This window comes from Gymnoscopelus braueri (genome assembly GCF_963280865.1).
Source record: "Gymnoscopelus braueri genome assembly, chromosome: 16".
Taxonomy (NCBI): domain Eukaryota; kingdom Metazoa; phylum Chordata; class Actinopteri; order Myctophiformes; family Myctophidae; genus Gymnoscopelus; species Gymnoscopelus braueri.
In genome coordinates, this window is record NC_137616.1 from 41444187 (window position 1) to 41516275 (window position 72089).

General features: G+C 40.6%; 4 protein-coding genes across 6 annotated transcripts; 2 read left to right on the forward strand and 2 right to left on the reverse strand.

Moving 5' to 3' along the window:
• Window positions 1–2955: 2955 nt before the first annotated feature.
• LOC308102648 (lactoylglutathione lyase-like) lies at window positions 2956–12714 on the reverse strand. The gene is made up of 6 exons (XM_080452468.1): window positions 12461–12714; window positions 8680–8762; window positions 8143–8283; window positions 6423–6490; window positions 4990–5079; window positions 2956–3088 (listed from the first exon to the last, which is right to left on the reverse strand). The coding sequence occupies exons 1-6, from the start codon at window positions 12689–12691 to the stop codon at window positions 2997–2999; spliced, it is 705 nt and encodes a 234-aa protein (XP_080308594.1). The 5' UTR covers window positions 12692–12714; the 3' UTR covers window positions 2956–2996.
• Window positions 12715–14461: 1747 nt separating this feature from the next.
• Window positions 14462–31034, reverse strand: LOC308103562 (mitotic checkpoint serine/threonine-protein kinase BUB1-like). 3 transcript variants are annotated; one of them, XM_080453602.1, is made up of 26 exons: window positions 30909–31034; window positions 29493–29552; window positions 29255–29396; window positions 28624–28820; window positions 28113–28156; window positions 27965–28026; window positions 27756–27805; window positions 27216–27388; window positions 26850–26968; window positions 25619–25834; window positions 24988–25181; window positions 24703–24749; window positions 24366–24488; window positions 24075–24149; window positions 23280–23361; window positions 23070–23157; window positions 22555–22720; window positions 21972–22047; window positions 20889–21564; window positions 20399–20717; window positions 19645–19745; window positions 17980–18141; window positions 16452–16615; window positions 16048–16225; window positions 15519–15625; window positions 14462–15087 (listed from the first exon to the last, which is right to left on the reverse strand). In XM_080453602.1, the coding sequence occupies exons 1-26, from the start codon at window positions 30929–30931 to the stop codon at window positions 14892–14894; spliced, it is 3840 nt and encodes a 1279-aa protein (XP_080309728.1). In that variant the 5' UTR covers window positions 30932–31034; the 3' UTR covers window positions 14462–14891. The 3 variants fall into 3 exon arrangements, with proteins under 3 accessions (XP_080309728.1, XP_080309727.1, XP_080309726.1); XM_080453601.1 differs by having other exon boundaries at window positions 20399–21564; window positions 25619–25792; XM_080453600.1 differs by having other exon boundaries at window positions 20399–21564.
• A 4465-nt stretch (window positions 31035–35499) lies between these two features.
• On the forward strand, window positions 35500–41802 carry LOC308103477 (uncharacterized protein). The gene is made up of 5 exons (XM_080453451.1): window positions 35500–35730; window positions 37503–37899; window positions 38668–38718; window positions 39589–39666; window positions 40106–41802. The coding sequence occupies exons 1-5, from the start codon at window positions 35563–35565 to the stop codon at window positions 41596–41598; spliced, it is 2187 nt and encodes a 728-aa protein (XP_080309577.1). The 5' UTR covers window positions 35500–35562; the 3' UTR covers window positions 41599–41802.
• A 1785-nt stretch (window positions 41803–43587) lies between these two features.
• On the forward strand, window positions 43588–48162 carry LOC308102977 (uncharacterized protein; the record flags this gene model as incomplete). The annotated part of the gene is made up of 5 exons (XM_080452830.1): window positions 43588–43681; window positions 44050–44256; window positions 45561–45649; window positions 46835–46912; window positions 48056–48162. 5 exons carry the CDS (start codon window positions 43588–43590, stop codon window positions 48062–48064), a joined length of 477 nt encoding a protein of 158 aa, XP_080308956.1. The 3' UTR covers window positions 48065–48162.
• Between the last annotated feature and the right edge of the window lie 23927 nt (window positions 48163–72089).

Sequence of the window (72089 nt, forward strand, 5' to 3'; positions counted from 1 at the left end):
CTCATGATTTGAAAACCTTCCCCAAATATCCTACAGATATTCCAAACCTTTCTACACTGTGTTACTTCTAGTGATTTGCACTGCAGATATGGTCAATGTGAATTTGAACTTCAAAACGTTTCGGTTAGAAACTTCACTTTTAAACATGAAAGAATTTGAGGATTATAGAATGAATTTCCAAGAGGATAATAATATTAATTCCCCATATATTGTGAAGGTGATAAAAGGTAGCTGTTCTAATAAAAAGTAATCACCAGCCATTACTAACCTAGAAAAAAAATCCTGACTGAATTAAACAAGCACACAAGCTCTCAGAGGAACACACTCTTTCTGTGGCTCTTTGCCCTCATTTTGGGGGATTCTGTACTTGTGATTTACAGGCTGAGGAACACCGTCATGCTGTTAAAAACCACGAGGTAAAAGAAAAACGGCATCATTTCCAACTGAATGGGGGATTAAAGTGAGGGGAGCGGGCCCTCTAGGCCCCACGATGACAGCCCTGGGAACGGCTCCCCGGGTTGTAAATCCGCCCTGGTCAGCCGACAGACAGGGTTCTCACGCAGCCTCTCGGCTTTGAAGTGACCGGCGGTAAATTACGGAGCGCCCGTGACCCGGGGTGACACCGGTTTTTGGTCAATGCAGTCAATGCAAACAAGGCACCGCTGGAACAGTGGTCCTCAAAGTGGGGCCCGGGGACCCCCCCGCCGGTCCTGGAGGGGGTTGCAGGGGGTCCCCAGCAAAATGAGTTCATATATAGCATCAAAATCAGTTTAACCACTTGAAACCTATTACATACGTTGGCTGTTTGAAAAGTTTATAGAAAGGCTATTTTAAACATTTTGGAACATTCATATTTATTAATAGTTTTGAAAGATTTTAACAACAAATCTTCTCTTATAGGGGTCTCTGGCATAACATCTTTTCAGATGTTGCAGTTAATGCAAACAAGGCACCGCTGGAAGACTAGAGAAGCTATGTTGTAAATGACCAGGGGGGGACAAAGTATACCAACACCTATACTTTCAGTCAAAGCATAGATACTCCTGGACAAACATTTCTCAACTACAAGTAAAAGTTGCTCTGTCAAATTTGCACTTGAGTTAAAGTACTGGAGTACTTGCTTTAAAAAAAAAAAAAGTGTACTTCAGTAACCGTACTCACTACTCGAGTGTACTTCATCATTACTGTCCACCACTCTTCACGACCCATCGACAGCCACACAAAGTGGATCAGCTACTGAACCTTGACAGAGCCATGGTTAAGTTGGCTGCTAAAACATTAACCCCTTAAACCCTGTACTTAAGAGACCTCAGGGATCTAATAGGGCCCCTTCTGTTCTCTCTCTATACGAAATATCTCCTCCGATCTACAAGCTCAAAGAGTAAGAGCTTGTAGATTGGCTATTTTTGCAGAATGTTTGTCCCAGAATGAGGTTTAAGTGGTTAGTTAACGCAAGCATATTTTAATGACCATTTAAAAAAGGTGCAGTGGGTGATATTTTTTTGTTCAAATAAGTGTTAAATAGCTCTATATTCTGATAGTAATCATTGCTAGAGAGTGTTAGTTCAGTAATTGGGGTCTCCCTGTCTCTCCAGCTCTTTAGCAAACAGAAAATCAATTTTCCGGTCGGAATATCAATTCCATCCAATCAGGAGAGAGAACTCATATACGATGCTGGATAAACAAGAGAAATTGTAAGTGAAATGAGCCGACAAAATTGAAACTGTACCACTGTAAAATGTATTATTATATTAAAGCGCTTTGAGTAAGTTTGAGTACTTAGAAAAGCGCCATAAAAATGCAATTCATTATTATTATTAAGCTAATAAATGGGTACTCTCTCCTGAAAATGCATTGTCTGCTTATTACAGAGCTTGAGTCTGGGAGACCCCTGTTACTGAACAAACGCTCTATAACAATGATTACTATCAGAATATAGAGCTTTGACTTGAAGTTTTTGTTTTAACCAAACAAATATCACAAAAGCAAGCACATCATGATTTGTTATTAAAAACAAAACATAGTTGGGGGTATCACAGATGGATTGCACCATTCTGATTAGCGCCCTGCCACAGATCTATGGTGCATCAGGCACCATAAAACCACTCCAGAGGTTCTGTGTAGTAACTAGTCTCACGTAGCCAGACAACTATTCCACAATCTCCAAATGCTAAATAGTCTGGAACTACACCTCCCGAAATCCGAGAACGGAAGCCGTCATCTGTTCATCATTTCCGTTCACGGAAAATATATTTTAATTATCTTCTTTACATTTTAGAATTTTCATTTCTGATAAGCAGCAAGCTATATATGCTTTGACTATTTTTATTTATAGTATTTTCAGAGCTTCTGATCATTTGAATTGTGGGAGGTAACAGTCTGGTTCGCGAGACTATGCAATAGGTCAGTGGTTCTCCAACCTTTTCATGTCAAGGACCCCCAAATTGACACTTGTTAACCCGCGGACCCCCATTTGAAAAGATAAGCCAGGGACCCCCATAAGACAAGATTTTTACGGCTCTAGCCGTTAACTCTGAGAGTTACAGACCCATAAGGGTCCATTTGGTTCCTGTCCATCATTTAGCTGGGGACCCCCTGGAACCCCCTCAAGTACCCCTGGGGGTCCCCGGAACCCACTTTGAGAACCAATGCAGTAGGTGACGCTGCACCTGGGTGTAAGAGTAAGAGGGTTTTGTGAAAAGATATGTTTCAAATGCAGTGTGTAAATTCACCATCAAGTTCTCTTCTTTCTGTTCTGATCCCAAGGTACAAAATCTGCAGTGTTAATTTGACTCTGAGTGTACAAGTGTAACCAAATGGACCCCGGGTTTCAACAGAGCGTGGTGTGGGGCGCTCCTTAACCCACAAATCACAGATTGGGCCTTGGCCTAACAAAACTTTCATGAGAATTCTTTTTTTTTTTTTTTCATTATTTATTCCCTGGATATATCCTCACCTGGATATATCCTCACCATTAGTTAGCACTATGTTGATATCTATGATGTTATGGAGACCATGTTATTTGGACTCAGAATCTCTATCCAGTAGCCATCAGGGTCCTGTATGAAGGCCAGTCCCGTCATCTTACCTGTGTGGAGAGAAAAGAATGACACAGTTTGTAATCACACAAGAGCACAGAAGTCTCACACACACACACACACACACACACACACACACACACACACACACACACAGAGACACTAGCTTAAGCAATGTTAATCTCTGGTTGACCTAGAGCTCCACCTGCTGGGGGATAACTGTATATATAGTATGTACAACTCCAGGCCTTCCTGTAAACATTTAAATAAATAAATAAAAATACATTCAAGTACTTACACATTTGAGAGTAAAAAATACTTTACATTTTTAAAAGATTGTTGTATGTGCTCAATTCGTGCAGCGAATACGCAAGCTCTGGTCTAACTTAAAGTAGCACGATGTAACTTCCCTCTTCTACCCCCTACTTCCTATCACAGCGGTTTGTTTACACATGTCCCTCTTTTTGCTCGTACAGTTCCCGCTCTCGCCCCGAAAATGCCATTGCTGTCTAAACGGAGGGCACAGCTGATATTTTATTTTGCCGTTTTCTCTAGAGACCGCTGTCGTCTAAAACGGGGCCTTAATCTTATGTACCTGTACACAACATGTAACAATAAAACAACATTGAACCTTGAACACGCGTAGAGTGAAAGAAACAGAAAACAGTGAGAGGTACTTCGTTGAAGACGGGAGTATGTTGAATGTGGGGTTCAGGGCAGGATATTTCTATAAATATGATGGAATCCATCAGATCAGTTGCTCCCAAACTTTTTTCCTTGGAGCCCCCCTTCCCCTCTTATATCTGACCCCCGGAAAATAGCGACGCGTTGTAAGAGCACTATATGAATCACGCACCTTATGTACTGTTGTAACATCTGCTACTATGTAACTGCATCATCCCACTGTTATTTCTATCCACACGCCTTATGTATACATTTCACATGGCTCATATCGATATGTTTTCGGTTTCTTTCCGTCTCTATTAGGGGCCGTGTCTACAACGTCCTTTTGAGTTGGCAGCATCAGTCTTACATGTATTTCTATGGTAAAGACGCGCTGATGCGCTCCTCTTCCCAACGCTGACCATTGTGGCATTTTTATAGAATACATTTTTAACTTTACTTCCTCCCCTCCACATTTTTTGATTGCTATGATCTCTTCTTCTTTTTTAAAGTCTACAAGTCCGGCTGATCCTAGAAGCACCATACACCTTTAAGACGTTTTGTGTCTGTGTCTTTTCGCTGACCACCGTGCTTCAGCGCTCCCGGGCGCCCTGGGCGCTTCAAGCTGGCAAAAGTTCCAACTTTTGGAAAGGAGCGCCAGTCATTTGATCCTCCTGATTGCGTGTGACAACGCGATAATTTACAATCTGGTGTTGAATCGTTACTACAACCACGAGAAGTCCATGTTTACGTTGTTTCAGCAAAGCTATTTGTGCTAATAACTAGGGGTGTGCCGATATATCGTCCTGCGATATATCGCGATACGTTTTCGGGTCGATATGTATCGTTTTGGGGAAAAAAAAAATAGATATATATTTTTTTTACAATAATAATAATCAGGCATGCAAACAGCCCCGAGGTGAAAAGGGCGACAACATGTTTTTTTTCCGGGTCAGGTGTCACACTATTGCCCTATTTGGATTCAAAACGGCTATTGTAGCTGAAAAGCTACAAGTTTCCCCCATATATTTTCATAATAAAAAAGTGCGTATCGTATCGTATCGAAGTTGTGAGCCCAATATCGTATCGTTTCGTGAAATTAGTGTACACCCGGCACACCCCTACTAATAACGCAAATGACAGGACGTTTGAGCAGTGAGCGCCTCAATGGTTGATAGGTTCGTACAGTGCGGGTATCAATGCTGTGTGTGAGCGCTATGGACATGATATCCAAATGGCATTCTAATGTGTGATTCATTGTACAGTATGTCTGAAGTGAAACACCAACCATCATCGGGTTTCTTGACAAACGTCACTCCTTGCTCTTCAAATAACTTGCAGGCGGCATAAACGTCAGGGACAGCTATGCCGATATGACCTTTCAAAACAAGGAAAAGAGAGTAAGTCAGTGTTAGGACGCCTGAACCAACACACCAAGTCTGTTTATTCTTGCACACATCAGATTGTTTTCTCTGTTCAAGTACAGTGCAGTTATTTATTCATTACCAGGAAATGTCAATTGCAAAAGAATGAATCAGAGATGGTGACATGGGGTGGAGGGCCTATCTCTTAAACCCAGTCCACACCAATGATTGCAACGGCAACCACTTGCAAGCAACAGAATCCCAAAACTGCTTGGACCGCTGCAATTGGTTGCAAGTTGCAACTCGTTGTGTTGTGAATCATTGGTGTGGACTGGGCTTTTACAGTTACAGTTCTGTGACACGTGGCATATTACTTGGCATATTAAAATGACAACTCCAGTGTGTTTGATTGCCCAAACCTGTAAAAGGAGTGATTTAATGTGACAGTAAGAGTGGTATGTTTAGTACCACTATAATACTATACATACAGTATTACTCTATATCTATATTGTATCTGCACAGAATCTCTGTGTATCTGTCTGTGTCTGTGTTGACCCCAAATATCTTGAGAACCGTCCGACCAATCGACTTTAACTTGTCATGTGTATCGCAGAGGACCTGCGAGAGTGATATCCAGAATGGGATAGAGTTGGTCGGTTCAGTGGTTGTTCAGAAATCTATCTGTTAGTCCACAAATCTATATTTCTGTCTGTCTGTCTGTCTGTGTGATTACAGTATATGGAGAGATCCCTGATTTCATCAATAAGACTGGTCTCCATTCTCCAAGTACTATGATAATGGGTAATATTATGGGTATAGTATTATGTCTTCTGAACATGGTTACAATACTAGAGGAGCAGCCTCTGGTATCATAGTACTCCCAGCGCCAATTCTCGCCAAAACATCTCATCTACAATTCATAACAAAATTACTTTAAAAAAATACATAAAGCAATATCTTGCCAAGTAACGTGCCAAGGAACTGACATTTGTGTATTTGTTATTTGACTGGACTTTTTGATTTGATTTGTATACATTTTTTGATAGTTTTTATACTGTTGTGTGTATATTTATTTACGTCTGTATTGTATTTGCATTGTTCAGGAACCCAGGAAGACTAGAGGCTCATTCATATGTCTCTAATGGGGATCCTTTAATGAACATAAACATACTCTGACAACGGGTACAACGTGTATTGCATAACCGGTTGGGCATGCGTTCCCAATGGGTATCACCCTAGTTTTATGAATGATCAGGATCTCCTTTTCATTTTATGAAGACGTGTAGTATGAGGTGCAATAATAATAATAATAATAATAATAATGTAATAGAAGACAGGTAGCTGGATGTACTCTTACCAAATCCTCGTGGCTCCGAGTTGCCATTGTGGTAAGACAGACTTTCATCTGCCTCTGAACCCCAGTTACTGAAAGAGACAGACAGACATTTAAAAATCAGGTTTATTGACGGTGTCCAAAGTTATGTGGTCCGTCAAAGCGTTGCCATATAGTGCATGGCCTAGATTGTGTCTAGATACAGTTGAGATGCACATACTGTACATACAGTAACCAACAAAGTTTCAAGATCACTTGGTATCATCAGAAGATTCAGGGGCTTGGTTCAAGGGGCGGCCATAGCTGAGTGGTTAGTGAGCCCGCCTAGGGAACCAGCTGGCCCTGGTTGCCCCAGGTTCGATTCCAGGCTATCTCAGCATATGTGCCGATGATATGAAATTTGTCCCTGAGCAAGACTCTTAACCCCAATTGCTCACAGGTTCTCATTGGAAACAAGACCGCAAGGACTTTCATGAACGACCTGTTAAAAGGAATTATCCTTGTCATCAGGCTTGCCTCTTGACCCTTTATTATAGTTTAATTTATCCATATCCCATTTACTACAATATTGTCTGCAAGTACATATCCATCTAATTTACATACATTACTCATTAACCAAAATAAATGTGTAAGAATAGCTTCCTCTACTAACCATTTGGCTCCACCTGCTCCTCTGTTTATAAAAAACTAAATGTATTGTCTATCTGACATTAACACAGTCCAGCCCTGTTATTTCACTTACCTTTCAAATATGCTTCCTATACCTTTCAAAGTATATTTTAAGACAAACTCGCAAGTTCATGATTATAATACTAGACAATCCGATAATCTCCATCCTCCCTTCAGCCGTACCACTCATAGCCACATTAGCCAGTTCTCCATTAAAGACAGAGGTTCTTTACTCTGGAATACACAAATACCGGTACTTATTGCCATTGTCAACTCCTCATCTTCACTCAGTGACTTTAAACAAAGATTGAGGGCCAGCCTGATGAATCAAGCCTCTCTACTTACTTCTACCATATTATGTAGCCCTACTTCTGCAGACACACACACAGACACACATGTGCAGACACGCACATACACGGCACGCACACTCTCACACACACACACACACACACACACACACACACACATTCAACTGCACACAAGGTACTTGTTGTTTGTCGTGTCTTATGTTTGATTACCATGTTTAACGTATTACATGTTAATTATTTTAGGTGAGAACCTTGTATAAGCCCTTTATGGGTTTCCTTTCTCACCTGCACTTATTTTGGTGTCTTTTAATAATGTTAGCTTTGTACTGTTTTTATTGTGCGAAAAAAAGAAAGAAGAAGTCTCAAGTTCTCAACACGCATCTACGCTGATCATTTGTAATCGGATGTCTACAGCGTGGAACGCAATGTCAATCGAACTTCAAAAAAAAGTAAATGCAAAAAAGAGAAATGTCAGAACTAATTTGCTTAAGCAAATGCAAGAAGAGCTACAAAAACACATGGCTGCAAAGGATATTTCAAACAAATCTGAAAGGAAATACTGCAAAAGCAATCACAACCCTATGGAAGTCCCCTGGCCTAAAGAGTAGACAACATTTACACACAAACTAAATTTTTACTTATATGGACAGGGGACCCATTTGCATTCATTCACACTACACTATGTGGGTGGACCTGTGTCCCTGAGTGATCGGATCCTAAAACTGTTTTGAAGATGCATGTACGTACATAAAGCATAATGTGCTTACTGTGTGAGTTCTATGGTGGCTCGCCGAGAGAACGTCCAGGCCGTCCTATCCTTTACGTCCACGGGGATCTCCGACTTGTCCTCGTACCCCAGGAAGTAGAGAGAGAACCGCATCGATGTGAAATCTATTTTCTGCAACAGCCTGTGGTTTTTGAAAATATAAACTATGGCTTAAAGGGATAGTTCAGCCCCAAAATGACTTTTTTTTCCTATTGATTAGGCACCCCATGGACAGTCTTTTGTTTTTGTCGACTGGCACCGGTTCGCTGGTCATCAAATGATTGGCTTAGGAATGCGACAAAAACTAAAGAATGTCCATGAATTCAAGTCTCCATGGGGTGCCTAATTGATAGAAAAAAAGTTATTTTTTGGGTGAACTATCCCTTTAGTGATTAAAACAAGGAAAAGACAACACTTTTGCCATAACACAGTATTATGATAATCAAATGTATTCTGACGGAATTACTACGACAGGTCTATGGTTATGATACAGTTGTGTATATCATTTCAAAAGGCAGCCAGGGGCTGACACACTCACGTCATGCCCAAGATGCGTGTGTAGAAATCTAGAGATTTAGCTGGGTCTTTCACTCTTAGCATGGTCTGCTGCATCATGTAGTCCTGCAAAAAGAAAGGGAGAAATATTACATAAAACAGTGGTTCCCTAAGTGGGGTCTGGGGACCCCAAGCAAAGCGAGGAACAGTTCGCTAAAAGCTCACACAGCTGGTATTTTTGCTATTTTGAACAATTTTGTCTATGACATGCACAAAATAGGGATTCCAGGTTGAAAGTAGTTAAGTTCACTACAAATTCACCAGCTAGAAGGTAATCCAACGAGAGTATGTACTGTGTAAGAATGACTGTTCAGATCATAGGTTTCCGTCTCCCCACCTACAGTAGTAGACAGTTGTAGAATTATGTACTTAATCTAACAACTAAGATCCTCTCTTATTGGGGTCCCTGGCGACAAAATATTTGGCTGGTGTAAAAACGTATCATTATCTTGATAATAAATTGGTAGCAATGTTCTTTATTTTCTTGCCAATGCACCCTTTCCACACGATTTTTGACAGGTAAAAAAAAGCTTACGGTAGCCTACATGTTTTAACATGTGTTTCTGCCGGCAGAAATGTGTCTGACAGTTAGATTTCTGTAGGAAGTGCCAATACTAGATACTATAAACCTAACACACACACTTACTTATCTTGAAAACATGACTCCAGAGAATAATGTGCACCAATTTGTGAGAGTTTTCTCAGTTATGATACAGTGGTTGAAGCTAGGTTATTCTGTTATTAGCCACTAGAGGGTAGAGTTTGACTAGAAATGACAGGCCAGGCAGTGAACCAGAATAATATTTCTCTCTTTGGGGATTTATTGATAGTTACATGTTTTGTATTATTTTGTATTAGTTTTAATGTTGTGAACCCCAGAAGAGTAGATGTTGCCATGCCTATCAGCTAATAGGGATCTGAATAAACAATATTATTACAGCTGTGTGTGAATATTATACCTGTCAAAATTGGGTGCTGTGGAAAGAAATTCAACATAAACAAACTGATCAATGTTGTCCAATGGGACAATGTCCATGCCACTTTACATGGTTAAATTGACTGAATACACCAGTGGTGTAAAGTAACTAAGTACATGTACTCAAGTATGTACTTTTAAGTACAAATTTGAGATTTTGTTTTGCTTAACTGGAGTAAAGTAAAGGCAAATATAATACTTGTATTCCACTATAATTATTTGAAAACTTAAGTAACTTAGATATAAATGATTATAACACATACATTAACCACTTAATCCCCATTTTATACATAAGCTATTTTCAAACATTTTAGTACTTTTACTTTTGGTAAGTATATTTTAATGCCTTACTTTTTTGGGTACTTTTACTCAAGTAACATTTTAAACACAGGCCTTTTACTTGTAACAGATTAATTTTATATTGTGGTATTGCTACTTTTACTTAAGTAAAATACCTCTTCTAAAAGTAAAAGTACTTCCAGTTCCACCATTGGAGGCATGCGGATATGAAGTGGACGCAGAGGCAAAGCTAGGGAAGGCGGGGTGTCTGTTTTGCAGGTTATTATTTACTTGTAGCCTTGGATCAAGACCCTCATAGATGTATTTGATCGAGTCTGACTTTTACTTTCGTGATATGCAAACGTCAAAATCGATCAAATACATCTATAGTCTTGATCCAAGGCTAATTTACTTGCAAAGCCAATGTGTGCACAGCACACCCGACACGAGGTTCAAAAATACAAACTATATAAATTAATTTACAGTTTTTAGTTAGAGCTTTGTGTTAATTTAACGTGGTCTCTACGCCGAGGAGAGGAACTCAGACTACTCTCAAGTTTGAGTAGCTAGAATAGATCATTGGGAGAGGCAACACCATTACCATGCATTCCAATGCAATACCAGCAGACAGTGGTGTAAAGTAACTAAGTACATTTACTCAAGTACTGTACTTGGTTTAGTACAGTTTTGAGGCATTTTTGCTTTACTGGAGTATTGCCAGTTTTCAGTACTACTCCACTACATCTCAGAGGCACATATTGTACTTTTTACTCCACTACAATTATTTGAAAACTTTAGTTTGCAGATATAAATGATTATATTATAAAACATGCATTTACCACTTTAGCCCTATTTTATACATCGGCTTAGCCTTAGATCAAGACTATCCTAAATGTATTTTATCGAGTATGACTTTTACTTTCGTATCTACGAGAGTCTTAGCGACCACCCCCCCCCCCCCCCCCAGTTTGCCCTGGAATTTCACCAGTAAAGCCCGTATTTCTCCGAACATGTACAAATGCAAAATGTAAGGTGCTTATCCGCTTGCCCCAAATGTTGACTAGGTGTACGGCGTCTTTGTGCAATGTATTAGTACATATTTTTCCAATAAAGAAGTGTTTTAATCCCGTCTATTGCCGATTCTGTCGGTTCCCAACGGGCGGTAGTGACGGGGCGCATCCGGTGAAAGCCGGAATTACACTCAATGTAAACAGGAAGTAAACGAGGGGGGCAAAATGGCGTTCGGCCACAGACGGGATTAAAACACTTATTTATTGAAAGATATGGACTAATACATTGCACAAATACTCCGGACCCCTAGTTAACATTTGGGGCAAGCGGGAAAGCACCTTATATTTTGCATTTGTACATATTCTGAGAAATACGGGCTTTACTGGTGACATTCCAGGGCAAACTGGGGAGGAGGGGGTCGCTAAGACTCGTAGCTATAAAAATGTCAAAATCGATACAATACATCTACGATAGTCTTGACATAAGGGCTAACATCGGCCATTTATCTACAAGCTCACAACGGATGTGAGCTTGTAGATCGGCTATTTTCAAATTCGTAGTACTATTACTTTTGGTGCGTACAAGTATATTTTGATGCCAATACATTTGTACTTTTACTCAAGTAACATTTTGAACACAGGCCTTTTACTTGTAACAAGAGTATTTTTATATTGTGGTATTGTTGCTACTTTTACTTAAGTAAAACATATCTGAGTACTTCTTCCACCACCGATTACAACCATGCATTCCAATGCAATACCAGGGACTGACTGACTGGTGGTGACTGAGGTATTTGCTATAAGTTAGAGATCTCAGGGTTCAATATAGCCCCTACGGAACCTCTCCCTCCGCTAAGTAGCTCCGAGATGAGGTCCCTCTTTAATTCCTGCCGGCTGCGGTAGACATTTTCGCACATTTTCCAGTTTTACATGTTTCTTACCCCTTTCTGCACATCGTATCTAAAAAGCAAAGCAATTGCGCCACTCTCTCAGATGTTTTAAGTTCTAGCGGAACATAACAGCTTCCAACGTGTTGAAGAAAGTATTTAATTTGCCTCGGTTTTCATCCGGTTCCATAATATTTTGCATTAGAAGATGCAATTCAACATTTGACCAGTAGGGTAATCAGTAATGTTATCTCAACGGGCGCAACTCTTGCGCAATGTCTTAAAAACATGTAACCGGATGAAAACCGAGGCAAATTAAATACTTTCTTCAACACGTTGGAAGCTGTTATGTTCCGCTAGAACTTAAAACATCTGAGAGAGTGGCGCAATTGCTTTGCTTTTTGGATACGATGTGCAGAAAGGGGTAAGAAACATGTAAAACTGGAAAATGTGCGAAAATGTCAACCGCAGCCGGCAGGAATTAAAGAGGGACCTCATCTCGGAGCTACTTAGCGGAGGGAGAGGTTCCGTAGGGGCTAGTATTTGCTATAAGTTAGAGATCTCAGGGTTCTATAGTACAGCGATCATCAGACCTCCTTTGGTGTCACTTACCGCGGTCATAGGGTCCCCGTCTTTGCAGGCAGAGGCGGCAGCTTCATCAGTCAGACCTTTATTATTATTATCTGCCATGATGTCGCGTTGAAATGAGATGACGGGCAGCCTGGCCGTGGCTGCTGCTGCGTGCTTGCACAACAACGCTCTGCTGACACTGTGGTGGAGGGAGGTTCTTCTGTCAAGTCGAGACAAGAAGTGGAACACACAACGAAACATGTTTGACGACATTACTTGTAGAGCAGGAGGGCCTGAGGCCACGGCCGCTACTACGGTAGCGTTGCCAGTTTTGGCGAGAGAAACGAGCAAACCAGGTCTATTAAAAACAAGCTCTAAATACAAGTAGCCATGGATCACACGACGGTCGTCTGTCGGGACCGTCATGGATGAACTTCAACCTGGAGTTTGCACTTTCTTCCTTTTTGGCACGTTCATCTACATAAACGTTCAGATTTCAAATATAAAGTACGTACCCCATGGCCACGGATGTTTCAATTATGTACGGGCCCTCAGAAGTACCCGTATCTTCCGTATTGTTCAATAAAAACGCATTTTAATCCGATCGGTGGCCATTTTCTTATACTTTATCCTAGTGCAATACACCTCCCAACCGATAGGGTCTGGTGGTTAAAAGCAGAGAAAATCCGGATAAAGTGGTCACCGAACGGATTGAAATGCTTTTTATTGAATAATACGGAATATACGGGTACTTCTGAGGGCCCGTACAGAATTGTAACATCCGTGGCCATGGGGTTAGTACAAGTTCATCCATGACTGTCATTATATGACTGTCATTATATGACAGTCATGCATTAGGGCTACAAAATAACCAAAAAATACTGGAGATCGAGGCTACAAAATAAGTACGACTATGGCAGCTCAAACTTCCTTTTCTAATGTTTTACATCAGTGGTTCTCAAACATTTTCATGTCAAGGGCTCCCGAATTAATGTAAATTTGGCCTCGGGTCCCAATCTGAAAATTTGTGTGCCAGCGACGGTGACCCCCAATTAGCCCATACAAGATTTGTGTTGAAAAAAACATTCCAGATTTGTACAAATTGTTCCTATATATATTTTTTTATTATTGCAGATCTACAAGCTCAAAGTCTCATAGCGAGATCGTCTATTTTCATTTTATATTTGGGCTCGTTTCCGGTGGTTTAACAAGACCAAAAAAAACCCCTCAACTTCCAATATCTATGCTTATAATAAGCACACTTGGCAACACTGCGCTACAGCCGGGCAGAGCTAAATTTAGGTATGATTATGAGTGACAGACCTAATCTCTAGGCGTCACATACAGTGGAGTTTTTTATTTGACAGCTTTTATTAGTTACGTTTCAGATTGATACACAATCATACATTAAAACCACACCATAACCTTTTCAAGGGAATACAATTTTACTTTAACCAATCATTATGAAAAGAGTATAAATAATTGCGGTGGTTTCCTGCTCTTTACACTTATATCCTGTGGTCTGGTAAGACGACTACTGGTTGACAGGTGGTACTGCATGAAGGCCAAATATCTACCCAGAGTAATATTTGCAGCACTTGTGTGGGGGATCCTAAAGTCCTGCTGACAGTGCGGATTCAAACCATTTACAGACCCTCAGTACACAACACACAAAAAAAAAAGAGAGAGTCCGAAATGACACTTTAAATCTTTATGTACAAAATAAAGAACTGTAAAACTTAAAAAAAAAAAAAAAAGGGTACAAAACAAAAGCGGGTTCGACAGTAGAATCAAAACAGTGGTTCTCAAAGTGTGGTCCAAGGACCCTCAGAGTTCCAAATGGAGAATTGTGTCCATAACTCTGAGATTACAAAAAGGAACCAAAAGGAACCGTTAAGGGTCCATTTGGTTTCGTTTGGACAGTCTCAGAGTTATGGTGGTCCTTGAAATCAGGTTTGAGAACCACTCAACTACAATCAATTCCATATCACATTGTTGATATGGAATAAGCCACAGACCCCCCCCATTTGATACCATTTTTAAAAAGACTCTCTGGGACCCCTAATCTACATTGTAAATAGTTTGGACTCACACATAAGGTCCATTTGGACCCCTGGTGATCCCCAGACCCAAACAGTCCACGAATTAGGGCGAGGCTAAGACCAACAAAACGCAATGTTTTGTAACACAACACTTTAAAAAGAGTCTGAAATATGACATTAAAAAACCCTAACCCATGTACAAAAAAAATATAAATAACTGTATAACTATATATATTAAAAAAAAGGGACAAAAACAAAAGCAGGTTCAACAGTAAATTCAAAACAGTGGTTCTCAAAGTGTGGTCCAAGGACCCTCAGAGTTCCAAATGGAGCATCAACGCGTTTCGTTTGTACAGTCTCAGAGTTATGGTGCTCCTTGAAAAAGTTTGAGAACTCATCTAAAATAAAATCAAGCTGCCCATTTAGTTTATCTATCTCTTGGCAGGACGGTTCTCCATGAGTAGAACGGTCAGACGACGGACGGCGCCCTGCAGTTTGTTGGCGTAGTTGTCCTCCAGGACGGAGGCCAGTCTGCTCCGGAGGCTGCTCAGACAGGGTAGAGCGCCGCAGTCAGGGATGTTGAGCAGCGAGTGGAAGAACTCGCACCACAGCTCACTGTGGGGGTTCCTATAGGAGGGCGACAAAAGAGACGGGCAACGTCACACTTCATACTTTTGGGGTCATTTAACACTTAACCACTGAAACCCCCGCTTGATTTGGTAAACTGTACAATACAGCAAAAGGAGAACACTTAGAAGAATCATGCATTCACTGAGTTTATTGACAAAGTTGCTCATGACATGGCAACATTGGATTTGTGTTAAACAACGTCTTTACAGAATCAAAGAGGACAACCCAAGCCGTCTGAAGAGGTGCAATATTGGTGAGTGTATCGTCATTTAATACAAGCAGATTGAACTGTCTCATCGACGGGGCTGTCAATGGAAGGAATTGCACCCTAGGTTAACTTTCAGCAGACAGTAGGGTTGTTGTTTCTCAAGTGTTTCTTTTGACTGCGCCACTAAAATATTTTATTCAAAGTAAAATACCACATTTACCTCCTAAAGTTTCCATTGGTCTTCCAAACTCCATCCTCGTTCTTCACCTGCATGTACGTTCCAAAAAGCATGCAGTAGACCGTCCCTGCGATGCCAAAGTAGTCCGTCTGAAACAGGAACAACACACATACTCAGTCTACCAGACCATCATAGGTTACAATCATTAAGTTCAAAATCACTTCTCAGAGCCCTATAACTTGAGGAACCGAATAGAACAGGGCGCCACTTCTCCATTGAACATAAATGGACGCAGCCGCCCTGTTCTATTCTGTCACCCTTTTACTTTGAATGGTGTGCTCATACACTTCGTCGTACGACAAATACCAAAACTAGCTGAACTACAAGCTCAATGTGTCTTATGTGAGCTTATAGATTGGCCATTTCGGCAAAACAAAAATACATTTAGTATAGAGCACAAAGAGACTGGCGTAGAGTGAACATAGATGATACATGTTGAAAACGTTCACCTATAATGACATGCCCAAAATAGGGATGGCAGGTTTGGTTAATACGGTTGTTATGAACATACCTGATAATTCCATGGTCTGCCACTGAGCATCTCCGTGCACTGGAACCCCGAGGTCATACACTTGGCGGTGAAGGCCGTACCAGGGGGGAAGAGTTCCATGTCAATACTCTGTCCCAGGTCGATCAGAGTCAGGCCATGGTCCAAGTTATCCGGCGTAAAAGTAGTATTTTTCACAAACCTAGGATAACAAAACAAAAAAATAAGTCAATGTTCTAGTTTTTTATTGTAATGTTAAGTATGAATACAGCATCTCATGCATGTATTTTTCAATGTGGGGTCTTTTGCTAGTATCAGGGTTTATGCTGCACAAGAATATGCTTGTCTATCTGCCATTATTGAGAAGCACCAGCAAATCCTAAGAGTTTCCATGATGAGATACAATATTGATATATCGCCCAACCTACCTCTCTCCCAGTAGGAAGTTGTCAGGCTTGATGTCAGCGTGGACGATGTGGATGTTGTGCAGCTGCTCCACCATGTGTAGGATGCAGACGGTGAGGTACATGACCACTGGAGGGGGCATCAGCTTGTCACCAAATCTCGCATTCTTGTACAAGTTGACTGCATCCTGGGTGACAGAGCGGGTCAGTCACTCACATGGATGAAAGCAAAATAAAGTCTCACGAAAAGCTTTGTCAGCATTTATTTTATTTCGTTCCCCCCCTATTATGTCGTTTTGCTTTGTTGTGCCATTTACTCTTTTTGTTGGGGGGGGGGGGGGGGGGGGTGTATGTTTTTGACTTGTTTTGCGATGTGGGGAAAAGAAAGTGACACTACATGCAACAACCTTTGCCATCCAACCTTTGTAGCCAATTGTCCACAATAAAAATTAAAAGAATAAATCTAAAAAGTCCTAATCTGTGACATCTGTTTCACAGCATGAAAGGAGTTTCATAAACAGGCCCTATAGACCGCCGAAGTCTGACGTCATTTACACATCCTTTGTTTGTCTACCTGGTTCGCAGTTTTCCACCCCCGTTCTGAATCCCATAGACGTATTTAATATCGCGTCAAATAAGAACTGTGTTCCAAAAATAAACAAATGACCCCGGCGGGGTGACTCTTATGGATATGAAGCATCAACTGACGGTGAGAAAACGCTAATGTTACTTCCGCCGAATTAGTTACATTTTCGCCAGAAACAGACTGTATCAAATATAAGTGACTGACTATCATAAACGATACAGAACCTCCTCCCTGACAATAACGCCGACACGCGGTGTTTATTTTTGGACCACAATTCTTATATGAGACGATTCTAAGATGACCCAATGTTATTCTCCATAGAGAAATTACTTCCGCAAACCTGGGGATGAACGAGTCACGTCAGGACTTCGGTGCTCTATTGCACAGGCCTTATTCTGGAGGGACAAACGTGGCACCAGTGTTGCTGCTTGGAGCATACACAAACTCAAAGTTGTAGGACCCATGCTCAGTAACAGGCACACACCTGCCAGCACAACGAGAGTGAATTCAGAACAATATTGCAGGGGATTTTGGAGATTTTTTGGGTCGCTACCCACACATTTTGCTGTGTTGCTCATTCCACGAATGCTCGGTCCTTACAAGCCTCGTTGTAAAGCTGACTATTCAACGATAATTAAAAAAAAGCCAATTGATATTATTAAGGGGAGAAATAATCGAACGAAGTTACGTTTCCGAACTTTTTGCAGGCAGAGATAGACAGATAGTTTATATATATATATATAAACTTTCTGTTGATTTTACAATTTGAATTAGGAAAGAGATTAGGGCTGGATACATGGATCCTAATTGTCAAATTGTTGACATTTGTATATAAAAAATGCAGAGAAGCCCTGCAGATAATGTTTCAGTCAAAAAGGTCACTGGTCAAGGTCACAACCAACAGATGGGTGGATTGTCATACGTTTTTAAGAGGTGATTTTGCTAAAACGATGTAAGTGAACCCACCAGTAGAGTTCCATAGTTGTGGATCTCTCCAAGGAGCACGCTTCCATTCGTGAAGAGGTGGGCTGAGTGAAAGCGGTTGAAGAGATGCCGCACGTTTGGTGCCAGCCGAGCATCCAGCTGTGTGTTGATGTGAAACTCCCACGGATTGCCTGGCTTCTGGACCTATGTTACCAAACATGTAGTGAAGATAGTCAGCATTAGGTACCATTGAGTGTTCTTCATTGAAGCCACCAGGGGTCTATTCCACGAAACCTGGATTAGGGATAAACCGGGTTTAATCGGCTATCCTGGCTTAAATTATCCATGAATCGGTTTCACGAAAGCTGAGTTAGCTCGGCAGATTAACTTAGCCAGTAAACCTGGATATGTTTATCCATGATCCTGTTTCACAAAAGAAAATTGAAGCAATCCTGCCTTAGTTACCATGGCAATTTAGCTGTGAAGTTAGCCTGGTCCGGACCAGGCTAACAGCCAAGCTTTATTAATCCAGTGCCTTGTTCTTCAAGTTTTGTGAAATAGCTGTTAGTCCAATGACTCCAATCATAAAACAATGAGTTTTTCCACACTTATTCAATTCTTATGCGAAAATCTAAGATCTACAAGCCCGAAATGTTTTTGTCTTATGGCGGCCGGGCCCCCATGGACCCCCGCCCCCGTGGACCCCCGGCCCCCTGTGTAAACCCCCAACAGAGGTCCGGGGTATACGGGGGTCCGGGGGTCCACGGGGGCGGGGGTCCGGGAGTACACGGGGGGCCGGGTACTCCCGGACCCCCGTTGACCCCCCGTTGACCCCCGTGGACCGGGGACCCCCGGCCGCCAAAAGGCAAGCTTTTCACTTGTAGATCTTTGATTTTAGAAATTAGAAATTAGAAAATTATTCTAAGTGTGTAATTATAATTCCAACATTCACTTAAACTCCTTATGTTTAAGCCTAACTGAATTATATATTTATGGATTTGTATATAAATTAATTGCATATTTTTGGACAACTTGTGCATTTAATTTGTCTGCAATACTTTGCCACGCTTTCTCCCTGGATCTATAGTTATTGCGGCTGTGTTTCCTCTCTTGCTTATTATACATTTTACTTCCTTGTATGATTTCATGAGCTGCTGCAGTGCTGCTGTTCAGCCACAGAGAAGAACGCCGCTCTGGTTTTGGGCTCCATGATTGGTCAAGTTCAAGGATTCTGCTATCGACTTTCATGGTCTTTTATAGGAATATGTGAACTCACATTCAGCCTGGTTTAACGATCCTGGCTCGACAAACCTCTCCTTCTCAGCCCGGCTTGGCGTTCGTGGAACTGAATAAACCAGGCTGAACAGCGCAGGCTTGTCAAACCTGGATTTGCCTTTCAAACCAGGATAATTTAATTCCGCTTTCGTGGAATAGACCCCTGGTAACTTCAATGGCATACTTACTCTAACCCAATTTTTAAAACTTTACAAACATAACCACTTTAAGCCTGGCACCCCTATTTGGGTCAAGTGATTATAGCATGTGAAATAGCCGATCTACAAGCTCACAACACCTTGCGTTGTGACTTGAGGGTTGGCCATTTGAAAATTCTGGAAAGAAATGTGCGTGCGTGCATGCATGTGTGTGTAAAAATAAGGCTCAAGTGGGTCAAAGATAAGTTTGGTGAATCAAGAGATTTGGTGTTACCTTTAGAATAATTTTCTTGCCTGACGATTGTTCGATGGCTTGGTAAACAGTCGCAAATGCACCTGCTCCAAGAACGGCGTCAACCCGTATCGACTTCTTACCTGTCAGTGGTGGAAGAAGTACTCAGATGTTTTACTTGAGTAAAAATACATTGGCCTGTGTTGAACCCTTTCACTTGAGTAAAACTACAAAAAGCACTGGCATCAATATACTTACAGTACCAAAGTAAAAGTACTAATATTATTACATATGTGAGAAACTTTTTCTAAAATGGCTGATCTACAAGCTCACAACACTTGCGAGCTTGTAGATTGTTGCACTCAAGTACTGCACTTATCCCGTGTCAGACACGGTTAGACAAAGTGCCCTGCAGTACTAATTTATGGAATGATCCTGTTGGAATGGAAAATCTGTCTGTGACCGTGGGCTTGGTTCAGACTACAGGCAAATCCCATTTGTTTCTCAAACACGATCTTAAGGATTGTCCAGTGACTTAATCCGTCATACAATGATGGTAGCCACTTTTGGCAAGCGACACAGTCGTACGAAATAAGTATATATCAGGCGTCCGTGTCTAGACTGAGACATTTTAGAAATCACTTTAGAGTTTGAAATAGTTTAGACAACCAATCTGATTCCATCTGGATAGCCAAAAAATGTGAATTAGTCCACCAGCCAACAACGTTTAACAGGCAGGGTATTGTGAATTTTCACATCTGAGCAACATGGATGCAATAAAGTGAGTTCCACATACCCATGGTGATCTGTGTCTTGGGTGCAATGTTGGGCATGTTATCCTGCCAGGTGTTGACTTGTGGGAGAGATGTCAGTGGAGTGGACAGTGTGGACAACAGATGGGCTATCAGGTTATCGTCCCAGGGATCCGAAATCAACCCTCCCGCACTGCGCTCTGGTACTGCCAGGTTCATGGACGCATCATCAGAGCTCAATTTAAGCCCTTGGTCTGGACTCATTGGTTCATCCACAGGGTTGAAGCAGGACCTCTCCATGGGGCTCATGGGGACATCGGCACAGAATTTGGGTGGTTCTGGCGTCATGGGGACTTCAATGCTCTGCCGCGAGGAGAAGGCGGCTGCTTGTCGAGTCCGCTGGGGGCTCTCAAAGGCATCCAGATCCGGCTCAGTCACCACCTCGGGGCATGGAATGACGGGTTTGGGGGCACAGAACTGTGGGGGTTCTGGCGTCATGGGGACTTCAATGCTCTGCCACGGGAAGGCGGCTACTTGTCGAGCCCGCTGGGGGCTCTCAAAGGCATCCAGATCCGGCTCAGTCACCACCTCGGGGCTTGGGATGCCGGACAGCCAGTTGGGTTTGGGTGCACAGAACTGTGGGGGTTCTGGGGTCATGGGGACTTCAATGCTCTGCCGTGGGAAGGCAGCTACTTGTTGAGCCCGCTGGGGGCTCTCAAAGGCATCCAGATCCGGCTCCGTCACTACCTCGGGGCTTGGGATGCCGGACAGCCAGTTGGGTTTGGGTGCACACTCGGGGCTCATGGGAACATCACTCGGGCAACCAGTGTTCTTCTGAGCCTTCTCTGGACTGTCAAAATCATTCCAAACAGTAAAGGCCGGGGACTTGGACATCCGCCTTGAACTTTTGGGTATCTGGCAGAGATGAGACGCCGGTTCCTCAGACTGCTGGGGGCTGACGTACACCTGCCAGCCGGGTGTCTTTGTGGCCTTAGCTGGGCTCTCTGGGCCAGCGGCGTCTGTGGGGACATCTCTGAAGGAGAGCTTATTGGCAGTGGGCGGTGGCTGAGTCACAGTGTTTGAGAAAGACGAGGTCGCGTTGTGCTGCGGGCCCGACGGGAGGCCTTCTCCCACTATCGTTCCCTGGAGCTTGGAAAGGCCCACCGCTGTTTCAGACAGCTTCTCATCCGATTCGTTCTCTACAATAGGGCTGGAATGAGAGGAAGGAAGATTAGTATAGTAATAAGAGCTTGTGATAATATTTATAAAACAAAGAACCTGCCATCCCTGTTCTCCAACATTTTTAAATGGCACATCTACAAGCTAGCTCAGTGCATAGCAATGCATTGTGAGTTTGTAGGTCCGCTATGTTCACGTGCGACACAGTCACACAACCTAAAAGGCATTCATTTATTAAAAGAATAAGAGCTAGAAATATAAGGTTTGTGCCCAACAGCAACGATATGATTGTGCCACCAATTATAGCAACCGACTCAATCCTCTGACAGCAAAACAGGCTAAAAATCTAACGAAGGTTTTTCCAATTTGGCCCAGGTTTGATTAGCACACATAGACAGTGTGTTGGTGGTGGAATGGAGCGACTGGATGGCAAATTACCTGAGTTTTGCGGATTGCAGCCTGTGTCGATTCTCCTCCAGGTCACCAAAACCCCTTCCCCACCCGTCTTCTGGACCTACAGACATCAAAGCATTATTTAACTTAAACCACACTAAAAATGGTAGAAACATAGTGAGACACGAAGCGACGAGAGAGGCACACAGCACAGCAAATGAAATAAACCAGTGGTTCTCAAAGTTCAAGGACCTCCATAACTGAGAGTGTACACATTTGCACACTCCCGAGTTACAGACCTGTAAGGGTCCATTTGGAACCCCCTCAAAAGGAACCCAGAGGATCCCTGTACCCCACTTTGTGAACCACTGAACTAACCCATTAAGACCTGAGGCGATTCTTTTAAAAAAATCTAAATCCTAACAGTTTTTTGAAAAAAAATCCCAAAAAAAAGAATCAAGATTTTTCAAAAATAGCAGATCTACAAGCTCGTAGCGCGGCACTCGGTGCCGCGCTATGAGCTTGTAGATCTGCTATTTTTGAATAGCCTAAGACATCTAAAGTTACACAGATACGTTCCAGGTATCAATGGGTTAAACCAACTGTATTCTAAGGACGGGTCGGCTACCGTGTTCCTGCTCTCTGAAGGTTTTGTACGTGGAGGGAGTCGACACCAGATGAGCAGCCATGGCGAAGTCTGTGGTGCTGTTGGGACAGGCGGCCAGGGAGTTTAGGGCGTTGTACCGAGGCCCCCACATTGTGCTCTCCTCTGGGATCGGCTCCGAAGGAGTATCCTGGGTCGACAAATGTATACACAAAGTATCGGTAAATCAAACATAGAGCATAGTGCTCTCAACATGGCCTCACCACCGGTCTTGTGAACTTGGGGGTCGAAGCAGCCACCTGTCGACGAGGTTCATATGGTTGTTGTCGGGCAGAAATCCACATTTCCATTTCTGCTTCTCCCCCCCCTACTTCATCGTACCAGATTGTTGTGCAAAAGTGTTTTTTTGCTATTTAATTTGAAAGTAAAGTGGTTCAGTCCATCTGTGGGTTTAAGAGCTTTTGACTAAATAACTACAGTGGATCCACTGGAACATGTTGTACTCCCCCCCCAAAGTCCGAGAAAGACAAAGTACTTACATTGGGTCGGCCTGATTTAGACACATCCAGCACTGACAGGGCCCTTGCAGCTTTGGGTTTCTCAGCTACAGAGGCAGCTGTAGCGGCCCTGAGAAAAGTGGAAGAGAAAAAAAAAAAGAAAAAAAAGGATTTTGTTTCATGTTTATTTCAAAGAATTATATAGTGTTACTTAGGATTAACAAATGAAAAGGTTAAGGCCTGTATTTCTACCTGCAGTTCTCCTGATTATCCTCATCCGTAAAGATGGTAAATGGTGTTGGGTTGGTGGGGGGTTTACAGGATAACGGTACACCTTCAACACAACATCAAGAGACAGGAAAAAAAAAAAGATGGTGAGTGGAGACTACGACTAAGATTTATTCTCAGTTGCACACTGAAAATACCCCATCTACATTATGACACGTTGAGTGTAGTAGTTTATTTTGGTCAATTAACACGTTGCCTGCCAAAAACATTTTAAAACATTTTTTCAAATACAACACTTGCCTGCCAAAAAACGGTTTATTTTTTCATTCATCTTTTTTCATTTCCCCCCAAAAAATATTAAAAATAAATTAAAAGAACACGGTCTCCTCACGTATTAGAAAGACAATATCAGTCACCAAAACCAAGGACGGGTGTTTGCGATCAATCTAACATGGTTAAAATAGAGTTTGAAGTTACAATGGGTTTGTATAGGGGGGTGGCGTGTCTGATAAAATGGATACTGAATCAAGCAACTTAAATACTGTCCGGGGTGTTCCCAAAAGCCTGAGTAGACGATGAAATGACCCAAAGTTTTTTTGAAAGTGAAATATCCCTTTAAGCATTACCATACCATAAACAAACACCTCTTTTAAACTTAGCTATAAACAGTCAGCCTTTACCATTGTTTTGCTGGTTTCTACAATCCAAATTCAAATTAACTAAAGGCTTATTTATTGGGTTTATATAAGGGCTTAAAATAAAAAACAACCTGAATATGCGTATACTTGGAGATTATATACAGTACATATATACACATACCAATTGCAGCTTGGGGCAGTGATGTATTAGAGTCTTCCAGCAGGGTTGGGGCCTGAAACATATCCATGATGGCATCTGGAGGGTGGATCAAAGCAACTTCAGACAATAGAGCATCTTAAATGTACTGAAACAGTGTTATTAGTCCAACACATTCTGAAAGGGACATCATTACTTGCTTTAAAATAGTGTTTATTAAGACCCTGTGATGAGACCCTTTTAAACCACCAATTTACAGTTCTGTTGCTAAATGTTTGAGAGGAAAGGAGAGAAGGGGGGGTGCTCAGCACTCACTCATAGCTTCGCGGGTATTGACAGTAGGTGAGGGGAGCGCCCTGGATGGTGTGGCGTGTGCAAGGCCCATAGACGTGTTGGGAGTGATGTGCGATAGGTTGCCTGTAGTACCACCCTGAGACGCTGACACACCAAGAAGAAAACAGTCAGCCTTCTAAACACTTATGCCCCATTTTGTACTTCATCGTACAGTGGCACGTGAACGTAGCTGATCTACAAGCTCACAATGCTTCATGGTGCATTGTGAGCTTGTAGACCAACTACATCCACTGTAGTTGGACGGTAAAACAACCCCCCCCCCCCAATTAAGGTTTCCAGGCAGCCACTAGTTACTTACCATCCAACTTCTCCTCAGGCTCTGTCATCTCATCAACAGATGGAACCCTGGAAACAGAAGATACAGATATAATTTTAAACATCAAAATATTTTCAGTGTGTAAAATGTACCGCCGTTTGGTTTCCCTCCATTATCAACTACAATATTTAACAGGAAAACACGTTTAGGCAGACATGGAAGCAAAGCAACCAGGGGGAGCCAGCCACGCACATCACAAATGCATCAGGTCCAGAGAATATACTGTCAAAGGCACTTGATGAAAGGACTCATTGATGCGCTACTCACTGATCTGTGTGGATGGGCTGTTGCTGCAGACCTCCAGACAGACTGCTTGCTGGTCCATAAGGTTGGACCCCATCGTCCTGGTATGGGACTTCCAGGACACCGGCAGGCCTGTGGGGGATCAGAGATGAACTCTCAAAGCTCCACTCCTGCTGCTCCTGGGGTGCTGGATGCTGGATGGAGGGCGCTCGGTAGGCCTGTCACAATGGTTACATTACATACAATTTCAAAAATGTTCAAACATTGCAGAAATCGCTCACAACACGAGCTTGTACATCAGCTATTTCCGCTCATTTTTTTTAAATACATTTTGATTAAATATGGTCCATAGTACATCATTTATCTTGATTATTGGTGCCAGTCATTTCTTTGTATATTTTGTTCCAATGTTCAATGTCAAAACCACACAAAAAGAATGATTAATTAATTGTCAACTATTCTTTTTTTAAAGCAAGTCTTTTGCACGACTGCGATGGCGACAGGTGCGTCGGAGAAGACCAAGCACGGGCCCAAGCGCAGCAAGGTCTAACGTTGTTAGATTCCCATTAAAGAATCTTTTTGCATTTGAAGACAGTGTGCAGGAAGTTTTTTTTCCTTCTGTTGCTGTAATTAATAGTAAAAGGAAACCCATTACCGATGGCAGGGGCACCTCTGATGAATGGATGCTCCTCCTGGCCTGGACTGAGGGATTGTGGGATACATTGGAACCACAGATGTCAGAGAGGCGGTTGGAATGCACCCACGGTGCAGGCACTGCATCTTGTTCTGGCTCATGACTAGTCCATGCCTGGGAGAGCCTGGCAGACGGCTGGACAAAACATGGGATAACACTCGTTACCGCTGCCGTTCCCTGTAACAAGATTACAATTTGGCATTGTATAGTTTGCATTTCCGTTTTTAAAAAGTGTCCTAAGGTGACCTGAAAGTAACTCATCGTAAAATGCATTGAAAGTACAGGTCATTATGGGTTTCGTGGCATCATCAAAGAGCATGGCTCTTTTGAATTAGTCAAGTTTGCTGTCTAACCCACAGGCAGTGGTGGAAAAAGTACTCAAATGTTTTACTTTACTAAGTATCAATACTGCAATGTAGAAGTACTCTATTACAAGTAAACATCTGGCATTCAAAATTTACTTGAGTAAAAGTACAAAAGTATTGGTGTTAAAATGTACTCAAAGTACCAAAAGTAAAAGTACTAAATGTTTGAAAATAGCAGATCGACAAGCTCACAACGCCCCGCGACACGTTCTGAGCTTGTAGATCGGCCATTTTCAAATAGCCTAGGTATAAAATAGGGCTAAAGTGGTTGATGTATGTTTTATAATGTCATAATTTATATCTGCAAAGTAACTAAGGTTTTCACATAATTGTAGCGGAGTAAAAGTACAATATTTGCCTCTGAGATGTAGTGGAGTAGAAGTAAAAGTACTGAGAATTGGAAACACACCAGTAAAGTAAAAATACCTCAACATTTTACACCACTGCCCACAGGTTAGCGGTAGCTGCCAATAGACCATAATTCCTTTTTAACAGGACGTTCATGAAAGTCCTTGCGGGCTTGTTTCCAATGAGGGCCTGTGAGCAATTAGGGGTTAAGAGTCTTGCTCAGGGACAAATTTCATTTCATCGACACATATGCTGGCGTGGCCTGGAATCGTACCTGGGGCAAACAGGGCCTCTGGCTCCCTAGGCGGGCTCACTAACCACTCAGCTATGGCCATATTCACACAGCGGCCATATTGCCATTAAGTCAATGAAATGCCACCCCAGTTGCCACAGCAACGCAATGTTAAATTCCAAAATGGCCGCCGTGTGAATATGGACTATTGCAAAAGATGCAGAGGTTTGGGAAGGCCTGGTCTAACCTGCTGGCCGGCAGGGCGGCTGGCTGCAGTGGCCCCCTGGTTCTGGTCCAACATGCCCAGCATCCTCTTCATACGAGCAACGCTCTCCTCTTCCTCCCTCAACCGCCTCTCTTTCGCCTCTGCCCAACAAGAACAAAGCAAGAGATAGAGCAGAAGCATGACAAACAAACCCAGGGCTTTTCCTGTTATCCTTTTGGCATAGCTTGCCTAATTGTACTTGCCGTACTGTCTGCAACATGTTAATAAAGCAATCAATAAATCACTTAATGACCAAGTAGGGCATTCATTTACAGGGGAAAGAAAGTTGAAATATGAAGAAACAAGGTTTCTGCCCGACGGCAACGATATTATTAATACTCCACTTACCACGCTCTCTCTGCTCCTTTTCCTGCTTACACTTCTGGAAGTATTTAGCGGCCCGGACCTCCTCAAAGGAGTACTCCGAGCCTTCGCAAAGCAGGCTGTCTTTGTCGTACCTCGACAGCCCGGCTGAGCTCGACACAGACGACGTGACGCCCACGTTCTCTGAACGTGAGATCCTAAGGATTCAACATTTTACTATAAATTGACAGAAAAAGGAGGTGCCCTTCCAGCAAGCAGGCTATTCAAAAACACTGGGAGCATAATAAAGTTGTACAATTTCAGCAGCATAATGTTCAGGGGGGGTGAAAGAAGTACCGATTTCAAATGGACCCTTACAGGCCTGTAACACCGAGTGTACAAATGGAACCAAGTGAACCCTTACAAGTCCTTTTGGTTCCATTTCTACACTCATTATGGGGGTCCTTGAGATTAAAAAGTTTGAGCACCACTAGTCTACTGAAACTGTTAACAGCCAAGGATGACCAAAATGAGAACCAAATGACTCGCATGTACTAGTAAGAAACAAAAGACATAGCAACTCACATCTGGACGGATTTCACTGGATGTGGTGGTAATAGACCGTCACTGGAGCCCTGTGATGGAGCCAAATGTGTAATTTGGAGAGGCGTTAGCTACTACATATAGTAGGAAACACATATGTTCACATGCAAAAAAAAGAGCTTGCCTCATGGAACTAAATATGTTATGTCAGTGTGTACGGGCAGGGACAACAGACGCACACACATACAAACCTTGCTTGATGTAACAGGCTGGTTGAGGACCTGGGAATCCTGTAGAGGATTCCGTCTATGACCTATAGAACACATTAGACAGCTGACATGATATACAGTACAGTATGCAAACAAGCCAACAAATTAATTATAATGGAGGATATCTCACCCAAAACTCCTGGTTGGGCTCTGGAGGTTCTCATTTGAAACTGCCTGCAATCAGAACCAAAGCCCCTTTAATTGGCAGGTTCAATACTAGCTTATGCAAAGAACATACTTATAACACTGGGGTCAGTATCTCCCTGCTATTATTGTCCTCTTCACTGATGGAGATAAAGATAACAGCTTCAACACAGAATGCTAAAAGCCTGTGCTTTGCTCCCCTCCATTTGATTAGGAATATGACTTACAAACGGTAAAATAAGTCATAAGTAGTCTTTGTGAAATTCATGTAAACATTGACAATTTACAGAGTTTCATAGTTCATACCAACACAATGGTGTTTTTACACCCAAGTAGTTAATCGATACCTTGATATTACATTTAAAAAAGCGTAGATTTGTTTTAAATTACAAACAAAAAAAGACAGCACACTTCTCAGCCATTCTTAAATAGAAAAAGGTTATCGATAGAATGATAGCTTAGAAAATAATTGATAGTCGCAGCTTAATGGGAATCACCTGTATTCATGGAGGACAGCGTCTGCTGGCTGTGCCTGGCTCTCCATGGCTCTCTGGTAGACCGAGACAGCCTGGTCATGCTTCCCCTGCTGCTCAACCTGCTGGGCCCAGGCTATATAGAAGGCTGCCGTTCTAGTCCCAATACCCTTACCGTGTATGTAGGCAAACACGGAAGTGGGATCGTCATAGTAACTTGCCTGCAACAAACAGATTAAAATCAAAAAGCACAATTTGTGAGAACCAGTTGAGAGTAAATGATAGAATGTATTTAGTATCTAGTGTGGACCGACACAATGTACAATACACGCAGGAAATAGAAGCCACAAGTGAAAGTGACGATGTGAACTGAATAGTTAATTCATAGACATGCTACAAACCGCACAGTGTTAACAGCCAACATTATAATTGTATATGCATTTTTATCACTTGGAATAACATGAACATATTAAAATTAATGTATGCCATAAAAGGGTGGTATGTATCAAAGGCACCAACACCATTTCAAAGAGACAAAGCCGCACTCCATCCATGTATTGGATTTAAAAAGGGGACAGAGGAGAGGCCGATATCATAAATTGCGCATCAAACATGTGTGTCAATGCATTTGGGAAGACCTGCTAGACATGCTTACCAATCTAATGCAGTACTCCACGTATCTGATGTCATCTGAATATCTTTGATCATCGTGAAATCTTTTGACAATCCTATCAAACACGACTTGCATCCCTGTAGCATCTCCAGCAGGCAGTCTCTCCTCAACACACTGGGCAAATCTAGAACAAATACAGTTATATATTTTCTGCATATTGTATTGAGGTCATGATCTTCAGTTTTGTTGAATAACATCCTTGCATATTCATGACATTTACCTGCCCCATTCTTCCAGAGGGTCGTCTCCTGTGTAGCCACCCAAACTGTTTTCAAAGCTCCTGAAACAGTAAATGATAAGTATGGGTTCATTTGCAGTGGTTTCGTGGCTTTTATTGTTGCAAACTCGATTCATTTATCTATCTGCAATAGCCTTGGATCAAGCAGTGGTGGAAGAAGTACTCAAATTCTTTACTTAAGTAAAAGTACCAATACTGCAATATAAAAATACTCCGTTACAAGTAAAAGTTCAGAATTTACTTGAAAGTACAAAAGTATTGGCATCAAAATGTACTTAAAGTACCAAAAGTAAAAGTACTAAATATTTGAAAATAGCAGATCTACAAGCTCACAACGTGTTGTGAGCTTGTAGCTCAGCTATTTTCAAATAGCCTCTGTATAAAATAGGGCTAAAGTGGTTAATGTATGTTTCATTATATCATAGTTTATATCTGGAAAGTAACTAGTAACTAAAGTTTAAGTAATTGTAGTAGAGTAAAAGTACAATATTTGCCTCTGAGATGTAGTGGAGTAGAAATAAAAGTATTGGAAATACTCAAGTAAAGTACAAATATCTCAAAATTGTACTTAAGTAGGCTACAGTACTTAAGTAAATGTACTTAGTTACTTTCCACCACTGGGATGATCAAGACTATCAAAGATGTATTTTTATCGAGTCTGACTTAATGATAGTCTTGGTCTCTACCCCCCTTATAGTCACTGAACATCCACGCGGAAAGCCCCTAAATGTACAAAAAAATACATAAAGTGCAGACCCTGTAGCCCTGGATGTTAACTCGACATTAGGAACCCGTGTTCACTGAATTAGCCTGTATGTTTCAACAATATATTATGAGTTTTAATCCCGTCTGTGTCGGAAGTTCCCTGTATTCCATGGGCGGTAGTTACGAGGCGCATCCGGTGAAAGCTGGTATTACACTCAATGTAAGAAGGGGTGTAAACGAGGGGGGGGAATGGCGTTCAGGCACAGACGGGATCAGAACACTTCTTTATTGAAAAATAGGGATTAATACAGTGAACAAAGATTCCGAAGGCCGAGTTAACATCCGTGGCTACCGGGTAAGCACTTTACATTTTGCATTTTGTACACATACGGAGAAATACGGACTTTACGGGCGGATGTCCAGCGACAACTGGGGACCAAAGACCAAGATTATGCAAATGTCAGAATCGCTCAAATCAAATGCAAGTCGTTGTAAACAGCCAAGCTACAAGCTCACAGCACATGGCGTGACTGGTTTACACGCGTTTACAATAGTGTTTTATAGTAATTAAAATAAGCTCACACACCGCAGACACTAGCCTACTGCAGCGTGTTGTCTACTTAATTGGTAACGGAGTCCCCCGGGTATGCTAAGCTAAAGCTAACGTTACATTTGAAAGAAAAGCGGACTTACTGCAAGACCGTGGGGATATCCATCTCACAGGAAGAAGAACAATAAATAACAGTAAAAACAGTTTTCTTCTGTATTGGACGTCCGTCCGTTTGTGTTTTTTTTTGTTTTGCGTCCGTTCTCGTTCTGTTGTTGGGAGGAGGACGAAAGTTTTTAAATGTAACGCAGTTGTGCGGGTCCACCCCACTGACCAATCAGAGCACAGCCGGCAGTGTTGCCAGATTTTGTGAGAGAAATAAGCAGCCAGTTCTGTGAAAACAAGCCCAAAAGAAGCGACATGAACACTTTAAAGTAAACCATTGTACATCGGCTATTTTCAAATAAAACTTGAAATAAAATGTGGAATAACAACACAATCTGGCACAAAACATTTTCAGACGGGCGTTAGGGGACAAATACATATTACATTTGGGGGGTCCATGAAGATATTTGAGAACCACTGGTTTAATATTAATAAGCCCAAATAAGCAACTACACTTTACAAACAAGCCAAAAAAAACGCAACTACCGATATTTCCCCCGCGGTGGAAAGACTGGTGACGCGAGGTTACCAATATTTACATGCAACTTTAGAGAAAAAGAAGCCCAAAGTCGCTTATAATAAGCGGACATGGCAACGCTGACAACCGGTTGACCAACCAACATGATTATTTAAGTCGCGATGCCGCCCCCTAGTGAGCTGGAGGTGGTACATATATCCCAGTGATTCTCAACTTTTTGTTTTATTTTCCTTCAGTTTTATTTTGTCACGTCAAGGTTCTTCAGAGAATTAAAGCAGTGGGTGAATTTTTGTGTAGTATATTTTGTAGTAGATAATTCTGTGAGAAGAGAGAAGCGACAGGTAGAGAGTGCAAAGGGAAACATATAAAAGATACAGTAGAGTATGGATACAATTATACCCACAATTTAATAATATGCATTAAAGGACATGACTTCAAATTTGACACCATTTTGTTTTGTTTTTTAAACTCTGAAACCCCATTCTACACTCAAACTAACAACACTGTACACTCAGCACTGTTAATTGAATTCTGAAATTGTACAAATAGGCCCAAAATTGAACCAAATGGACCCGCCATGGTTCCGTTTTGTACATTCATTACAGAGCCATGAGGGTCCATCCATTTAGACCCCTGGTGGTCCCCGGGCCCAATGTTGAGAAACAGTGCTTGCTTTATATCCTCCTCAACAGTCAAGAGTTTCAAGGTTCAACTTTTATTTGTTAAAACCCATAGGCCTGTACATACCACATAAAGGGTGCGTTCGGAAATACAGCACTGAGCGCACTGGCCAATACAAACTAATAGGCGAGTGCGCTCCGGTGTGCAATATCCGAACGCACCCATAGGGTGCGTTCGAAAATACAGCACTGAGCGCACTGGCCAATACAAACTAATAGGCGAGTGTGCTCCGGTGCGTAATTTCCGAACGCACCCTTAGAGTCAAGTTATTTGGTTTCGGTTCCTATCCTCACCACAAGACAAAATGGTATTAAAAAAGCTGGTCAGATATTAAGTTAAAGATAGGATATAAGTGATATTGCTTTGGTTAAAATAAGTGTTAAATAGCTCTATGATCTGATAATACTCAATTGTTAGTAAGTTAGTATAGTATAGTTGAGAGTGTTTGTTCAGTAAGGGACCAGTCGAAATTTACATAAGGGGGGGCATGGAGGAAATGTATGTGCCCTGATCTAAAATGCCATGACCCTCCCTTTGACAAAAAAAATAAAATCAATGACCCTCCCCAAGTGATTACAAAAAAAAGAGTAACCCTCCCCGCCTAGAAGTGTCACGATATATTGTGTCACGATATAGCCTATTGTGGTATTAAAATGTGATGATAGGTATTGTCATGATGTCATACTGTATCGTAATATTTTTTTAATTGTTTTTTTAATACAAAAAAAACACTTTCTTTTTTTTGCCGGTGAAAGTTAGGATTTTTTACTGTATGATATGAAATGTAAAGCTTATCATAATCATAGTAATTATTAATCATGTCCTCCATCATATTCAAGGTATTTTGGAGAGAAATGAAACAGACTCCAGTCAGTCACTTTCAGTTTAAAGCACTGCAGAGGGGAGGTGTTGTGTGTCAGCTGATGCTCGTTGACGCTTGTTAATGTGACATGCATCTGCACTCTCAAATAGGCCTACATCTAATCTAAGATTGTATTATACTGTATCTGGTATTATAGATGTTTTTTAGCTGTTGGAAATAACTAGGCTGCACTTGGTTGGTAAAGTCCAGATGACAAAAATATGAGGTTTGTGGAATTTATAGTTATGCAGTCTTATATTATATTATATTTGTTATATTAGTGTCTATCTGTCCTCTGAAACAATGGGTTTATAGTTAGTGAGAACTTCACTTCTCCATTAAGCTTGCACGAATGTATTTATTTGTGTACAAAGCACTTTGTAATTGTTTCTAACTTGCTTTATAACGTTATTTATAAGATGATGGCCAATGTTGATGATACATGAGAAAAGAACATTAATAATATATCATATCGATATCATGCCCAACATCATGTATCGTATTGTGAAATTCTTGACACCCCTAACCCTCCCCATCAAATACAACATGACATTTAAAACTGATATGTCCAATGTTTTGCTTTCCACATTGATTAGAACATTGCTGTAGTGTAGTCAGTCTTGCTAAATGCACAGTGTATCTGTAGTAGTGGTAGCAGAATGGATAGTGTTCTCATCTTACATGTGGGAAACCCATTGAATCCTGGTCAGATTGAAGAAAGTTGAATATTTGGTAACCAGTAGTTTAAAACTTTTGTCACTCTGCCCTTTTAATTATCAACTACAGTGACTACAACTACACTGTTGCCTACATAAAACAAATTAGGCTATCAATTATGGCCTGATGCTTCTGGTTTTACTTGTGGAGCTATAGGCATCTATACACAACTGTCCATATAGATCCACATTAATCACATGCACAGAATTACTTCAAATGATTATGAATATCCAGTTATAGTAGGCCTATTTATAATGCATCTCTCCAATAACGCCTGTTGAAGTTTTGCTTAATTGTTCAACCACCATCGTTAAGACGCTGAATAGATTTGACTGGGTCGTTCACACTCGCTGTGCGTTGATGGCTTGTCATTGATTCTAAATAGACAAGGTGTTACTTGATTTGAATTCTTTGTATCCTTTGAAATGGAGAGGGGTCATTGACCACTGTTCTGCTGTACTAAAAAGGTATATAAAAAACGGACTATTTTATCAATTCAAAATTGCATGACCCTCCCTTGGATTCAAAGTAAAATTAGCTGACCCTCCCTTGGACCAAAATTAGAAAGGCATGACCCTCCCCTATTTTCCTCCATGCCCCCCCTTATGTAAATTTCGACAAGTCTCCATGTCTCTCCACTGCTGCTCTCGTTGTTAAACAGAACCAACCACCTGATTCGATAGAGAACTCAGACAGGATACACATTAAACAAGTGAAATTGGAAGTATTTGATATCAAATAAATTAATAGACAAAATTGGAACTGGAACACTATTTAAAAATAAATGGGTACTTTCTCCTGATTGGCTGACATTGTGCAACCCACTTGAAAATGTATTTTCTGTTTATCAAAGAGCTGGAGAGACTAACTGTAACTCTGATACTGTGCAGGTGCAGGTACTGCTAATGTCAATGGTATCCTCCAATTTGAAGCAAGATAACTGAAGATTGTATCAATATTATCAACAACATGTAAACGTTGCTCCGAGTTAATCTCCAACATTCCGTACGTGACATTAAGTGTGTGTATCCTGTGACTGTACTCCCCAGGGGTCGGCAACCTTTTTGACATGAAGTGCCATGTTTTCATTTTCTTGATAGTGCAGTGCAGTGTGCCATATCAACATTACGTTTAGTTATGACAGATTTTGATTGTCCATAGGCAATTCATATACATTCGTTAGTCTCAGAGCAATAACCTCAATACTGTATCTCTCAGACTCCCCAAAATAATCATAATTGAACTGGGGCCCCGGTACCCTGACAATCACTTGGATTTGTAGGAGTTGAGGCATTACATTTAGTTTCACTCGGTTCCACAGATATTGATCAATATTGAGAGGCATTGTGAGCTTGCAGATCGGCTATTTTCAAAAGTTTCTCATATTATTTGACAGTTTGGCCAATGTTTTGACCAGCTTTTACAGTATAGTTTGTTGATTACTTTGGATGCAGTAATGTTCTCTTTTCGTGTAAATTCAGGTATTAAAAAGGTCTTAAAAGTCCTTAAATGATAATTTCTCTGTCATCTGGGACCCCCCACCCCCCCCAAATCATGTGGCCCACAGGTTGAGAACCACTGGGCCCTACTGTCCCTCATTTTGACTGCACTACATCCATTTCACCAGCAGATGGCAATCGTGTGCCCTAGCTATATTACATTCTAAGCTTCGATGAAACGAACTGCCAGGTTTGCCATGTCCGCTTATTATAAGCTACTACTACAGGCTTGTTTTCATAGACCTCGTTGCTCATTTCTCTCGCGAAACTTGGCAACGTCGCAAACGAACTGCTTCTGGTTCCTAGGTTGTCAACCGTTGGTAAACACAGGGAACTGGATCTGCTGGTCCTGACGTTTCTATCGTTGTTACTGCTTGCATGAAGAAGTGATCTATTACATGTATTTATTACATTTTAGTTATTACATCTGCAACGTAGAAAAGATGTCAGAAATGTCAGTGTTCTACCTGGAAACGATGTCCATTGTGGAGATTGTTATTGAAGCTTCAGCTGAAGTCATCTGTACAATACAGAGAGACAACAAGCTGCTGGGTGACGACTGGAAGGTGAGAAAAAGTACTATTTAGTTTTTTACTTAAGTAAAAGTATCAATACCTCTATATAAGTGAAAAGTCTGGAATTCAAAATGTACTTGAGGAGAAGTACAAAAGTATATTGGCATCAAAATGTACTTTAAAGCCTTGGTTCTCAAACTTTTTCATGTCAAGGAGCCCCAAATTGACACCTATTGGCCCCACGGACCCCCATCTGAAAATATATGCCAAGGACCCCCATAAGAGAAGATTCTAGCAGTGATTTTCAACCATTTTAATGTCAAGGACCCCCAGTTTGACATGCATTAGGGCTACTGACCCCCATTTAATGGCATTTCTATCTCTGGGACCCCAATTTATATTGTAAAATCAATGTTAATTGAACTCTGAGAGTTACAGACCCATAAGGGTCCATTTGGTTCCTATCCATCATTTGGCTGGGGACCCCCTGGAACCCCCTCAAGTACCCCTGGGGGTCCCCGGACCCCACTTTGAGAACCAACGCTCTATATAAGTGAAAGCCCGGAATTCTAAATGTACTTGAGTAAGAGTACAAAAGTATATTGGCAGCAAAAGTAGAAAGTAGTCATTGTGCTGAATGTCCCATTTCACAAGTTTTCAAATGTATTCAAATCTTTTGAAAATAGCAGATCTACAAGCTCATCTACTGTACGTGCTTGTAGATCAGCTATTTTCAAATGGCCAAAATGTAGATAGGGCTGAAGTGGTTAATGTATGTTTTGTAATAATAATCAAAATCTACAAGGTAACTAGCTACTAACTACATTTTTCAAGTAATTGTAGTAAGTGGAGTCGAAAGTACCATATTTGCCTCTGAGATTTAGTGGAGTAGAAGTAAAAGTATTGGAAATTGGAAATAGTAAAGTACAAATACCTCAAAATTGTACTTAAGTACAGTACTTGAGTACTTGTACTTTGTTACTTTCCACCACTGTTGCTTTGTTTTGTTTGGTTGTTGATCTATGTATTTTGGGAGTTGGTCAGAAATACTACATGAGGAGGACAACAAGAGAACATTGCCCAGTCAGTGTCAAATTGTACATTAGAACCAAATCACAAAAGTTATTTAAAGTCACTTTCCACATAGAGCAGGCCTAGACTGTACTCTTCAATTAAAAAAACTAAATGTGTTCATGTTATACATCTAATTTATGTGATTTCAGTCTCAGACCAGAATTACTAGCCAGTGTTTTATGCAATTGAATGTGTGTAATCCATTTTTTCAAAACCAAGTGATACAAAACCAAAGATACACATTCTGCAAATATTCCTGAAATAACTATACACTTACACACAGCACAGTAGTGATACGGGAACGATATCATTTTGTGTTGTGATGTAGTTGTAACAGATGACATGAGTTAAAGGATGACTGCAATCTGCCCAGGCCAGCAGGGCTAATGTTTCTTTTTGAGCTCTGGCAGATTCGCCTGATTTCCAGGCTAGATCTATTCATGTTCTTAATCTGTGCCCTCTTAACATCACAGAATCCAAAAGGTCACAGATCTCAGTGTATCCCCAGTTTTTTCAAATTCCAAAGGTTAACCTCTTCAAATAGTGAAAATACCTGATCCACAAGCTCGTAGATCTGCTATTTTCCCCGAATGTTCCAATATTTACCAAACATTTGCCTATTTTCACCGTATGTTCGCCAATTATGACATACCCAGAATTAGGTAAGCGAGGGTTTGGTGTGGTTAATGTTATGTAACGCGAATAAACCATTTGTAACAAAACATTTCTTTGCTATTTTCCATTCACAGGCCCAACACGCCAGCATCGTCCGCTCGATGGCACGCGAGGCGACTCGAAAGATCGACGACCTCTTCACCCAGCTGTCTTCACCCCTGCTCAAGGAGAACAAGACGCTGCGGGCCAGGCTGAAGGGTGAGACCGAGAAGGTCGAGGCCGCCACGAGGTGGAGAGAAAACGTGCTCAAAGGCTATCCGGTCCTTTTCGAAGACACCGGTTTAGTCTTTCAGCTGAAGCCATTGGGGACGCTACAAGGAAATCCACCGCTGACCAAAGTGTTGCCCACAGTGTTGCCCACAGTATTGCCCACAGCATTGCCCACAGTAGTGCCAAGTACGGCAGTACCGCCCACAGTCGTACCGCCTGCAGCAGGGGCCCCTCCGGTGCAGCATAATGGACGTAGTACTGGTAAGCTTCCCCCACATATACATACATTTTAGAAAGTAGTAATCGATTATATCAAAAAATATTAAAAAAATCAGTAATCGCCATCATCGTAATACAAAATACAAAATAGGACTTAACCCTTTAAGACCGGGAATGCATCTGTGTCATTTTTAGATTTCTTTGGCTATTTCAAAAATAGCAGATATGCAAGCTCATAGCGCGGCACCGAGTGCCTCGCTATGAGCTTGTAGATCTGCTATTTTAAAAAAATCTTGAAAATGTGTGGCAAAATCTTGGATTATATATATTTTTAAAGCAAACATTTGTCAAATATTTAGTTCCAGGAACCCCTAGAAGCAAAGATTTGAGTTACAAATGTCTGCCAAAAAAAAATAAAGAAAATCAAATATTTGCACAACTTTTCATGATTAAAAAAAAATAGCAGATCTACAAGCTCACAGCACTCGTTGGGCTATTTTTGAATAGCCCAACGAAATCTAGAAATGACACACAGATGCGTTCCCGGTCTTAAAGAGTTAAGTGGTTAAAATCATCTCCGACCCCAAGTAATTATTATTGATCTAATGTTACATGACGGTAACATGTATCCAACCAAAGGAGCTTTTATCACAGATACTTAACAACATTGGGAGTCACATGGCTCAAAGGACCTCATACAGTGCTATGACATACTACTGTATCTGTATGTACAATATGTATGTATGTGTGCCTGTATGTCCTGATGACATATTTTAAATCTCTTCTTCCCACACTCACGTCCATGCACAGAAGAGAAGAAAGTGGTGAATCCTGCAGCCAAGACTTCAGTCAGTAAAAGAGGTAATAGTTCCGAATCATACTTAGTAAGGAAACAAGACTCGTCTAAATTGATCTGATCCCCGGCTTAGGCATTACTTTTTCATGTTGAGGACCCCCAATTGAAAATGTCAGTATTTGGCTGCAGAACCTCATTTGACAAGAGTTTATGGCCCGGACTACTGGCGTAGCCGTCCGGGCACCTAGGCTCCTAAGTAGCCTGACGGTGCATCACAGGTTCGTGTCCCGTTCCCGACGATCTTTACTGCATGTCTCTCCCCATCTCTCTCTTTCCCTGTTTCCTATAAAATAAAGGCATAAAAAGCCCAAAAAAAAGATCTTGAAAAAAGAGAAGAGTTTGTGCCAGGAACCCCCCAGAAGAGAACATTTGTCAAGATCTACAAGTTCACAACACATCGCATGGTGACGCGTTGTGAGCTTGTAGGTCGGCTATTGTCTAATAGCCCCCCCCCCCTGAAAAACGCAGGGCATGCACACTGCCTTTTCTGCGCAGTCTAGAAAGCCGAGCAGCATCGCTGTCATGATGTTGCCAGGGAACGAGATACTCAACCGTCACTCACGTTCAGGCCCCCCGCCTCCATCACATTTTATTAAGCATTTTATGTGGCATGATCCTCCCATAGAGCGTATTGATTGCTACTCCGTGGATGTAACAGATACTGCATGTCCTGAAATTCTAATAATGTATTCTGTGATTATGATGACTATTTTCTATCACATAATGTTCTCGTAAAAATAATACATTTTATTTGTAACGCACTTTATATTTGAACCAAATCTCAAAGTGCTACATGTTAAAAACAAAGAACAAGTCTTATCATTTTCATATGATATGTAATCAATTTATTTACCTTTTTCTTTTGAATCACCCAGAAAATGAGGAATTTGAGGTGAATTCTGAAACCAACTCCATGACATCACTTGGTGGTGAGTCGGCTTCACTGGATGGAGGTGAGTGTATGCCATAGTCATCAGAGAAGCAGGTTGTACAGTACCATCAACCACTTATCTTAAACCCTATATACTTAAAGGGATAGTTCACCCCCAAAATGACATTTTTTTCTATCGATTAGTCACCCCATGGAGACTTGAATTCATGGATATGTTTTAGTTTTTGTCTCATTCCTAAGCCAATAATTTGATGACCAGCAGTGGTTCCGGTAGGAGACACAAAGAGTCTCCTTTGTGTCTCAAAATAGCGAGCGAGCTTGTAGATCTGCTATTTCTGCCGAATGTTCCCCTATTATGACATGCTCAATTATTATTATTAAATGAATCAAAAAAGAATAATCACTTAGAAAATAATCAATAGTTGCAACCCTACTTCAGTTAACCACAAATTATTTTCAATGTTTGGTAATAATTCCTTTTTTTCCCCTCTCACCCATAGGCCTCGATGATATGGGCGACACAAGCATCAAGCCAGAATCCAGTGAAACTGACGGGCAAACTGCACAGACCACGAGTTCCACAAAGAAGCCGAAATGTTTTGTTTGTGAGGTCTGTGACAAGAGCTTCAGAGGTCAGTCTTATTTGAAGCAGCACATGAACATTCACGATGAACAGAGGAGGTTTGCCTGCGACCAGTGTCCGAGACGCTTCAAGAAGACAAACACGTTCGAGCGTCACCTGTTGAGCCATGAAGAAAAGAAGCTTGAAGAAAAGAAGCCTGCGTCTGTCAAGTGCCCGCTCTGTGAGAAGGTTTTCAAATCTAAAATGCTTTTGAAAAGTCATCAGCTTGTACATACAGATGCAAGACCTTTCAAGTGCTTAACCTGTGGAAAGGGCTTCAAAACGAAACGCTGTTTAAAGAACCACCAGGGTGTTCATTCTGTTGAAAAGCCACATAAATGCATGCAGTGCGGAGAGGGTTTCAAATATGCTTTCTCGTTGAAGTGCCATAAGAGCGTCCATACTGGCGAACTTCCGTACAAATGCACTGTGTGCGGTAAGGACTTTGGTGCGAGGAGATCACTTCAATCGCATCAGAGAGTCCATTCAGGGAAGGCGTTTACATGCGAGGTGTGTGGAGCCAGCTTCACACTCGGAAACAACCTAAGGCGGCATATGCGCTTTCACACAGGCGAGAGGCCCTACAAATGCAAGGTTTGTGACGAGAGTTTCATGCAAGGCGAAAAGCTGAAATCCCATATGCTTCTCCATGGCGCTTCCAAGCCCTTCATGTGTGACCTGTGTGGAAAGACCTTTCTCTACAACTGCGCGTTGAAGAAACACATGCAATCACAACACGAGGACGACGACGGACACGTTGTCATCGGACAGGGAAGATCGACATACGCACAACGAGGGAAGCACGCGCGAGAACGAGGCAACCGCAGAGTGATCTATCGCAAGGACAGGACGATAGTAGACGTGACGCAGTTCAGTTGCAAAATATGCCGACGGGGCTTCCATGCGGCTAGCATATTGGAAAGGCACGAGCAAAGGCACCACAGTACAGGCCCGAAGCAGTACACCTGCGGCGAGTGTGGCAAGTCTTTCTTTTACAAAAACACCTATGACTACCACCAGCGGACCCACAGCGGGGAGAGACCCTTTGAGTGCGGCGTGTGCTTAAAGACCTTTATCACTCAACAGTCTCTGAAGTCCCACAAGCTATTGCACTCCGGAGAGAGACCCCACAAGTGTGAGCAGTGTGGCAAGACTTTCAGATTCTACACCAACTTCATCAGACATTTGCGCATCCACACCGGAGAGAAGCCGTACGAGTGCGAGGTGTGCGGGATGAGGTTCAATCAGATGGTTCACGTCAAGTCTCACATGCAGATTCACACTGGGGACAAGCTGTATTCCTGTGCCGGATGTGGACGGGGGTTTTCAGACTCGAGACAGCTCAAGAAACACAGTTGTAGAAATTATTAGAAACCATTTCGAAATACGTTTTACAGACCCCCCCTCCCTCAGGAGTCTGTACTTGATCCCTTCCTTTTTTCTCTCTACTACACAAAAAAATAGCCGTTGTGCAAGACTTTGACTTTGACATCTTTATTGATATATGTACAATACATGCACCTTTATCAAAATGATAAAAAAACACAATAAAGCTGACAGCTTGCCAGATTGCCATTGTGGTCCTTTAGGGTGTATCAGAGCCGTATAAGAGAGTTATGACACTAGCGTTGACTCAGATTGTAAGAATGGAATGTGGAAGTGCACTGTCTATCTCTGTCTCAACGAGATAGTTCCAATGTTGAAATTAAATAAACATTTTACTTTTCAGGATTACAATTGAAAAATAGCAAAAATAGCAGATCTACAAGCTCAAAACGCGCCGCGGTGCGATGCGTTTTGAGCTTGTAGATCTGCTATTTTTGCTATTTTTTTCTATGTCACTTTTGTGTGACATAGAATGGCGAAGTATGGCATTAATTTACGAGAGGCTGTCTGCCCGACAGACAGTATATGCAATGTGGCCCTCTGGAGTGAGTGTGGAAATATAGTTGCCCACCCCCTGCTCTGGGGTGTATGTGTAAACCAGGGGTGCCCACACTTTTTTGACTTGAGAACTACTTTTTAAATGACCACCCAAAAAAGTATTATCCCATTGCATAAAAGATTTACCTGAGGGGGCTTTGGAATAGCCCTTCGAAATGGAAATAGTTGGGGGGGGAAGCCTTCCTCCCATTCTGTATGGAAGTGGTAGGTTTTCGGGGTTCTTTGCCTCGCACATCTTTATATAACTTTATAATACTAATGACGTTTGCGAGCAACACTCTTGAAAACAAAGCATTGCATCATGCCTACTATAAAAGCTGTGAAGGGAGCTGACAGGCCCTTCATGATGTCAATCTATCAAGTCACCTTGATCCAAGTGGCAGATGCCAAAAAGAGGAGTTTTGTGATTTTTGTTTATAAATATTTTTATTTTTTTTAGGGACATGTCATTTGGTCTACCTGCACAGCCTTTGTGATCTACTGGTAGATTGCGATCTACCTTTTGGGCACACCTGGTGTAAACAGTGTATTGATGAATACATGACTGAATGCTTGTGAGTGATAAAGTGCAAGTGAGTGCACATTGAAAGTCTCTGTAGGTCTGTGTGGGTGTGCTTACCACACCAGGGGAGAGGGAGGACAAGGGAAAAAAACTAATACAATACATAAATTCTTTTTAAAGCAGCACTATGTAACTTTTTAACAACTATATAGAATATTATGACCCACAAAATTATAAAGTTGCATGTTTAAGCAATAACAATCATCCTTCCATAAATGTTTAGACTCAGGGGGGTCCCTGCATTATAATAAAGTATTCAATCAATACTAACTAACTAACTAATAAGACTTGAGGTCTACAGGTGAACTATTCCAGGACACGGCCCCTGTCAGGCCACACAAAGACCAAGTGGTGGAATATTTTGAAAGAGACAGGAATATAGGATTATATTGATTGATTCAATACTTTATAAACAGTTTGCAAAGGATAACACAAAAAGCTCTAAGGGGGCTTGTTTCCATTGTGGGCCTCGTTTATCTATGGTTCAATATTATTATTAGTAGTAGTAAAAAGTGATATCAACCATTCGTATTATTTATATCTGCTTTAATGATGTGAAGTAATGTCATACATATGCCGGTACAGTAGGTGGCGGTATGCACCTGAAAGCAATGGTTGCAACACGCCGGCCGCCATCAGCGGCTGCACCTGATAATATATTATTGTGACTATGAGCTGAGCTGAACTCCCTGAAGAGATATTGTCCAACTGTTGCAGTAAAATGACACATTTCTTCCATAGAAGCAGACAGAACAGTGTACATTGTGTTTGAAGGACATGTCCAGGTTGACAAAGTGTCTCAGCAGCGGAAACGGGTTAAAAAAGATCAACATGTTGAAGCCTACAGGTTGACAATGAAGCAGCAACAGATCAACCAGGCTTTTACTGTACAACCACAAGACAACGACATCAATGATGAGCACTGTTCCTGTAAACCAGTTAACCAGGGTAGGTCTTTATTCACTGTTACAATCTTTAAAAAGCTAAAGCTGCTTGACTATGTACTTCAGCAGCTAGTAGTGAAGCATGAAAGTGCTAACAAACTTTTCTAGTTGATTCATTGATTAGACCTAGACTGGCTGTGATATTCTATGTTCATGTATTCACATATTTCATATACACAGCCATACAGTAGATCACTCCATGAGGAGGGAGTATTGTAATAATCACTGACTGTGGCTTTATAAAATGTAGTTTATTCTCATCCAATAACTAAATGGCTACATTAATTGACAGTTTATCAATGACAGGTGGGATTAATGAGCACCAACCTAACGCACCTGTCCATGTGTGTCTCACTCATACCAGCTCCACAGGTTTGTGTGGCCATCTTCCATTCCCTGGACCTCTGGAAACTGTGGAAAGACCTAAATATCAACATTGTACCAGCCCAGTCCTCCACAAGCTTTGCCACAACATGGCACAAGGTGGTAAAAATAACACCACAGCCTGTACCAGTTGTAGCAAAGGCCAAGACAGAGAGAACAAAACAGACCCATCTTCTGTGACTACAGCAATGTCAGGTGAGCTTCTTTACAAAGGGCTTTAGAAATAAGGATATAAGTATTCCTGTCAGCACATTTCCATAAACCTGTCCCCTGATTTCATATGATAGTCGTCATGTTATATAGCCCACAACCATCTTTTTAAAGAAATGACCACCTAACATTATTCTAGCACCAAAATGCTTGCTTCTCACAAAATAAAGTTATAGTAAAGCTTTAGCAAAAATAAAGTGGGTTTGACATTTGAGATTAAAAGTTCAATGGGCTGTAAGTGAAATAAGTGTTAAAATAGCTCTATTGAGGAGGAAATGGATATACTGTTGATACATGAGTAACAAGCTCAAGCCATAAAACTTACTAACCACATGAACCCTAGCAACCCTATTCTGAGCATGTCATAATAGGTGAATATTCAGCAAATCTAGCCTATTTCTAAGCTCACAACACGTCAACAACAACAACTCTACATTGAAGTGGTTAAGACAAAATATATATTTTTGCTACATTAAAGGCATGTTTTAGGATATATAATGAATTGTATTCATGTGATGTCTAACACAACCATGAACAAAAAGATGAATTATTAACCCCACATATCACTTCTACAACCTCAGGTGATCTACAAGGTGTCTTCAGGTGGGATCTTCAAGGCGTCACAGCAACAGAAGAGACCAACTACAGTCACTGAGATGGTGCGTGTCCTGTTTATTGTGACGGGTATCTCTCTTACTGCACAGGAAGGAAATACTCATGCATTTTACTGCTAGTTATACATGTACTAGATCTCTGCTGTCGGGCAGAAATCCACTATGTCCAAAATATTAACTTTTCAGGAAATGAAAAAAGTAAAAAAAGGGTTTGACTTATTAGATAAAAAGTTAAATGTGCTGTAAGTGAAATAAGTGTTAAAATAGTTGTATATAGCAATAGAGTGTTTGTTTCCTCTCTCCAGCTCCTTAGTTAACAAAAATACATTTTCATTTCAGGATTTAAAAAATGTACCAATCAGGGGCGAGCCCTCTACAGATTACAGGATAATGTGAAATTGTGATGATAAAAAAAATGAGCTGCCATATTGGAATTAGAACAATATAACATTGAAACTGATTACTGGGTGCTCTTTCCTGATTTGATCAAGTTAAATTGGTGACCAACCTGATCATTTATTTTCTGTTTATTAAAGAGATGGGGAGACGCTGTTCCTGAACAAACACTATAGCAGTGATTAATAACAGAATATAGAGCTTGAACCTATTAACAAAAAACGTTTTATTTTAATCAGAAATATCACTTAACTTTTAATTCTGTCATTACTATTTCAGCAGTTTGTCAATGGGAAGCCCAATACCCAAATCGTGTTCCCGGTGATGGAGAAAAGGCAGTCAGAGCCAAACCACCTCCAAATAAAAAGGTACACAAGACAAAATACAACTATGTATTATGAATACACATACAATCTAACCTATTATGTATTGCTTGTGTTATGTTGTGTTATGTTCTTGCTTTTGATTTTTGTTATTTTGAAGAAATTGATATAAATGTGATGCATGAGTAACAAGCTCAAGCCAAAAAACGTGCTAACCACATGAACCCTAGCGACCCTATTCTGGGCATGTCGTAATAGGTGAACATTCAGCAAATCTAGCAGATTTTTAAGCTCCCAACATGTCGCAACTTGACGCCTTGTGAGCTTGTACTGTAGATTGCCTATTTTTGCTATTTGACATACATTTGAGCCTTGAAGTGCTTAAATCAGACAATCATATCCAACTAGAAAAAGTGCTCCTTGGAGCACAGGTCTCGGTCAGGTAGGTTATTATGGGCCAGCAATGTTCGGAATTCGCCAATCAGGATGGAATATGAACAGACGGGACAGATCCGTGTTGATCACAACATGACTAGAGATAATGTGTACCGATTTGCGTAGTGTTTGGACAAAATCTGTAGGAGTAATATAAACAAATGTGTTTAGCAAAAATCAGCCTCCTGGTGGCCTAAGAGGTCAATGTGAAAAGGGTGGCATTTCCTCCTCGGCCTAGTGGGAATGTGCGTGCCAAGTTTCACGGCAATCGAGCGCTGTTCATGATTTGAGGCATTTTGTTAAAAACGGGCCACTCCTGCAAACCTCAGATGCCAATCTTAGCCAATCAGGATGGAATAAGAAAAATCGGACAGATCCGACTTGATCACATGACTATAGAGATAATCTGTCCGATTTGCGTGATGTTTGGACGACAATCTGTAGGAGTAATATCAAGATATGTGTTTTGCACAAATCGGCCTCCTGGTGGTGCTATAACAGGCCCATGTGAAACATTGGGGGCAGAGGTTCTGCTCTGGCATCCAGGGAGTGTGTGTGCACAGTTTCACGTCGTTCGGGCCAACGGTGCCGGAGATCAGCTGTCCACAGAGACGGACGGACAGACAGGTTGCAAAACGTAGTCTCTGCCACGCCTTCAGCCTGGCTGGGACAATCAATCAATTTTGCTACAGTAAAGGCATGTTTTAGAATATATATTTTATTCATGTGATGATGTCTAACACAACAAACAAAAAGTTGAATTGATAACCCCACATATCACTTCTACAACCTCAGGTGATCTACAAGGTGTCTTCAGGTGTGATCTACAAGGCGTCACAGCAACAGAGGAGACCAACTACGTTCACTGAGATGGTGTGTGTCCTGTTTATTGTGACAGGTGTCTCTCTTACTGCACAGGAACTAAATACTTATGTATTTCACTGATAGTTATACTTGTACTATATCTCTTCTGTCGGGTAGAAATCAACTATGTCCAAAATATAAACTTTTCAGGAAATGAAAACAACAACGCAATACTGCCTCGTCAAAGTTGGTATTGTGACTTTATACAGTGTCAGATACTTGCATGTGTCATCATATTTTCATCACTCAACCCAAATCCAGCTCAAGTGGGGTTAGGATTTTGTTGACCAGTGAATGTGGATAGTTATGTCCATCGTTGATTAGAATGACTAAGTCAGACGGGAGGGAAAACTGATCGTTGGAGTTAGGTGGTTTGACCGACAGTTTGAGGATCCAATGGAGTTACTAGGTTAAGTCAGAAGCACTTTTTAATACTTTTCATTGGTTCATTATTTTTAAAGCCCACAATATCACTGATTTATTAAAGAAAATAAAGTTGAAAAAAGGAGACGGGACAGAGACTGTATATTAAACATTAAAACCTCCATAACTCCTTAAGTTGAATCAATTATTTCTGTGGATTTCAAATCATCATTTTATATGATGACCTTTCTGCTCTGGCATTTGGCTTTTATGACCTCAACACCAAAGGCCAAGTGGCCTTGTCCCTAAATGAAGAAGTTTACTGTTTAGAGAGGTGATGATCAACCAATCAATACATCAATCAAACTGTATTTATATAGCACGTTTAAAAACAACCATAGTTGACCACAAATTAAAAAGAGCATAGTGCAAGGCAATGAAACGGAACAAAACAAAAACGGAGCAATACATACGAGCAAGCAAAACAAAGAAATAGGTACAAAGCTAGAGAGATAAATGTGAAAGCAGGGTATAGGCAATTATTCATAGAGCATGTACCCGTGTGTGTGTGCAAGGGAAGCACACACTGACCTATAGACTCAAAAACGGACATAGATGAGGATGAGAGATGAGATAAAATTGAATTTAGACTCGACTGTCGGTAAAAGTTAAAAAGTGATACTTAAGAAGAGACTTGAAGGCAATCAACGATGTTGAACAGGTGAAGTGGAAGAGACTCACACACTTTTTTTGTAACACGAGTTAATCATTTCATGTTTTGTTCCACAGTGCAGATGACCAGTCCCAGATGACAAACACAGGAGGAAGTGGACATCTTGAAGACCGTTCCAGCTCAGGAAGAAACCAGCTTCTCAGCATCTTCATGTTGGTTTTGGAGGTTCTTTCTCTAGCACATACCTTTTCATCTTGTTATAATCTTTTCTCTAAACTGGGGGTGGGGGGGTAGAATCTTTTTTTCCTTTTTTTTTTTTACATTAACCACTTGAACCCTAGCATTCCTATGCTGGGGAGAAAATTTGCAGAACATTTAACACATAAGCTGCCATGGACACAGATCTGCGTCCTATTAGATAAAACCGTGGGCTGCCAGAATAATCTAGAACGCAGATCTGCGTCCTGTTGTTTAATTTGGTTAATAGACGTTCACGCTGTTTTATTTACATTCCGAGATCAGTTTCTTTTTCCACTCACCTCCGCTTCACCCGGAAGCAATTTCAGCGATTTCCGTTTCCGGTTTTAGCTTGAAAAATGCGCTCTTTAGGCCAAAACACGTTTTTTCACACGGTATAAAAAACGAACGGAGAGCTCCACTTCTATTTTCTTTAGTCTGGGTGACGAACAGTCATCGTCGTCGTGTATCACAACGGTCTGAAGCCCGATCGGCGATTGTCGAAAATGTCACATCCGGTTATGACGTATGGACTGTTTGAGCCTGTTTGTGGGGGGGGGGGGGGGGTCAAGCGAGTCAGCGAGTGATCGAGGTGTCAATTTGCTGCTCTCCGCTGGTCGATCTGTCGTATGTGTTTAAAACAGCAGCCAGACAACTTAAATGAATTTAATTAACAAAATAGAAACAACAAAAAAAAACGCAAATCGCTGGCAAGGGGGTGAGTACATTATGAATAAACTCTGGCAGTCAATGTGTTTAAGAGCAGCCACGAGATTACAATGCTGTGAGCTTGTAGATCGGCTATTTTCAGCCAGGAGGTTTGTTTTAGAGGGTTAAAAGAGCAGACCAAGACAGTCAAGTTTACAAAGCATGGAGGGTTTAAGTGGTTATACAAATCCAACTAATGGAAAAGATTGCGTTAACAAACAAACAAACCATCAATTTATACAACACTGATGATAGTGCTGTTCAACACGTCTATGAAGCTATGAAATCTATGAAAAAGTTTAATATGCAACACAGTTTGCACAATATGTAGTAGCTAAATGAAAGGTGGCGAAAATAACTTCTCATGGATTTTCCTTTTCTTTTGTGTGTGTGTGTGTGTGTGTGTGTGTGTGTCTGTGTGTTTGTTTGTGGGGGGGGGGGGGGGGTTACCTGGAACCTAGACAGTACTCAATTACACTACCTGGACAGTTTTTAAAGCAAAACCCATGATTACTTTCAAGTGAACTTCTCTGAACTACTGCTAGTACTGTATAGATATGATGGATTTTAATAGGCATCATTGTCAAACTATCCTTCTGTCTGGATAATTATTGGACAATGATTCGGGTCCCTGGTACTATTTGCATTACTGTCAATTAATTCAATATTATTTCCTATATTCACATTTACAATATAGAACTGCAAAAAAATCATGAAGATTCAATATTGGAGATTACACAACTCGCTTGGTTACTTACCGTATTTTGTTTTATTTACATGAGTACTTTGTCGTTAATACTTTCTTTGTAATACTGTGGGGATACCCCAGTCTGCACAAATATAAATACAGTATAATATAATAATTCAGAACCAAGGCAATAACTATAAGAAAGTCCTCATTGAGACCAGGGTAACTGGTGCCCTTAAGGGTATACATCCAGTATGCCTCTTTGTTTGAGGAGTTTGATTTTGTCCCCACCCCTGGCATCAGAGCTGATGACTTCAAGTTCAAAACAAAGGGATTCTACCGTTGCGCCTCAGCCTTAAACGGCCAGTCCGGTGAGTCACAAGGCTAGGGACAATAGATGCAGAAGAGATCAACGCTGGAGCAACACGGACAATTTAAGCCTTTTATTGTTTAGCTGCAAGTAAAAGTTGACTGAAGTTTCGGTCTTTCGACCTTCCTCAGAGTCATGGGTAGCAGCATCTAAGTAGGCTTATATATACACACAGAGGTAGGCATGGGCTGTGCTCTCAATAAACCAATGGTAGATGGCCCTCTGTTTAGTGGTAATTACCTAGTACTACACGTCAGTCTCAAGGTTGCGACAATCAGTGATGATTAGGGTTAGCTCAGGGCATATGGACCATTTAACATATTACAGGATATACAAAATAGTGTAACCATATAATGCCATGATAAGGTACTTTTAAAACAGTGTACATATAAAGATAAAGGCCAAAGAATATTAGGCCAATGCAAAAACACTTTAGAACATTTTTGACATTTTTTTTATTGTTAGGACACAAAAAAGGGGAAACACTCAAGAATAAAAAGCACACAAAAACATGTCGGGAAGCCTCAGGGACCGTCTATAGAAAGCATGAAAGGCTCAGTTCTTCATTTAGACCTTTGGGTTCTAAAGTGTCAAGGTTGTGGATCCACAGTGCTTCTCTGCGAAGCAATTTCTTAATTATGTCACCACCCTGTGATGAGGCTGATTTGATTTTCTATTCCCCAGAATTTCAGGGATGCTGGGGAGCCATGATTTGCTTGTTTATAGTGTCTGGCCATGGCATATTCTGGGTTGTTAGTGTGAATAGCAGTTTTATGCTCACCTATACGAAGTTTAAGTGGTCTCTTGGTTTGACCAATGTATGCCAGTCCACAGGGACATTTGAGCATGTAGACCACATGGGTTGAGTTATAATTTATAAATGAGGATATTTTGTATTTTTTACCAGTACATGGATGGGTAAAAAAAATAGTATTTGATGAATTAGAGTAGGATCAGTACACATGTTTGCAAGTTTGGGATCACTTTTTAGGACGTGCCAATGTTTAAGGAAGGCATTCTTAATTAACCCTGCCGCTGGAGAGTATTGCGTTGCGAAACAGAACCGAGTGGGTGTCTGTTTGGGCTTTTGTATGAGTAGGGACGTTCTGTCCGTATGTAGAGCTCTATTATACGCTGCGTCTAGGTCCACTTGGTTATAGCTTCTTTCTATGAAGCGGTTGGTGAGATCTGTAGCTTTAGATTCAAAGTCTATGGTGGAGCTACAGTTACGCCTAAGGCGCAGGTATTGGCCAATAGGAATATTACGAATGAGTTGTTTAGAGTGATTGCTGTTCGCTCTTGGTAAAGTATTCCTGCAGAGAGGTTTTTGGTAGTGGTATCAAACAGACAGAGTTTTGTGAGTCTCATATACCATCTGTTGGCTGGCAAACCTAAAGTCACTCTCATCCACAGAGCAGAAGGAGAAGTCGTATGTAAAGGAGTGACTACTTTTGAAGATGGTGAGGTCTAGGAAATTGATTTCATTATTGTTAAACTCCAAGGTAAAAGTTAAGTACCAAGTGGTGGAGTTTACATATAGGAGGAACGCTTGCATCTACGGTGCCCTTCCAGATCAAGAGCACATCATCAATGTACCGACGCCATAGAACTATTTTATGGAGAAATATGTTATTTACAGGGTTATGTGTAAATCGTTCTTCCCAAAAACCCATGACCAGACAGGCATATGACGTGGCAAAAGCACTACCCATAGCAGTACCTTGGCATTGTGAATGAATGTTACCAGAGTACTTGAAAAAGTTATTAGACAAAATAGTCTCAGCGAGTTCAGTCAAGAAAGCTGAGGGGGGCATGATATGTGCCGGGCGTGTATCTAGGTAGTGGGAAATGGCTTCTAAACCAACATCATGCGGTATGCATGTATAGAAACTCTGTACATCAAGTGAAGCTAAGATAGTATCAGCGTGTTCACATTTCAAATTTTGAATCAGGTTCAGAACGTCAACATATTGAGACAAGGGGTCAGTGAGACTGCCTATGGAGGACAAAATGGGGGAGGGGGTTCTCTAGGGTTTTGTGAATTTGGGAACACCATAAATTACTAGGCACACGGGGTGATCTTTGACCAAAACATTATTGTCCTTATCTGTGATAAAGCCTCTCTAGTTAGACGCATCAATAAAAACATCAATCTTAGTTTTAACACTTGCAGTAGGGTTGGAGAGTAGAGGAGTGTAGTGGTTGGTGTCTGTGAGCTGACTTAAAATACCCATGTTGTATTTATCACGACTCATGACTACTACTGCGCCACCTTTATCGGCTGGGCGTATAATAATGTATTTTCTTAATTCAAGATCATGTATAGCTTCCATTTCAGTTTTAGTCATTTACCTTAAATTTTTAGGCACTTTTTAGCCAGGTCATGTTCTACCAATTGAGCAAAAGTGGTTTGATTGATTGATTGAAATTAGGCAAAAGAATGTAAAACAACACAGTTACATTTATAATGCTTTTGTCTAAAAGGTCCGGCCAAAAAAGTCCTTGCGGACTTGTTTCCGTTGGGGTCCTTGGTAATGGAAGGACTAAGATTAGATGTGGGAAGAAAGGATGACTTCTTTTTAAAAGGGGTAGGTTCTCTCTGACAGTCTCAGGCACAGATTCATTTGCATTGGGGTTACAGATACTGACAATATTACTGTTAAAGACATTAAGAGACATTAGGCCTGGAAAAGTAAGTAAAGAAGGGCAATTAGCATTCTGCAATGACCAAGGAATTATAGATACACATACAGTCAATCTTTCATGGATATACTCAACACACACAGTCACATCAAAAATCTAATTGTAAGAGGACAATGGGGGCATTCCAATCTAATGAGTCACTGTCTATAAATGAAAGCACTTAAAACAACGTATGAAGGTAGCAAATGCACCTTTACAACTACTGGGATCCATTTTATTTTAAGATTGAGGTGAAGTTATGAAGTATCCTACACCGCATTTTTTTAAAACCTATTGCTTAGAAAAGTGGAATGAGAGGATTGGATGCATTCAGTCCAAATCATATTCAATTTGAAAGTCCTTTTCCCATCTCTCCGCCACTTTATCTATGTTTTTGCGTTGTAACTCATAAAGCTGTCATAAAAATATGAAATTAAATGATCCATTATAACTCCTTGTATAATGGATAATAGTCCTCCTAACGTCCGAGAAGGGGCTTACCTTGAGGAAACGTAGTGTCAGTATTAATAGTGACGAGCTTGAAGATAAGCAAAGTCTTTTTGAGGAACTCAGAATTAATTCTTGACCATTACAAAGACCTGAGAAGTTAAGAGTTTATTTTGTCATAAGCCATACACACATATGACTTTTCGTACAATAAAACAAAACAATTAGCTTATAGTGCCTACCCTACTTGCTTTAAATAAGCTATTGCATAATAATCAATCATTGAAACAAAGACAATATTTCTACACTTTAAATATTACATAATTACACATCACTATATTTGCTATAGCAACGTATATAATTATCATATTATACTTATATATTTCATGACCATATTCATTTTATACATTTTCTTAAATTATAGAATTACACATGTTTTAATCATTTTCACAACCATTCCATACTTGTATCGCTTTTGCAGATACACATATTTGTTCTGACCTTGGTTACTTTAAGCATATTTGTTCCCCTCAACCAATACCTCTCTTTGGCTTCAAACACCATTGACATCAAACAGGTGTGCTATAACTCTTATTACCCTACTTTTTTCTCCAGTATTTTAGTATTTGGGCATTGGGGCAGTTGGCCCCCGAAGTCTTTTTGTAGTAGTTCAATTCCACTTTCTCCTTCACGAAATAAACCTTTGTGACGTGTCCATTTTAGGACAGTTCTGGGCTTTCTTCCACAGGGCTTGTTGTACAGAGGTCAGTTCTTGTTCTAAGAACAGACATTGATGGCAGTTTTGTCTGCATGTGTCCCATAGAAATAGCATACAGTGTTGATGAGGCCCAGCTGGCATCTATGGGGTGACGGCTTCAAAAAAGGTGGCTAGTTCATGATTTCAAAATGGCTGCAAGAGAGAGATTTAGACAGGAGAAAACAAATCAAGTTAAGGCGATAATAGTCTGGTGACTGCATATGGTAACAAAAAATGATGACATTCTGTGACATTCAATGTTTGCAGGGTTCGATATGTAAAACAGAGGAGAGGGACATTTCCTTAACCACGTAAGCCCTATCTACTCTGTATGGCAAATATCGAAAACAGACGATCTACAAGCTGACAAGGCATTGCATCACAATGCAACACTCTACAGCGATGACTACGGGTTTTAAAGATCAGTTCTTGTCCCCAAACAATACTGTCATCATAGGTGGCAATATTGCAGAAAAATCTAAACTGCTTAAAAATGATGTCCGTCTCATGAACTTGTTTCCTAGAAAGTCTGTATTTCATTGACACCATTATAAATGTTCTTGCATAGTACATCCTAGATAGCAAGTCAATGCCCAGTCACCACTATTTAGTCCTCTATATGTCTCTAATGCCACCTTGTGGTTCCAACATTACATGACTCCTTCTTTATGACGTTCTCCATAGACATAAATACACATTGGCCACTGGGGTCATACGTCAATGTCGCTGCTATATTGGCAGGGGACACTTGTAGTCAGGGGATATTAGCAGAAAGATTTCCAATCTTGGAATAAATTCCTTACCAAAAAAAAAATCTTCACCAATGTGTTTGTAAAGGTGTCTAGTAGCACATCTCACAAAGACTGAAATGCAGTTTCCCTAGGAGAATTTTTGACAGCTGCTGAAAGTTGGGGTACCCACAATTTCTCTGCATTTCCATGCAGGGGGGAAACAAATCAAATTTTAATTATGTTTTAAGTAGCATGTGAGGGGTCAAACTAGGGTGTTTTTATGATTCTGAATCCATTGCAAGCATTTGTTTTGCACCAAAACCACTCCTTGGGCTAAAAACAGCCCAATCTCAATGGGCTTTTTACACAAAAAGTATACCTGGAAAAGGATGGCTATGGCCATTTTTAGCCCAAGGAGTGGTTTTGGTGCAAAACAAATGCTTGCAATGGATTCAGAATCATAAAAACACCCTAGTTTGACCCCTCACATGCTACTTAAAACAGAATTAAAATTTGATTTGTTTCCCCCCTGCATGGAACAACACGAGTTGCCAGGTTCTGGAAGAAACAAGCAACCAGTGTTAAATCGTTCGCCATTGACGGCAGCCTCGCAGATAGTTTCAACGCATGTTTGACTATCATGAGACTCTACTATGAATACTAGTAGTGAAAAAAACAACTTTGCGTCGGTTATAATAGACGAATTTCCCTTAGCCACGCGCTCCCATTATGACAACGGAGGGGGTTTAAAAAATGACGACAGGGGAATATATGAAAAAAAAGAACGCTACTTTTCACATCGGTAGGTGAGTAACGAGACATCAAAGATAACACTTAATTTGTCCGGAATTCTCCTTTAACTACTCAAGTTATCTAACTCAGGTGAGTCGTCTCACCTTGCTGGGACAGCCTTTGATCTTGTGAGACCTCCACATAAAAATCCTTTGTATGGACCACCTTCAGAGCCTCCCGGTAGAGAACATTCAGGTTGTCCCTATCTTCAACTTGTATTGGATGCAGCATGACATGTCTGTGTGAACAAGAGCAAAACGTACATAGTTAAAACACCATGACTCAAAACAGAGATGAATGCAGCACTCACCACTCATCACATCATAAATACACAACAGAAATGCAGTCACACACATTTGACATGACGTTGTTTCAAGAGTTCTCGAGGATGACACATGGTTGTTGTAAGAGGACAGAATTGGATCTACTTGGACCATTTATTTATTTTATTTTATTATTTACAACTGTGGCCTGGCAATTCACAATCCAAATGCTAACCAAGTCTGACACAGTACTATTACTATATACAGACACAGACAACTATTACACATGCTCAGTGGTGGAAAGTAACTAAGTACATGTACTCAAGTACTGAACTTAAGTACAGTTTTGAGGTATTTTTTTGTTTACTGGAGGATTTCCAATTTTCAATACTTTTACTTCTACTTCTGAAATTTCTTTATTACAAATAACCCCTCGATATGAACCATCTCGTTTTCAAGGGGGTCCGCAAATTATAATTAATTAATTAATAAGAAGTGTGTGTGTGAAAAATAATATCATATACACACATACTTGGTAGCAAGAAGCAGAGGTGGATTACTGAGCAGGGCTGCATGGACCCAGGGGCCCAATATCACATTTTTGGAGAGATGGTGAGACCCATGTTACTGTTTGTTCAGTAACAGGGGTCTCAACATGGTCTCACCATGCATCTCTCTAAAAATGTTATAGGTGACTCACTCAATGTTGAACTCATCATCCTTATTGCTGTTTTCTCGTCGCTTATTCTGGATAAAATCTTTATGCCAGCCACTCGTCCTAAAAATAAAACGGTGGTTAAATGTCGATCGTACATGCACACATACTGAACCAGGGGCCAAATGTCACATTTTTGGAGAGATGGTGAGACCAGGGTGAGACCCCTGTTACTGTTTGTTCAGTAACAGGGGTCTCAACATGGTCTCACCATGCATCTCTCCAAAAATGTAATAGGTGACTCACTCAATGTCGATCTTCTCATCTGTGCTTTGTCTTTGTCCTTTTCCTCCTCTCTTATTCTTTGTATATTCTGTAGTGGTTTCAAAGTCTTCACTCGTCCTAAAAATAAAACGGTGGTTAAATATCAATCGTACATGCACACATACTGACCCAGGGGCCCAATATCACATTTTTGGAGAGATGGTGAGACCAGGGTGAGACCCCTGTTACTGTTTGTTCAGTAACAGGGGTCTCAACATGGTCTCACCATGCAGCTCTCTAAAAATGTTATAGGTGACTCACTCAGTGTTGAACTGCTCATCTGAGTCCTCAGTCCCTTTTCCTCCTCTCCCTCTCTGAGAACATTCTTTACTCTCCCTAAAAATAAAACGGTGGTTAAATATCAATCGTAAATGCACACATACTGACCCAGGGGCCCAATATCACATTTCTGGAGAGATGGTGAGACCAGGGTGAGACCCCTGTTACTGTTTGTTCAATAACAGGGGATCTCACCATAGGTGGGTCGCCAATTCCATCCAATGAGGAGAGAGAACCCATTCATCAGCTTCAATTGTATAGTTTTCCAATTCCAGCTCTCTGCAAGTGTTATTGTTTCATCACTTGTTGATCCTGTATCCTGCGTTCTGATTGGATGAAAGTATCTTGAGCTGAAAAAATATGTCCACCAATAGGCTTAAAATGCTTTTTATTGAACAATACCGAAGATACGAGTACTTCTGAGGGCCCGTATATAATTTTAACATCCGTGGCCATGGGGTAAAGCACTTTATATTTGAAATCGGAACGTTTATGTAGATGTACGGGCCGTAGATGAAGAAAGTGCAAACACCAAGTTAAAGTTCACCCATGACGGTCCTGACAGACGACAGATGAACGATGGTCCCTTATAAATCAAAACTGCATTTAATAATCGAGATGCTACAGAACATTATTCCGTTTGATTACAGACATCAACTTTCTCAGTTTAAAGTCATTTAGTTTGATCAGAAAGAGAAGCATATATTCTGTTGTTTTAAAAGAAATTGTATTAGTAGTGTTCAACCTGAGAGTGAATCAACTCACATCTTTGTTCCATTCCAGTATCTCCTGTTTGGTCTGTTGCTCTGTTTCCTTCACAGGAAACAGAGCAAGCTTCACAGATCTGTAGTTGATGTCAACCATGTCATCTGGGTTGACTCCCAAGTTGCGGCCATGCATCGGGAGAGGATCCAAGAGATGGAACAGAAATCTCTGTGGAGGAGGGGTATGCATTTATGTGAGATCTGACATCATTTTCAATGTGTACCCAAAATTGGAGAACAACTCCACAGAATCGGTCTGGATAAAAATCACCTATCCTCACGCTAAACCCCTGATAATTGGCGCAATCTACAGGCCCCCAGGTCAAAATGAGGAGCACATGGCAATCATTGGAAATTCTGAATTGATTTTGATTGGCGACTACAATACGGATGTACTCCGGAAAGACTTTTTTTTTCATATCGGTGACAAATTTCACCGATACGATATGAACCGATATAACCAAATAAGGCCATATCGGGTACCGATATATCGTTTTGTTGTCATTACTTTTGTCGTTGTTTTAATAGTTGGGTTCAAAACTAACGGCAACATTTTGACACATACTTAGGCTATCATAGTAGGAGAAACTCACCTTTCGTCGTTTGCCATTTTGTATCTCCTTAAGAAGTAGGCTATCATTAGCCACTAGCATACTTTGCATCCCACTAGTTTCTGGGTCCAGGGCAAATATCTCTGCCACTCTTTGGCCGTGGCTTCGGCTTTTTTTATGGAGCAACAGATGCCTCCAGTCAAATTCCAAAGTTTTCCCCTCTCCTTGGCTACGAACGAAACAATACAACAAAAAGCTGCACACTTCGTGAGGTCTGTACAGAAAAAGAACTTACAGCAGGTGTAAACTGATCTTATCAAGCTGACTATAAATTAAAACTCATCTGATTGGCCTCGCCTAACTGGCAATTTGGTCATTTTAAGCTGGGATAGGTTGAGTAGCCCATTGCCCAATCAGCTGCTCATAAATAGTTTCAGCTGACCTTTTTCACAATTGGACTGTGCTTCAGGTCCCTTGTACTGTGTGAATTACAATAATGCAAAGTAATGCAAATTCCGCTCAAATCATCTATTTTTATTTTGTTTTGTCTTTCATAGACATGAGCATCTTTGCAGCTGCCGTGTTCTTAGTATGCTTTTTCAGTATACTGCTGATCAAATCCAAAATCCTTGTAAAATGTTATGGTGTCTCGAAGTGAATACACTCATTTCATACAACACATACACCACTCATTACAACCTCACGAATACACAGAAAGATGCAGTCACATGTGAACACATTGACATGAGGTAGTTTCAAGAGTTCTTGAGAATGTCATGGGTTTTGTAAGAGGACAGGACATTTCAATCTAATTGACAGTACATGGGGGAGGGCTTGAAAGGCCTGGAGCTTGATGTGTTTGTTAATTTTGTCTGTTTTGGATTCCCCCTAAAACATTTAAAAATAAGCATAACTCTAATATAGGTAACTAAAGCCTGATTAATTTCTTGTCGAAAGTAGCAGACCTACAAGTAGGACCTTGTAGGTCTGCTATCATTCAGGATAGGAATTCTTGTATTGTATTTACAGTCGTGTGTGTGTGTGTGTGTGTGTGTGTGTGTGGGTTTCCTAAAAGGAACGGAAAACAATAGATCTTGATGGGAACAACTCGACATAGTAACATAAATGATCACCTTAATTGTAAAAGAAAGAACTTACTGTCACAGACGCACACCCTTGCAGTGAAAAAGAATAACGAGCATTTGGTCTCAACCTTAAATAATATCCTGCTAAGCCCCACCCACACAATAAATGGGAACAAACTATTGGCTATACATTATTTAGCTTAAGCTAAATCAGATGTGTAAATTATCAACTCAATTGAACTCAGCTGTAAAGAAAAAAATGGAGCTCAATGCTTCGCCTTTACAAGCTCACAACACCTTGTGACGTGTTGTAAGCTTATAGATCTTCTATTTTTGCTATTCTTGAAAATGTAAAATAAATAAAATTGTGCTGTAAATTTGCAACATTGTATTCTCACTCAACAGTAAACAAACCAACATATAGTATAAGTATATACAGGGTATCTGCACAAGTTACAATTGAATTACTTTTAAGACCTGTTTTGTCAAATATTTGTAAAGAGGCAGTCATCGTGTAAATAGACGATCTACAAGCTCACAACGCCTCGCACTGCAAGGCGTTTTTTCACAAGATTTACCTGTTGAACCTGTTGAGTCAAAATGTAATGCCTCAACTCCATTTCCAAGTGTTTGTCAGGGTGGGGGTTCCCCAGTTCAAATATGATTATTTTTGGGGGTCGCGGCCTGAAGTTTACGAACCCTTGGTCTAGGCCAGGGTTTGGTTTGAGTTGTGTTAAGATGATTATGTTGTGTTAAAGAGTTTTAAAGCTGCCTTTATTCCCCAAATGTTTTAACCTATTGTGTCCTACTGCATTTGCTGTCATTTGTTTTGCTCTGTCATGTGCATTTTTTTGATCTTATGTGTTTTAATTCTCTGTGAAGCACTGTGTGTGCAATAATATATACATATTTACATGCTGTAAAGTGATATTTTTCGGTCACTGTCGTGTTTGTCAGGTACTGTTGTCTAGGGATAGGTCCGAGTTGTGTTGAGATAATGTATGTATGTTGTGTTAAAGAGTGTTATGTTGTGTTAAAGATTGTTATATATCTTGTTATATGTATTAATTGTTTAATATCAGTAAAGTCAACTTCTAGTTTCATCTGTTTTCTGAGTTTGGTGTTTTGAGTTCCTGTGTTTGGGTTCTACCTTGACATAAATTAGTATCACTGCACATCGTGTCACGTAGCCCACCAAAAATAGTCTCTGCTATTTTCAGAGAAGAAGTCTGGATTTTAAGAGTTAAAAGCCCACTCCACCAAAATGATGTGTTTTTGAAGCTTAGCTACGAAAACCCTGCCGGTGTCTTGCACTCTGCACATCTCTAAAGCATTAGTATTTTCATTACAACCTAAATCAGTTTTTCAGATGAGCACTCAATTCAACTAACTGAGAACTGCTTTGACTCAGGGCACAGCACACTAACACAGGACATTGTGTGGTATGATGTCATGGAATCAAAGTCTCATCAAAGGACATGTATCTATGTGGCTGTTCCACCTTGGTCTGTTGTCCAATCAGAGGCTGAGTAATATGCATACAAACCAAGTGTTTCTGCTTGTCTTTGACAAGAAGCAAAAAATGAAACTGGTATATTTACTTTGTTGGGTCTGTGACCCCAAGGGCTATGCTTGGGAAACACTGCCATAAGCCTTACCGAACAGCTTGGCCTGATTGGATAGTTCTGGTCCACAATTTCCTGTGTCACTGTCATGTGGAAATCAGGCGATACAGATTCAAATCGATGATTTCAAACTCCTGGATTATTTTTGCATTCCACCATTGTACATCCAAAGTATAATACAGAGTTGAAGTGATTAATCAGATCAATCAATTCAGTTTATACAAAATCTTTTTCATGTAGATTTGTTGATATATTCATAAATAAATACAAGTATTTTTTTTAAAGCAAGCTTCTTTGGATTAAGCAAGATTGCATATTGGTTCTAAATTTTTTATTTATTTATACATTTATTTCAGTTAACTGACCAGCCAGTCAAATGTGATCTTTATAGTTAATTCTTTTGTACAGGTAATCGTTTTTTCCTCGCCTCCTCTGACATTGTAGCAGCATTATTAAACAACAAAGCAATTAGAAAAACAAGATTTGACAGTCTCCATCTTCTATAGGCCTAATTGATAACATGCTACATGACAGAATAATATCCGAATCATTGCATTCTTATTTCTGGCATCAGGCAATTTTATATTGGTTTTAAAATTAATCCCATTGTGTGGGTGCTGTAAAGATTCCCCTGCACTTGTATATATTTTGGTCCTGTTCTAAAATTAAGTTGTACTGGACAAATATCTTTGAAATCATGTCTGAAATATTTAAACTAATGTACAATTATGCCCCCTTGTGGCACTATTTGGTGTGACACCAGCAGAAAACAATACTTGGCCTTTGCAACTTTACTTGCAAGGCAACATACAGTACTGTTGCAGTGGAAAGATATTTGTCCACCTTCACACATGCTCCAGGATTGTTTTTAACTGGAAATAATTAGCTTCACACTGAAAGACTGAGGATTCTGGGAGGACACTGCCGCCCCTTTATTTATTTACAGAAACCAGGCCAAGATTAAATTATGGACTGATGTTTACTGACCAACTGAACAATGTTCCTGACCTGCATGTGTATGCACCCAAAGTATGATTTTGTGAGGAATCAGCTGTCAGCCTGATAGAACCACTGACTATTACCATTATTATGTTGAATGTTTTCTCTCCTTTATCAGCTGTATCTGTATTAAGAAAATAAACACTCTTCAATCAATATTTGTATAAATGAACTGCATTGACTGAAAGTAATAGAATACAGAGTACATCCTATATTAAAATTGCCTAGAGGGTAGAGATTCGACTTGCGAGGCACACCGTTGCTCAAGTCTAAACCAAACACTGTTCAGAGATCTGCCATGAGAATAGTGACGGCTGACAGGAACCACAAGTGCACCATTGCTCCAATCCACACCAAACTTGGCACAAACACTGTTCAAGGGTCTGCCAAAACAACAGTCACACCAGGGACACCTGTGCCCCCCAGGGACCCCAAAGGGGTCACAGGCACACCATTGCTCCAATCTGAGGAGGTATACTTCCATGGCCTAACGGCAGCGTGCACAAGAAATGTGGTCCAGCTGATCGGTCCAGCTTTTTGCCAAACAAAGAAATGGACAGACAGACCCTTTTCTAGACAACTTACCTCCTACAGAGCCCTGCTGTAAAAACATAAAATCATGAGCCGATAGACACATATCCCAGAGTGCAATACTGGCCCGATTGAGGCTGTGTTAACTAACCTCTGGTAGGAGAGCCTAATTTTGTCTTTGTCTTTGAAGCAAGTTTGATATAAACTTAGAAGACTGTAAACAATAAATACATTTAGGTTTCATTTGGATTTTTTTAAAGATTTGATTTGGTCTGATAAAGTTTCTGATTGCAGTTCATATAGCCTAAAACTAAAACTAAACAAACAAATTGTAAACACAAATTCCACACATTTGAATGTAGTTGTAGGCTACACTCTTCTTTCTTCTGTGTATCATCATCATCAGATGTCCAGCTTATAGTGTTCGTGCAGCCACGCCCTCGTCACAGCCAGGTCCCACATCAGCCTGTGAAGGTGGGACGTGGGTGGGATCTATAAAATAACATGTGGTCAGCAGTGCTGTGCTCAAGCTCTTAGTCCCCGCACTCCAGAAACGCCATACTACAGAAAATGTTGCATTTAAACTTATAGATGGGTTTCCCGTTGGTAAACATGAGAGGATGATGCGCGCGCAGTGGAGGGAAGAGCCTGTAGATGGCGCTATTACCCGCAGCAGCTCTGGCCATAGTACATTGATAAAATAAATGGTCTTCACCGGGTTTAATGAAAGTAGATTAAATGATGCAGTTTGTAATATCTTCTTTACTCAATAAAAATGATTTGTCGGAAGTTGGATCTGTCTGTATATAATAGCAGCATTATGCCTATTATGCCTATAATAGCAGCATTATGCCTATCTAAATCCCGAAAATAACAATAGAGTGAATGGCACTTCCGGGTCGTTCTACCTCCCGCATGCGCAGATTGCACACTCTGCTCTGTGATGACGTCGCGCGGAAACCCATCTATAGTGCATAAGTTTAAATAGAAGGGAAGAGAGGATACAATTAAGTCAAACTATAAGTAAGAATGGAGCCCACTAGGTATTCTGGGAACAACAGGAGATTGTCAGAAACTCAGAAAGCAGTATTATTATTATTATTATTATTATTATTATTATTAATACCTATTAGTAGTTTTTCCTCTTCTGTGTCTTCTACTAATTATTACTATTTGTAGTATGCAAAGTAATATTAACTATTAGTATTAAGTATGATTTATATGTCTGCTTAAGGGTGGTGGTGCAACTACATGCTCCGGTACAGTAGGGGGCGATATGCACCTTAAAGCAATGGTTCTCCAGTCTAAAGTTAGAGAATAACAGCTCGCAGGCATCATGGAGTCCACAGTGTCAGTAGCTGAACTCCCTGAATAAATATTATACAACTGTTGCAGTAAAATGATACATTTATTTCATAGAAGCAGACAGAACAGTGTACTTTATGTGTTTGAAGGACATGTCCATGTTGACAAAGTGATTCAGGAGCGGAAACAGGTTAAAAAAAGATCAACAGGTGACAATGTTAAGCAGCAACATCAACCTGCATGACGTCACCACCAGGCTTTACAACCACAAGACAAGACATTAATGATGGGTTTTTCCACAGCTCTGTAAGTAGATATATTATATTATACAGCACTGTAACAGCTGGTAATGTTGATTCAGGGGATTTCATTTGAACAGATGTGAGTAACAGCACTTTATCTAAGAGGGTTGTTTCGGCTGATTTGGCTTTGTTATTCCACAAGGTGGCAGTATTCAACTGTGAAGTAAGTTTCTTTTGTGCTTTAAAAAAAACAAAACTTAAAAAGAAGGGTTTTCCTGAAGGTTCCTGTTGTCAGAGTCAACGCAATTTCAGGTTTAAATGATCTTGTTGCTGTTATTCTGTCATCAAAACACCATGAAAAAGTTAGATTATATTTTGTTTGTGAACCAATGGACTATCTCACAGCTGCAGCTTATTCCAACTCTATGATTCCAACAGGTAGCCAAGCCAGGTGATTGAGGGTTGGATGCACCTGCTGTCAAGCTTGGCTGTGGAGGAACTACAGGTATGCAAACATTTATGAATACTACGATTTTGTGTCGTTTATTGATTTTATAGTTGTGCATTTTAACTGGCATGGTACTGCTGTGTATAGAATTAAAGTAATGAGGGATTGTATTTGTTTATGTAGGGTTTGGCAACGGCTGTGAGCTGCTGGTGTTCAATGGACCATGACAGTAGCAGGTCATGCCATGGCAACATCTAATATTAGTCTATTAGAACTAATCTAGTATTATGGTGTATTATTGAAACTGATATTTAACTTTACAGATTGCAGAGGCGTTGCGTCTGCCACTGCCCTTACTGTTAATTGTCCCTTTGTTTCTAAGTTGTTTTTGATGTATTGTATTTTGTGTCTGTCTGTTCCCCACATGAGTGTTCAGTTCATGATCACTGAAAGGGTATTCAATGAGCCAACTGGGTTTTATGTATAGTAGCATAACAACAGGTTCACTGTATTTCCCAGCGTCCCTGTAATCAGTATATTGTGCCCTGCTATATTTTATTATTTATCTATTCTATTCTATCTATTGCTCTTCTAACCAGTAGTGTAATAAAGATCTGTACAATTGTACTATGATTGTATACTGTTTGTCATTCATTTGACAGCCTGACTGGGGAAACCTTAGTATTTATTGAGTTCTCTTTAACTCAGCCAACTAAAGGCTGGCATAGTCTAACATGCACTGTGTTAAACACTAATTAATGGCTAAATTAATTGACAGGTGTGATTAATTAGCCTGCACCAACCTAACAGTAACACACCTGTCCATGTGTGTCTCACTCATACCAGCTCCACAGGTTTTTGTGGCCATCTTCCATTCCCTGGACCTCTGGAAACTGTGGAAAGACCTAAATATCAACATTGTACCAGCCCAGTCCTCCACAAGCTTTGCCAAAACATGGCACAGGGTGCTAAAAATAACACCACAGCCTGTACCAGTTGTAGCAAAGGCCAAGACAGAGTGAACAAAACAGACCCATCTTCTGTGACCACAGCAATGACAGGTGAGCTTGGGGTGGGCTTTAGAAATAAGGATATAAGTATTCCTGTCAGCACATTTCCATAAGCCTGTCCCCTGATTGCATGTTACAGTCGTCATGTTATAGTCCACAACCATTTTTTAAAATAAATTACCACCTTATCTAAAATAAAGTGGGTTTGACATTTTAGATTAAAAGTTAAATGGGCTGTAAGTGAAATAAGTGTTAAAATAGCTGTATATAGCAATAGTGTTTGTTCCTCTCTCCAGCTCTTTAGAAAACAGAAAATACATTTTTTTCAGATAAAAACAAATCATCCACTGTTCAGGGGTCTGCCATAACAACAGTCACACCAGGGACACCTGTGCCCCCCACAGATTACAGTATCAATCAGGCGAGCCCTCTACAGATTACAGTATAATGTGAAATTGTGATGATTAAAAACAATGAGCATATATATTGGAACAATATAAAATTTAAACTGATAACTGGGTGATCTTCCCTGGTTGGATAAAATTGGTGACCCACCTGAAAATGTATTTTCTGTTTATTAAAGAGTTGGAGAGATGGGGAGAGGAGGCGCTGTTCCTGAACAAACACTATAGCAGTGATTAATAACAGAATATAGAGCTTTAACCTTTTAACAAAAAACGTTTTGTTTGAATCCAAAATATCACTTGACTTTTAATTCTGTCATTACTATTTCAGCAGTTTGTCAATGGGAAGCCCAATACCTGAACCGTGCTTCTGCTGTTCCCGACCGCATTCTATAGCAATATAGAGAAAAGGCAGCCGGATCCAAACCACCTCCAAATAAAAAGGTATACAAGACAAAATACTATATATTATGAATAAACATAAAACCTAGCATTGCTTGTGTTATGTTCTTGATTTTAGTTATTTTGAAGACATGGATATAATGGTGATACATGAGTAACAAGCTCATGCCAAAAAACATACTAACCACATGAACCCTAGCAACCCTATTCTGTGCATGTCGTAATAGGTGAACATTCAGCAAATCTTAAGCTCACAACACGTCACAACTTGACACCTTGTGAGCTTGTAGATTGCCTATTTTTGGGCGGTGAAACCGCCCCTATAAGTGAGATTTGGAAAAATGTACAAATATCCTGCGCTGTGAAACCGCCCCTAAAAGTGAGGTTTGGAAATTTGTACAATTATCCTGCACCGTGATTGGCCAATCACAATCTATTCAGGACTGTGATTGGCCAGTGTCACATGACACATGTGCATAGCCCTATATAAGAAACCATAACTTGAAAAAAAACATTAATTTGTTTTTTTTCAAGTTATGGTTTCGTCCATCATAAAGAGTGTTTCAATAAATGTATTTATCTTTTGTACATGATTGGTTGACTCCATTCAGTATTGTGATTAGCTAGCAAGACACCGCCCACTTCACACAAGGTGTGATTTTTGCTATTTGACATACATTTGAGCCTTGAAGTGGTTAAATCAGACAATCATATCCAACTAGAAAAAGTGCTCCTTGGAGCACAGGTCTCCGCCAGGTCAGGTAGGTTATTATGGGCCAGCAATGTTCCGAATTCGCCAATCAGGATGGAATATGAACAGATGGGACAGATCCGTGTTGATCACATGACATGACTAGAGTACCGATTTGCGTAGTGTTTGGACAAAATCTGTAGGAGTAATATAAACAAATGTGTTTTGCAAAAATCAGCCTCCTGGTGGCCCTATAAGAGGACAATGTGAAAAGGGTGGCATTTCCTCCTCGGCCTAGTGGCAATGTGCGTGCCAAGTTTCACAGCAATGGGACGCTGTTCATGATTTGAGGCATTTTGTTAAAAATGGGCCACTCCTGCAAACTTCAGATGCCAATCTTAGCCAATCAGGATGGAATAAGAAAAATCGGACAGATCCGACTTGATCACATGACTATAGAGATAATCTGTCCGATTTGCGTGATAGTAATATCAAGATATGTGTTTTTGCACAAATCGGCCTCCTGGTGGCGCTATAACAGGCCCATGTGAAACATTGGGGGCAGAGGTTCTGCTCTGGCATCCAGGGAGCGTGTGTGCACAGTTTCACGTTGTTCGGGCCAACGGTGCCGGAGATCAGCTGTCCACAGAGACGGACGGACAGACAGGTTGCAAAACGTAGTCTCTGCCACGCCTTCAGCCTGGCTGGGACAATGAATCAATTTTGCTACAGTAAGGGCATGTTTTAGAATATATATTGTATTCATGTGATGTCTAACACAACAAACAAAAAGTTGAATTGATAACCCCACATATCACTTCTACAACCTCAGGTGATCTACAAGGTGTCTTCAGGTGTGATCTACAAGGCGTCACAGCAACAGAGGAGACCAACTACAGTCACTGAGATGGTGTGTGTCCTGTTCATTGTGACAGGTGTCTCTCTTACTGCACAGGAACTAAATACTTATGTATTTCACTGATAGTTATACTTGTACTATATCTCTTCTGTCGGGTAGAAATCAACTATGTCCAAAATATAAACTTTTCAGGAAATGAAAACAACAACGCAATACTGCCTCATCAAAGTTGGTATGACTTTATACAGTGTCAGATACTTGCATGTGTCATCATATTTTCATCACTCAACCCAAATCCAGCTCAAGTGGGGTTAGGATTTTGTTGACCAGTGAATGTGGATAGTTATGTCCATCGTTGATTTAGAATGACTAAGTCAGACGGGAGGGAAAACTGATCGTTGGAGTTAGGTGGTTTGACCGACAGTTTGAGGATCCAATGGAGTTACTAGGTTAAGTCAGAAGCACTTTTTAATACTTTTCATTGGTTCATTATTTTTAAAGTTGAATCAATTATTTCTGTGGATTTCAAATCATCATTTTATATGATGACCTTTCTGCTCTGGCATTTGGCTTTTGTGACCTCAACACCAAAGGCCAAGTGGCCTTGTCCCTAAATGAAGAAGTTTACTGTTTAGAGAGGTGATGATCAACCAATCGATCAATCAATCAAACTGTATTTATATAGCACATTTAAAAACAACCATAGTTGACCACAAATTAAAAAGAGCATAGTGCAAGGCAATGAAACGGAACAAAACAAAAACGGAGCAATACATACGAGCAAGCAAAACAAAGAAATAGGTACAAAGCTAGAGAGATAAATGTGAAAGCAGGGCATATAGGCAATTATTCATAGAGCATGTACCCGTGTGTGTGTGCAAGGGAAGCACACACTGACCTATAGACTCAAAAACGGACATAGATGAGAGATGAGATAAAATTGAATTTAGACTCGACTGTCGGTAAAAGTTAAAAAGTGATACTTAAGAAGAGACTTGAAGGCAATCAACGATGTTGAACAAGTGAAGTGGAAGAGACTCACACACTTTTTTTGTAACACTAGTTAATCATTTCATGTTTTGTTCCACAGTGCAGATGACCAGTCCCAGATGACAAACACAGGAGGAAGTGGACATCTTGAAGACTGTTCCAGCTCAGGAAGAAACCAGCTTCTCAGCATCTTCATGTTGGTTTTGGAGGTTCTTTCTCTAACACATACCTTTTCATCTTGTTATAATCTTTTCTCTAAACTGGGGGTGGGGGGGGGTAGAAACTTTTTTTCCTTTTTTTTTTTTACATTAACCACTTGAACCCTAGCATTCCTATGCTGGGGAGAAAATGTGCAGAACATTTAACACATAAGCTGCCATGGACACAGATCTGCGTCCTATTAGATCAAACCATGGGCTGCCAGAATAATCTAGAACGCAGATCTGCGTCCTGTTGTTTAATTTGGTTAATAGACGTTCACGCTGTTTTATTTACATTCCGAGATCAGTTTGTTTTTCCACTTGCTTCACCCGGAAGCAATTTCAGCGATTTCCGTTTCCGGTTTTAGCTTGAAAAATGCGCTCTTTAGGCCAAAACACGTTTTTTCACACAGTATAAAAAACGAACGGAGAGCTCCACTTCTATTTTCTTTAGTCTGGGTGACGAACAGTCATCGTCGTCGTGTATCACAACGGTTTGAAGCCCGATCGGCGATTGTCGAAAATGTCACATCCGGTTATGACGTATGGACTCTTTGAGCCTGTTTGGGGGGGGGGGGGGTCAAGCGAGTCAGCGAGTGATCGAGGTGTCAATTTGCTGCTCTCCGCTGGTCGATCTGTCGTATGTGTTTAAAACCGCAGCCAGACAACTTAAATGAATTTAAATAACAAAATAGCAACAACAAAAAAACACGCAAATCGCTGGCAAGGGGGTGAGTACATTATGAATAAACTCTGGCAGTCAATGTGTTTAAGAGCAGCCACGAGATTACAATGCTGTGAGCTTGTAGATCGGCTATTTTCAGCCAGGAGGTTTGTTTTAGAGGGTTAAAAGAGCAGACCAAGTACAGTCAAGTTTTCAAAGCATGGAGGGTTTAAGTGGTTATACGAATCCAACATATTAATGGAAAAGATAATGTGTTAACTAACAAACAAACCATCAATTTACACAACACTGATGATAGTGCTGTTCAACACGTCTTTATGAAGCTATGAAATCTATGAAAAAGTTTAATATGCAACGCAGTTTGCACAATATGTAGTAGCAAAATGAAAGGTGGCGAAAATAACTTTTCATGGATTTTCCTTTTCTTTTGTGTGTGTGTGTGTGTGTGTGTGTGTGGTGGGGGGGGGGGGGTTACCGGGAACCTAGACAGTACTCAATTACATTACCTGGACAGTTTTTAAAGCAAAACCCATGATTACTTTCAAGTGAACTTCTCTGAACTACTGCTAGTACTGTATAGATATGATGGATTTTAATAGGCATCATTGTCAAACTATCCTTCTGTTTGGATAATTATTGGACAATGATTCGGGTCCCTGGTACTATTTGCATTACTGTCAATTCATTCAATATTATTTCCTATATTCACATTTACAATATAGAACAAAAACATTCATGAATATTCAATATTGGAGATTACACAACTCGCTTGGTTACTTACCGTATTTTGTTTTATTTACATGAGTACTTTGTCGTTAATACTTTCTTTGTAATACTATGGGGCTACCCCAGTCTGCACAAATATAAATACAGTATAATATAATAATTCAGAACCAAGGCAATAACTATAAGAAAGTCCTCATTGAGACCAGGGTAACTGGTGCCCTTAAGGGTATACATCCAGTATGCCTCTTTGTTTGAGGAGTTTGATTTTGTCCCCACCCCTGGCATCAGAGCTGATGACTTCAAGTTAAAAAAAAGGGATTCTACCGTTGCGCCTCAGCCTTAAACGGCCAGTCCGGTGCGTCACAAGGCTAGGGACAATAGATGCAGAAGAGATCAACGCTGGAGCAACACGGACAATTTAAGCCTTTTATTGTTTAGATTTAAGTAAAAGTTGACTGAAGTTTCGGTCTTTCGACCTTCCTCAGAGTCATGGGTAGCAGCATCTAAGTAGGCTTATATATACACACAGAGGTAGGCATGGGCTGTGCTCTCAATAAACCAATGGTAGATGGCCCTCTGTTTAGTGGTAATTACCTAGTGCTACACGTCAGTCTCAAGGTTGCGACAATCAGTGATGATTAGGGTTAGGTCAGGGCATATGGACCATTTAACATATTACATGATATACAAAATAGTGTAACCATACAGTATAATGCCATGATAAGGTACGTTTAAAACAGTGTACATAAAGATAAAGGCCAAAGAATATTAGGCCAATGCAAAAACACTTTAGACACATTTTTGACACATTTTTTAATTGTCAAGACACAAAAAAGGGGTGAAACACTCAAGAATAAAAAGCACACAAAAACATGTCAGGAAGCCTCAGGGACCGTCTATAGAAAGCATGAAAGGCTCAGTTCTTCATTTAGACCATTGGGTTCTAAAGTGTCAAGGTTGTGGATCCACAGTGCTTCTCTGCGAAGCAATTTGTTAATTATGTCACCACCCTGTGATGAGGCTGAATTTTTCTATTCCCCAGAATTTCAGGGATGCTGGGGAGCCATGATTTGCTTGTTTATAGTGTCTGGCCATGGCATATTCTGGGTTGTTAGTGCAAACAGCAGTTTTATGCTCACCTTTACGAAGTTTAAGTGGTCTCTTGGTTTGACCAATGTATGCCAGTCCACAGGGACATTTGAGCATGTAGACCACATGGGTTGAGTTACAATTTATAAATGAGGATATTTAGAATTTTTACCAGTATGTAGATGGGTAAAAAAAATAGTATTTGATGAATTAGAGCATTGAGCACAGTTACCACATTTATAAAAACCCTGTGGGGGATTAGGGAGCCAGGTAGGGGGGAGGGTGTTTTCATGTCCGAGTGGACAAGACGGTCTCTGAGACTTCTGGAGCGTCTGAAACAGAAGAGAGGAGGATCAGTACACATGTTTGCAAGTTTGGGATCACTTTTTAGGACGTGCCATGTTTAAGGAAGGCATTCTTAATTAACCCTGCTGCTGGAGAGTATTGCGTTGAAAAACAGCAGAGTGGGTGTCTGTTTGGACTTTTGTATGAGTAGGGACGTTCTGTCCGTATGTAGAGCTCTATTATACGCTGCGTCTAGGTCCACTTGGTTATAGCCTCTTTCTATGAAGCGGTTGGTGAGATCTGTAGCTTTGAATTCAAAGTCTATG

Coding starts and splice junctions, on each gene's coding strand:
- LOC308102648 (XM_080452468.1), bottom strand. CDS start 12,691: ATGTCGTCAAACATGTTTCGTTGTGTGTTCCACTTCTTGTCTCGACTT. Junction 8,284..8,679: donor ACACGCATCTTGGGCATGAC/GTGAGTGTGTCA, acceptor CAAAAACCACAG/GCTGTTGCAGAAAATAGATT. Junction 6,491..8,142: donor GCCACCATAGAACTCACACA/GTAAGCACATTA, acceptor TGTCTCTTTCAG/TAACTGGGGTTCAGAGGCAG.
- LOC308103562 (XM_080453600.1), bottom strand. CDS start 30,931: ATGGATATCCCCACGGTCTTGCA. Junction 29,553..30,908: donor GATATCCCCACGGTCTTGCA/GTAAGTCCGCTT, acceptor TTACTGTTTCAG/GAGCTTTGAAAACAGTTTGG. Junction 15,626..16,047: donor GCAGACCATGGAATTATCAG/GTATGTTCATAA, acceptor TTCCTGTTTCAG/ACGGACTACTTTGGCATCGC.
- LOC308103477 (XM_080453451.1), top strand. CDS start 35,563: ATGTATTTATTACATTTTAGTTATTACATCTGCAACGTAGAAAAGATG. Junction 38,719..39,588: donor GACTTCAGTCAGTAAAAGAG/GTAATAGTTCCG, acceptor TGAATCACCCAG/AAAATGAGGAATTTGAGGTG. Junction 39,667..40,105: donor GTCGGCTTCACTGGATGGAG/GTGAGTGTATGC, acceptor TCTCACCCATAG/GCCTCGATGATATGGGCGAC.